Source organism: Pogona vitticeps, chromosome 1 (genome assembly GCF_051106095.1).
Source record: "Pogona vitticeps strain Pit_001003342236 chromosome 1, PviZW2.1, whole genome shotgun sequence".
NCBI classification, from domain to species: domain Eukaryota; kingdom Metazoa; phylum Chordata; class Lepidosauria; order Squamata; family Agamidae; genus Pogona; species Pogona vitticeps.
In genome coordinates this window covers 152,607,017-152,679,105 of record NC_135783.1, presented here as the reverse complement: position 1 = coordinate 152,679,105, position 72,089 = coordinate 152,607,017, and the positions used below count along the sequence as shown (strand labels likewise).

Sequence of the window (72,089 nt, the reverse complement as noted above, 5' to 3'; positions counted from 1 at the left end):
TTACTATGATGCCATTCAGTCCTAGGCTGTACTTGCTAACAGTTTCATTCTTAAGTCCTGTGAAGACTCAACCCCTCATTCCCCGGAGGAAATACTGTCTCAAATTATATGATCACAGCTCAGAAAAGAGCCACATTTTTACTCAGTGAGCATAAAATGCAAACACTCCCAGCACATAATGTTACTGAAGTTTGAAGTGCTAACATAAATGTTAATATAATTTGGCCTTAGAGCAGCCCTATTTTTCAGCATCGTTTGAACTGCCAGCATCAGCAGAGTGCAGTTTTTCTGCCTTAAACAGTATTTATTTATTTATTTATTTATTTTATTTATATCCCGCCTATCTAATCAACCAAGATTACTCTAGGCGGCTTACAACGATAAACAACAACAATACGGTTAAATAAATCATACAAAGGAAAAATTACAACAAGATAAGGGAAAACTAAGGAGGAAAAAGGAAGGGTGATCAGGAATTAATAAACGGGAAAGCCTGCCGGTACATCAAAGTTTTTAGTTGTTTTTTAAAAGTACCCAGTGAGGGAGCCGCGCGAATGTCAGGGGGAAGGTTATTCCAGAGGCGAGGAGCCACTGCCGAGAAGGCCCGATTTCTTGTTTTTTCTTTCCGGGCCTCCCTCGGCGTTAGGCTCCTCAGCCTCACCTCCTGACTCGCGCGAGTGACACGGGTAGAACTTGGTGGAAATAGGCGTTCCGCCAGGTATCGAGGCCCCAAGCCGTTTAGGGCTTTATAAGTAAGCATCAATACTTTGAAGTCGATGCGGAAACGGATGGGCAGCCAATGCAATGCGGCCAGGGTGGGCGAAATATGTTGGTACCTTTTCACACCACTGAGTAGTCTGGCCGCCGCATTCTGCACCACCTGTAATTTCCGCAGCAGCCTCAAAGGCAGCCCCACGTAGAGCGCATTACAGTGGTCTAATCTTGAGATTACGAGCGCATGCACTAACGTAGTGAGCGCCCCCACCCCGAGATAGGGCCGCAGCTGGGCTATCCGCCTAAGATGGTAAAAGGCCGTTCGGACAACCGACGCCACCTGGGATTCCATGGTGAGCGCCGGGTCCAGATGGATCCCCAAGCTGCGGACCCCATCCTTGGCGGGGAGGGTCGCCCCCCCAAAAGTGAGGAAGTTTCCCAAACACCCGACTGTGGGAGCGCCCACCCTCAGTACCTCCGTCTTGTCCGGGTTCAGCCTCAGCCCGTTCTCCTGCATCCATTGCAGTACGGTCCCCAGGCAGCGCTGAAGGGACAGAACGGCATCTCCTGTGGTAGGTGGAAAGGAGATGTACAGCTGAGTATCATCAGCATACTGATGACACCGAGCTCCACATCCCCTGATGACCCCGCCCAGCGGCCTCATATAGATGTTAAATAGCATTGGGGAGATAATCGACCCCTGTGGAACCCCACAGTTGAGACTCCACGGGGCCGAGACATTCTCCCCAAGCTGTACTCTCTGGGGGCGGTCCCCCAAGAAGGAACGGAGCCAGGCCAATGCCAGGCCACCAATTCCCAACTCGGAGAGCCTCCCCAGGAGGATACCGTGGTCAATGGTATCAAAGGCCGCTGAGATATCGAGGAGGACCAGCAGGGACACATTGCCCCTGTCGGCCTCCCTCAAGAGGTCATCACACAGGGCGACCAATGCCGTTTCTGTACCATGGCGCGGCCTGAAGCCCGACTGAAATGGATCCAGGGCATCTGTTTCATCCAGGTGCGCCTGAAGCTGGTCGGCCACCACCCTCTCAACCACCTTGCTTAGGAAAGAAACATTGGCGACGGGCCTATAGTTGCCAATCTCGTCCGCCGCCAAACTTGGTTTCTTCCTAATGGGCCTAATGAGTGTCTCCTTGAGGGCAGATGGAAATCTGCCCTCAAGGAGAGACCCATTTATTATTACAGTGGCCCATTCCGTTGTTATCGGCCTGGCTGCTTTGATTAGCCAGGCCGGGCAAGGGTCAAGGGAGGAGGTGGTGGCACGACAGCGATCAAGCGCCCTGGCCACAGTGTCAGGCGTGACTGGCTGAAAAGAATCAAAAGTTACCGGGCAAGACGGAGCGCTGGACATCTCAGCTCGACTCACTGTGTTCAAATAAGGAGAGAGGTCCCGGCGGATGGCCTCCACTTTTGATTTAAAAAATGCTGCAAATTGGTCTGGTGTAAGACTAGGGGGAGGCCCATCACCCGTACCAATTCCGGATAAGTCGCGCACTATACGGAATAATTCCGCCTGCTGGTTGGACGCTTCGCTTATCCGGTTAGCGAAGTATGCTCGACTAGCAGCCTTTACCTTGGACAGGTAAAGGTTAGTGGCGACTTTAACAGCGATCCAGTTGTGATCCGTCGGGTCCTTTCTCCATTTGCGCTCTAGCCGTCTCCTTATCCGCTTCAGCGCCCGGAGGTCCTGGTTAAACCAAGGAGCCGGGCGAGCTCTGCGTTGGAGAGGGCGCTTAGGTGCGATCGTGTCAACAGCCCTAGCCGCAGCGGCGAACCAGCTGACGGTCAGAGCCTCGACAGGAGCGCCAGCCAGGTCAGTCGGAACTCCTCTCATGGCATCCTGGAATCCATTCGGATCCAGTAGTCTTCGAGGGCGGACCATAACAATAGGTCCCTGCTCCCTGCGAGGGGGGAGGGCCATGTTGAGGTTACATTTTATTAGGTGATGATCCGACCATGACAAAGGGACCGACTCAAGGTCAGTCACCATCGGACCACTCTCGCTCCCACTGGTAGAAAAAACCAGGTCAAGTGTGTGGCCACCCACGTGGGTGGGGCCGTTGACATGTTGGGACATGTTCAAGAAGGCCATGGTCTCCAAGAACTCAAGAGCTGGACCGGAAATCTCTGCCTCCGCATGCACGTTGAAGTCCCCCAAAACCAACAGCCTTGGGGAGACCAACAGTGCTGCAGAGACAAAGTCCGCCAGCTCCGGTAGGGAAATGGCTGGGTCGCGGGGAGCACGGTAACCCAGCAAGATCCCAATACCGTCCCTGGCCCCTATCGACACGTGGAGAGCCTCCAGACCCGGCTTTACCACCGAGGAGCGCCTAGTAACCTCTAGGATGGATTTGTAAACAATGGCAACTCCCCCCCCCGTCCTTCCAGTCTACCCTGGTGTTGGACAGCATAACCGGGCGGACAGATGAGTGCTAGGGGGGGACCCCCCTCTCCGCCAATCCATGTTTCGGTTATGCATGCCAGGTCTGCATCCTCCTCCAGGATGAGGTCGTGAATTACCTGGGCCTTATTGGGTGCAGACCTGGCATTCAACAACACCAGGCGTAGAGTGGAAGGCTGGCTGGACTGGCTGCCTCGATATTGAGGGCTGGTCACGATCTCAGAACAATGCACAGCCGTCAAGCATCTGTGCATCGTTCTTCTTACACGAGTAGGGATCGTGGCCACGCCATATTTCCCTCTACCCGTGACCACAGAGATATTTTGGGGTCCCTCACTGGGGTGGCAGGCCATCATTTCCGTGTCAGAAGGAGGAAAGGAAGGAAAGAGGAAGGAAGGGGGGGGAAGAAGTAAAAGGAGGGAAGAGGGAAGGGGAAAAATTAAAATAATATAACTAAGTCAAATAACAGAAAAAAAAAAAAACCTAATCATATAACAAACTAATCATATAACAAAGCATAAAAATAATATACATAAAATAAGTAAACATAGCTTAACTACAATTAATAATAATATCAAAGTAAAAATTAAAATAATAATGATAACAATAATAATAAATAAATCTAACTACAAAAACCCAGACTAATTAGCCCCCACAGAACACCCAGAACTGTCCTCCTCCTCCACCTGGCCTTGGTATTGATGTAATCGGCCTTGACGATGTTAATAGTGGCGCTGATTTGCAATGTTCTTTAAAGGGCCAGGAGTCACGATATTCAGCGATGGAGTTTTTGGTCGTAAAGTTATAGTTAAACAGAGTCAGAGTCAGAAGCACCAGGTGGCCGGCCAAAGACCCTGCCATTCTTCGCCCCAAGAAAACAGTCAGGGGGACATCCTCGGTAGATGGGAAGCAAGCAGGGAAAGGTAGACCTGGGGAGAGATCTCCCAACATGGCGCCGGCGTCCGGCGTCCAGGCGCTCCGACAGCCCCCACAAGCTCCTCCGGCTCCCCTCGAAGACCCCGCGCCTCCCGGGCACCTCCGATCTCCGCGCCCCGCCACTCACTCCGCCGGAGACTCCAGCAGCCTCGGGACACCAGCCACGGATCCTCCGCCGTCCGGACACCCCGCCCCCGCCGGAACAACCGCTGGGGAACAGGCGGGGAACGAGCAAGCAGCCTCGGACACCACCGGGCAGCCGAGCCTCGCGTCCTGTGCCCCGGCTCCTGTCCCGCTCAGCTGCGCCAGCGCCGCCCCAGCTCAAACAAAAGGCAGGCAACTCGAGCTTCGACTCCACCGAGCCTCGCGTCCGGGCAGCGCCAGGTCCGTCCGCCTCGGCTCTGAGATCACAGTCCGAAGCCCAGGACCCAGCGCCCTCTCCTGAGTCAGCCCCCAGCGCCGCAGAATGGAGAGGAGAACGACTGCCCCAGGAGCAAAAAGAAAACCAAACAAACAAAAAATAAAAAGAAAATAAAAACAAGAGAAAAAGAAGATAGGAAGGAAGGTAGGAAAGGTAAGAAAGCTAGCCAGGCAGCGGCGGTGGGATCGCTATCCGCCCGCTACCGGCCGCCATTTTGCATCAGGGAAGGGGGAGTGCAAGTTGAAGATGGCAGTAGTTGAAAAACTTCATTTAGTTATTTCTTTCAGTTGAAATTACCTGTGAACTTTTCCCACAAAAACCATTCTTTCAGAATGTAGGGAGTTTTAATGGACTTTTATGTTGCAGGTTCTTTGTAACTCCATGGGGATCTTATCCAGCCAAGTCCCTGTGCTTAATGGAGTGAGACAAGGTTGCATACTAGCCCCCAGCTTGTTTAATTTCTATATCAATGGCTTAGTTGGAAATTTAAGTAACCCCAATTTTCACCAACCTCAACTTGCCTCTCGCCCAATTTCAATTTTACTTTATGCTGATGATGCCGTTTTATTGTCAACTACGTGTGTAGGATTTAGAAGACTTCTGAAATCCTTCTCCACCTACTGCAATGAAGAACAACTAATAATTAACTGTGCTAAAACCAAGATTATGGTTGCGAGTAGAAAGAGAATAAAGCACAAATGGTCTCTAAATGGACACCCTATAGAGCAAGTAGCATGCTATAAATACCTTGGCATAGTTTTTCATTCTTCAGGATCCTGGCTTACTCATGTAAACCACGCAGCAATGAGTGCCCAGAAAAATATTAGGGCAATAACAAGACTTTTTCATACTGTTGGGGGCAAACATGTACCATCAGTAATACAAGTTTTTAAGGCCAGGATTATATCACAAATGCTTTATGGTCCTCAAGTATTTGCTTACACTAATTTACGACCTCTTGAGATTGTTCAGACCAAATTTGCGAGAGCCATTCTTGGAGTTCCACCTTGTACCTCCAATGTGGCTCTTCGCTTAGAGGTCGGGTTAATATCCATTAAAGCATGGGCTAAAGTCCTTATGCTGAAATACTGGCTTAAACTGATTTTTTCCTTAGAAGGCTTGGCCCCACTGATCCTACTAGATTCCTTTCAGTCGGAGTGGAAGAAGCATATAACTGAAGAGATATCGAAAATTGGCTTTTCTCCCAGTATACTTATAACAATGGGTCTTACGGATGCCATTAAAGCGGCGAAGTCAAGGGTATGGGACATTGAACTACAGGACCATGTTGGCCAGTTAGGGAAATACAACTTTCTTAAGAAATCTTCTTTTATCACTTCCTCGTATTTAGCCAGCACTATGTCATCTAAGGAGGTCGGGTTAATAAAAGGAATGTGGTGGCGCTGCGGGCTAAACCGCAGAAGCCTGTGCTGCAGGGTCAGAAGACCAAGCAGTCGTAAGATCAAATCCACACGATGGAGTGAGCTCCCGTTGCTTGTCCCAGCTCCCGCCAACTTAGCAGCTCGAAAGCATGCAAATGCAAGTACAGTGGTGCCTCGCATAGCGAAACATCGCTGAACGGGACAGGGAAAGCCATTGGAACACATCAAACATCGTTTAATGCGTTCCAAAATGCTCCTTTACTCACCGTTCAGCGAAGTTTCCTATGGCCGGCAGCCATTTTCGCGCCCTCGTTAAGTGAGGGGAGGGCGCGAAAACGCTGCACACGGCCATTTTGGGGCTTCCGGCAGCCATTTTGTCCGCCGCACAGCTGATCGTCGGAGCTTCATTTTGCGAAGATCGGTAAGCGAAGTGCTTACCGATCTTCGCAAAGCGAATTTCGCCCTATCTAAAGCTCGTTGAGCGATCGCATTAGTGATCCCAAAAAAGGGATCGCTATGCGATTTCGTCGTTGTACGGTGCGCTCGTTAAGCGAGGCACCACTGTAGATAAATAGGGACCACTTTGGTGGGAAGGTAACAGCGATCCGTGTCTAAGTTGCACTGGCCATGTGACCACGGAAGATTGTCTTCGGACAAACGCTGGCTCTATGGCTTGGAAACGGGGATGACCACCGCCCCCTAGAGTCGGACACGACTGGACAAAAATTGTCAAGGGGAACCTTTACCTTTACCTTTACAGTATGTCATCTAAAGCCATTAGGGCTTTTACACTAGCTAGGCTCAATGTCTTTCCTTCTAAACTTCTGGAGGGAAGATTTCGAGGTTTGCCAGCATCAGATTGTCTCTGCCCTTGTAACAATGATAAGGTTGAATCAATTGGTCATGTTCTTCTTTTCTGTTCTTGCTATCGGGATCCTCGTATGGAGCTTTTATCACCCATTATCTGTAAATCTCCTGGGAGATCAGAGGAGATTATGTGCAGTGGCTACTCTCAGACAATACCCCTTATATCACAAGACAAGTGGCCAAATTCTGTGCTGCAGCAATGGTTGTTTGTAAACAGATGTTTGGGTAGGTGATTTTAGATGGATAATAAGTTTTTAATATAACACTGCCTGAAGTTTTACCAATGTTAAGGATATATGATGTTATTAATGGGAAAGAAGGGGTTGTTTTATCATGTTTTAATGGTATTTTATTACCCTGCCCGAAACAAAAATTGTATGTATCTATTTTATATTGATTTGGTTTTACTGGTCTTTCATCATAATAAAGTATACTACTACTACTTTTATGTTTGATTTGAAATCACATTGAATGGACTATGGAATATTATATAATATGAAGCATTGTCCGAAATCCTGTTGTGTAAGTTACATCTGCAGAAGGGTGATGACGTCACTGGCAGGGGAAATTTTCTGTAAGTCAAAGAGTTTCTTCTTCCATTCCATGGCTCCCACAACTCGCACACAGTGGAAATAATTGCATGCAGTTCAGGCAAGCTGTAGGGCTGAGGTACGTCCTCTATCATTAATGAATATCTTCCTTCTGATTACATCATCATCCTTTTGTGCACATAACTTATGCAACTTTGACCAATATAGTTTTAAAACATTAAATCACATTTCTCTGCTTTTTAGTTATTTATCCTTTTCTTTTTCTTAGTAAAAGCAATTAGTTGCTGTTTACCTTGAGAATGATAAACAAATATTTATTTATTTATTCTATTTGTACCCTGCCTATCTGGTCAATATGACCACAAATATAATGATAAAATATAAATAGGTAAATAGGCAATCAATGACATAGCCTCTGTGACAGAGTTGCAGTATACCAGGAGGCACTAGGTGGCGCTAACCAGTAGAATTTCCAGAGAGATGAAGACACCAAGCAACAAGACAGCGTTGATAGCAGAAAAGTTGTATTAACTCAATTTGTTTGTAGAATATATACATATACATACAGCTTTGTCCTTATTTCCAGTCCCGTAGTCATACACAGCAATTCCAACAGAGTTCAGGCATAAGTCAGGTCAAAGTCCTTGTAAATCAATTCAGCAGTCATATACCATATATTCAGTCCAACAGTCAGAGTCCTTCTCCGGTATTCTCCATGACAACACAGCACCTTCCACGACCACTCCACCACAGCACCACAACACCACAGAGTATGTGTGCTGGGTCTGCTTGCTTTATCCCAGGGTTAGCCAATCCTGTGATTTCTTCCTCAGCTGATGTAAGTCTTGCATTATTCCAGCTGCATAAATTCTTATTTTACTTATTTTCTTAGCATTGATTCTTACAATTACTTATATTCTTTGGCTGCTTTATAAAAAACTGGATTTAACAATTTCTCCAGGTTTATCTCAAACCTGTCACTCTGCTACTCATGACCATATTTTCTTCTATTGTTTCTTGACATTTTAATTAGAAAAACAAACTTTAATTTTTCTTAAACCATCTTTGCAATGTGCTGCCCATTAATTAGACATCCAGCTTTCGTCTCTTTGTCTATCTTAACAGCCAAAGCTAGCAAACAAATTTGCAGTATGTGATGAATTCCACATTGCCACCCAGAAAAACTGTCCTTTCATTTCTGTTTGACTGCATTTCCTTTTTCTACTTAATGATATTTGGGGCCCTTGAATATCTCTATCTGGGTGATCTCCTGAGGCAGTTGCCTCCCATGATTGTCCTTCCCAATCAAGCAGATCCAGTTCTTCTTGCACATTTTTGGTCAGAGGTTATGTTTGAGAAATTGTTGCACTACCATTCTTTGGAACACTTCAGACCAACAGATGATACATCAAACATGGAGGCTGTCTTTACAGCTTTGCTTAAATTAGGCTAGTCTCTGCAGTTTTAGTTAGTAGGCTAACTTTTGCATGCTTAACAGAACACATGGATGTGTACAACATCTTTTGGATTATGGGTAGGCAAAAGATGAAATGTTTGCAAAACCTTAGTACTGGTACATAATCTCAAGAGTGCAGGAAGAAGAAATGGCAGATGTGGGGTGAGGATAGGATTTGAGCACAATAATGTTCCAGTTCCTCCTGTTTTTCATGTACGCAGATCCTCTCACCTCAGATGCAAATCACTGTGAATTTTACTTGCATGGCTCCTGTTGTCTCTTCACAGTTGACTGGGCAGTATTTCTATACTTACTAGTAGGAAATGACGTTTCCTTTCAGTCCCATGGAGATGTCAGATCAAGCCAAATCAGCTGTGCCCATTTATTTCTTTATTTTCCATAGAATCTGCCCACATTTTTACCACTGCACAAATGGGGTTAAGCAGAAGTTCAGTCTGGATTAACTTGGACTGAGTTCTTGTGCTTGTCCAGATTGCATGGAGAAGGAGGCCCTTTCTCAACCTGTCACATCTGTACAATGATAGAATTGAATACAATGCCTCTATAGCTCACTAAAATGAACAGCTGGTTCCTTTTAGTTGGATATTTATTGGCAGGTCCTTCCCATGTGTAACTGAACTTTTCCAGATAAATTGACTGGCCAGAACACAACAGCCTTCACTGACAGCATTGCAGGAATGATGACCGACATCATTCTAGAAGACTGTAGGAAAATGAGAGCAATGTGTCAGGGAGCAATTAAAATGCCTATCAGTAAGAACAGGATAGTGAATCAATGCACACAAGGAATGGGCTTGGTCGTCCACCACAAAGGAAATATGGGACTGCCTGCAGCCATTTTTTGCATCACATATTGGACTAAAACATCAAACTTGACTGTGGTGCATGCATCTCTAAAACTTGTGTTCCTCCTCTGATCCTTTGGGTGGGGTGGATTTTTTTGTATAGTGAAGAACTGGCAGATAAGCATAATGCTAACTGAAAAATCTGGAAGATGTAACACAAGACCTTCCTACAGGAACACATTCAGCTGTGGATGGGTGAGTAAACAAGATTCTCTTTGGTTCTCTAACTCTCAGTGATCCCTAGTTTGACTAGTGTTCTTCTACAGTCAGCCACAACATCCCTATGAAACAGTGAACCATTCATAGGAATATTCCATAAATTTTCTGAAGCACAGTGGTAGGCAAATTGGATGCTGACATTCAGACCAATGGTATGTCCAACTATATTGACTGACAGTGGGCATTGCTACTTTTACATCTATATTCTGCAAGCAAGCATGATCTATTTTATAGATGGAAACAAAAGTTTCCATCATACGGTTTTGCTCCTTGCATATCAGCATTTGGGGATAAAAAATAGGAAGGTATGCAGTATGATTTCATAATTGGCAGTTTTTATGCTGTTGCCATAACAATACAGTTTATACTTTTCCTACATCTTGCTATGACAGATCCTCATCTGAATGCAACAGGATGATTGATGGAGTTACTGTTCTTTTGTTATGCTGGATGAGAGTGCCTACTGCCCTTTCTTCATTGTGTATTGCTTTTATCTTCTTCCTGAGTTAGGAACGGGGTTGCTGATTTCTTACATGAGATACAGTACTGGTTTTACAATAAGATGATAACACATTTTTCATTGGAACACACAGTCATAAAAGGCGCTGTGTTTGCACAATCAACTTGCAGACAAAGCCTGTGTTGATCTCACTATAATCAATCACAAAGCAAAAGTAAATAATTTGCAACTTTCAGAGGGTGAGAAAGTTTGCATTAGGAAAAACAAATGCAAACTTTAGGGAGCTCCATGCAATGATGGACTCATTATAAGTCTTAGTTCGCCCTGGTACAAACTGTGTAGTGCAAACAGAAAGAAGACATGTATCTAATTCCACCTCAAGGCAGATTTTGTGTGTGTTCTGTGCCCGTCGCTTGTCCCAGCTCCCACCAACCTAGCGGTTTGAAAGCATGCAAATGCAAGTAGATAAATAAGAGACCACCTCGGTGGGAAGGTAACAGCGTTCCGTGTCTAAGTTGCACTGGTCATGTGACCATGGAAGATTGTCTTCAGACAAAAACGCTGGCTCTATGGCTTGGAAACAGGGATGAGCACCGCCCCCTAGAGTCGGACATGACTGGACAAAAATTGTCAAGGGGAACCTTTACCTTTACCTTTACCTCTGTGCCATCAAGTAGGAACTGGCTTATAGTGACCCTAAGAGGGCTTTCAAGGTAAATGAGATATTTAAGGAGTGGTTTTACCCAGTCACAGGGATGTGGTGGCACTGTGGGCTAAACCACAGAAGCCTCTGTGCTGCAGGGTCAGAAGACCAGCAGTTGTAAGATCGAATCCACGCAACAGAGTGACCTCCCATCACTTTTTCCCAGCTCCTCACCAACCTAGCAGTTTGAAAGCATGTAAATGCGGGTAGATAAATAGGTACCACCTTGGTAGGAAGGTAAACAGTGTTCCGTGTATAGCCGCGCTGGCCACGTGACCACGGAAACTGTCTTCAGACAAACACTGGCTCTACAGCTTGGAAACGGGGATGAGCACCGCACTCTAGAGTCAAACACGACTGACTAAAATGTCAAGGGGAATCTTTACCTTTTACCCAGTCAGTTTCCATGGCCAAGAACAGATTTGAACTGTTCTCCAGAGTCTTAGTCCAGCACTCTATCCAATACACCACAGTGGGAATCAAGCCAGATTTTAATCATATCAAAATACACATGAAATTCATATTTCAGAATGATTAGACTATAATTCAACTGGGTGAAACGTGTCTGGGAGTTGAGTGTATTCTTTAAATACAACAGGAGACAGAAACACAAACTTTGTATTCACTTGGCTGAAGTTAAAGCCTAAATTTCCTGACAATGTCCTCCATTTATGCAAATGGCAAAACAATGCTTGGAAAATTTATTGCAATAAAGAGATTTTGGGAATTGTAGTCCCCAAAGTCACTTGGTTTAAGCTCTTTGCCAGGTACTTCCCTAACTGTTCCAGTCAGTCTTTTTCAACCTGGTGCATTGCAGATGTGTTGGATTATAAATGGTATTATTGCCAGCCAGCATGGCCAAGAGAGGAACCAGGTTGAAGAAGGCAGGTTTTGATCATTAGTGTCCTGTGTGCTTCTTGGGGCTGGTGAAGATATGTTACTTACTCATTACATTTCTCCCCTGCCCGTTGAAATATATGGCTATTAAACACTGTCTTACACTGCTTTGTTTATAATGGGCCCAGAATAGGATGTTTCTTTGCATTATTGGTCCCTTATGTAAAATGATGAATGGCCACAAGCAATAAATGATTTTTTTCCTTTTCCTTTTCCTTCTTTAACCCCAGAGCAGAAAAAAGGAAGATTTTTAATGGAAAAAAATTGCAAAAGACATTCAGGTCAACAATAATGAAATTTCAGAATGAAATAATTAATGTTAATTTCCAACATCCCCCCCCTTTAAACCACAAACCAGTAATTAAATACTAAATATTTGTTTCTCTCCAAAATACATTCTTAGGTTTGAAGCACTGTGAGTCGTTAAAAAAAAAATCAACAGTGCAAACACTAGGTATGTCTGTTAAGAAGGAAGTCTCACTGGGTTCAGCGAAGCCTGCTCCTGGATGAGTGGGTGTGAGATGGCAATGTAAGTAAGTGAAACATGAGCTCAGCTTTTTCTTGCACTCTGTTCCATCGCATATAATGTTTCTCCCGTCCTAGTAAGTAGAAAACTTCAATTTCCCAAGAGAGACAAGAGCCGGCTCAGCAGCACAGAGGACCATCAATATTACAGACTTCAGTTTCCATCTATCTGACAGCCCAGGAGAAGATATTAATTTTGTTCTTTCTGTATAGGAAGGAGCTTTGTGAGCAGCAATTGCAATAGCACAGCAGTTCACTATTTTTCCGTAGCCTTGGAAAATTAAATGAAAGTGAGTGTACGTCTCGGGATGGACACAAGCATAAAGCAACTGTCCAGTGTTAGGTAGGTTCTGTTCTGTCCATTCCTACAGACTACTTCCTTTTCTGGTTGTTGTGGGTTTTTCAGGCTCTTTGGCCGTGTTCTGAAGGTTGTTCTTCCTAACGTTTCACCCAGTCTCTGTGGCCGGAATCTTCAGAGGACAGCACTCTGTGCTCTGGTGTAGTTGGCTTGGGAGTGCAGTATATTATGGCTGTGAGATAGGCTTTTGTCTTTTCCTGTAGATGGGTGATTAGTGTGTCTTGTTGTGGGTGTATTGTTGCGATACTTCCTTTTCTCATCACCAAGTCCACTGAATGCACTGTGAGCCTGATAGCTCTATCCCCACTGGGGATTATGGGTTGTTCAACTTCCACCTGACCCAGTCCGTGCCTACACTCCTGCAGCTTGCCTTTGGATTGGGGTGGAGAGGCCAGTGACACCCTCAAGGGCTTGCAGGTGAGCACCAAGGTGGAGGAATGTAAGGAGGAGACGGAGTCAGAGAGGGGGGAACCATTGGAATTTATTTATTTATTTATTATTTTATTTATTTATTGCATTTATATGCCGCCCATCTAGACATAGTCTACTCTGGGCGGCTCACAACATACAAAATAAAAACAATTTAAAATATACACAGTTTTACATAGATAAAAACAAAACGATATAAAATATAATATCGTAGATTTACAATTTTAACAATTAATTTAAGGCAAACAGTCCCAAGATAGCAAAAATCAAAAGAAGAGAAATAAGAAATAAGAATGACTTAATTGACTGAAGGGAAGGCCTGCTTGAATAGCCAAATTTTCAGCTGGCTTTTGAAAATGCCCAGCGAGCGTGCCAGCCGAATTTCGGTGGGGAGGGTGTTCCACAGCCGAGGGGCCACCGCCGAGAAGGCCCGATTTCTTGTTTTTTCCTTCCGGGCCTCCCTTGGCGTCAGACCCCTCAGCCATCCCTGCTGGCTATGTCGGGTGATTCGGGTAGATCTGGGCGGGAGAAGACGATCTGCCAAATATTGGAAGGACGCTTTTTCTGCACTGAGCGCTGAAGCTACCTGAGTGCAGGGAAGTCTGCAAGCTTACATATGGCATCCCTGATGTAACATCCCCTGCCTTGCTTACTTGAGGGGTTTGTTGGAGTTGATGGAAGAGTCTTCTGGGTTTCGCCCTCCACAGCCCTAAAAGACTGCATTTAATTCATTTGAGAGAATATCAAACTCCCTGGTGCCCTTAAAGAAACACTTTCTGTTATATGCTGGGTAGGCAATATTTGAATTCATGTAAAAGAGAATAAAGAGTTTTGTAGGTGCACAACTGACCCTTTCAATGGAAGGCAATGTGGGGCCCTCTCACATGCACATTGCCCCCAAACCCTGGAATAAAGAGGCAAGACACAGGTATTGGATTAAATAGGGCCACACTTTATTAAGCAGGTAAATTTAACTCTTATTGTTCTCAAGCAGAGGAGTCTGCGGTAGTGTGGGATCAGGTTTGAGGTTGAAGGTCTCACTGGACCCCCTCCCCAAGCACATCCAGGCAGGTCCCATTCCCCGTTGTCTCGTGGTACCTTGGACAATGTGATGCTGGCCAGCGCCTTATGCAACCATCCATGGGCCTGTAAGCCCCCTCTCATTGGCGACCCTTGACCTGGGGAAGGCCCCAGCTCATCCTCCCCCCCAGCACTGTAACCTCACGATCCGCAGTGCCGTGAGGTTAGTTGGGCTATTACCTCCCTTGTTCCTCATGAGCACTCACCAATCCTTGTTGTTTCCGCACTACCTGCCACAGGAATGGGGCTAACTCAGCTATGTTCCATTTCCCCCATCAAACCCAGCCCCTCTGCATATCACTCAAATATCTCTCCATACCTTGATCAGATAAATGAACACCATCACCTCTGTACAACTCCGGCCTATCCAAAAGCATATCCGGATGACTTATAACTGAACCCAAACCCTGACTCATTGCCCCATGAACAGCTTTATTAACTTTCCTCCTGGCTCGATTTAGGTACTGCAGGCCACAATCGGCCCTCCAAATATAACGTGGAACCATGGTGGACCAAACCAGTCTGGTTGCAGAGAACTTGCATTTCCACTCTTGCAGGTCCCTTAACACATCCAAAATAATAACTTTGCTGCAACACTTGGCCAAATCATTGCCTCCTAGATGCACCTACAAGACACCTGGTGGCAAAGTCGAAACTCCAGGGTAGGCTATTTCTTGGAATTCTGCCGACATCATGCCTCTCTGTCCTTTCCATTTCAGCCACACAGAGTCTCCCAGGCCTAAATCTTGTCCCTATGCTGTCCTGGCTCAAAAGATAAAACTGTGGCCAACCATCTGAATCCTCCATCTCTGCAGAGGTGTGCAGATAGCTGAAACAAAAACAAAAACACTTTGCTTTGCAAACCCACCTGCTTCAAAGCAAGTCGGTAAAAACTGGTATCTGGTTAATGGGGAACCATCACTGTGGGAAAACAGGTGTTCCTATGATTGTCCCCATTCCTCAGGTTGTTCTGAGTGGTAGAAGGATTGGAACCAGCATGGCCATTGCCAGTGGAGCACCTGCAGCAGTTTGCAGTTTATCTGCATAGCAAAGGTTTAGCCCCAAGGTTGATTCAGGGCAAAATGTCTGCATTGGCGTTCCAAGCCAAAGCACTGGGGGTTCAGGATTCCACAGTGTATTTTAGGTTCTGGAAGATGATTGAGGGGAGGCACAAGGAGCAGGTGAGAACACCCGATGCTAGGTCTCCTATGACCCCAGACATTGGTTAGATTTAGCAGATTGTGGGGTACTATCTGTCGGGACAAATATGAGGTGGCTCTTGCAAGTGGCCACATTAGATGCATTATTCAGAGCCCTGGGGGTTAGTGAGGTAGTAGCCGCTGCAAAAATTGACATTTCACGTATGGCATTACAATTGGAGGATACGGCTAGTCTAAAGGGAGAAATTCACTTACTCATCTGTCACTCCAAGTTAGACCAGTTTGGTAGAGGGACTCATGTTACATTAGCAAAGGTTTAGCCCCAAGTTTGATTATCAAGACCAGGAATAGGCTATTCCTGTACAACAGACCTGGGCAAAGTGTGGCCCGAGGGCCACATATGGCCCACGAGCCACTCCTGTCCGGCCCACAGATAGTTTTGAACATCAAAACAATTTATAGCTTTTTACTAAAGTTGGTCAGTTGTTTATCTTTAACATACCACAAAAAACCTCTTTAGTATTTGTGAAGGTTAACAAGTTTTAAATAAAAACAATTGTAACATCACTGTTTCATTTTATTTTTAAGTAAAGTTGGTTCCGCCCCCAAACACAGTTCAGGTTTTTCATGTGGCCCCCCTATAGAAATTAATTGCCCACCCCTGCTGTACAACAATGTTAAATTGCAAAGCATGTAACACAAATGCCTGTACTAGCTGCAGAATTCGTTCCGAACTGGACGTTAAGTTGTTGATGATGTGAACTCCTGCTAAGTTGTCACACCAAAACTTCACCACAGCATTGGCCCATTCCTGGGCCCACAAATAAAGGGTACCCTCTATGGGAAAAAAATTCTAAAAATATTAAATCTCTTGTCAACCCTGTTCCATGTCACTCATCAGTCCAGACTCCTGCACACCAACGCCTGTTAAAATAAATGCCAAACTCCAGTCATCCCGCTGCATCAGTCTGCACCTGAAGCTCCACCCCAAGACATACTTTCAAGTCTTGTCTCATTCCTTGAATCATCCTTGTTTTGTGGTAGGGTTTGCCTAGGCCCCTCATGGCAATGCATAAACTCCTAATGAATGCCCTCCCGGGTGCTACAACCCTGCAAGCAAAATTAAGGTGCAAAACTGCTTCCTGGACCTCTTTGAGGACAACTTTCTTCTGATCCTTTAAATGATTCAGTTTTACCATGAATTCATCAATCTTCACTGCCAGCAGCCTACAGATCTGCTGCCAAGTGTCTAATTCTATGCCTAAGAAAGTTAAAACTGTGGCAGTCCCTTCTGTCTTTTCATCAGCCAATAAAAGCCCTAATTCACTCACTGTTGTCTGAAAGGCCTCCAATAACAACTTATAGCATCCTGAACCCTTCTCCCCACAAAAAAGAAAATCATCTAAATAATGGGTGGAGCTATTTAATTCTGTCATTCCAAAAAGGAGCTGAAATACTCGAAAGCTGGGCAGGAAACAGCCCATTGGCAGGGCCCTATCCATAAATAATGCTCCCTTGAAAGGAAAGCCTAACAACTCAAAATCGTTGGGATGAACTGGGAGGAGACTGATTTGACATCACACTTTGCCAATTCAGCTCCTACCCCACAGGACCTTATCATGTGTAAAGCAGGATTAAATGAAGTATATCACACTGAGCAAAGTTTCTGTGGAATGCCATCATTTACTGTTCCCCTGTCTGGATAACACAGGTGGCGAATGAGTCTAAACTCACCTGGCACTTTGTTGGGAACTAGCCCAAGTGGCGATACCTTAAGATTCGGCACTGGTGAGTGAGGAAATGGACCAATGACCCTGCCCTCTCACATTTCCTTGTCTATTTTAGCCCTAACCAAGTCCCCCACCCAATTACTGACTTTAAATGGTTCGCAAAGGCAGTCTTCCACTCTGTTATCACTGGGATCCAGAAACCTAATTGAAAACCATCCGAAAGGTAGGCAGTGTCTTCCTTTCTCGGATAATTCACCAACCATTGCCACAGAACCTTAACTTCAATGGGGCTGGATCCCTCTTGCATTGGCAGAGGGGCCATCTGGCTTCCTACCTCCACCTGCATCCTTACTGTCCCCTTTTTGTGGTCATCTTTTGAAACATCTCAAGCTTGTGTGATACCCTTCACATATAGAGCATTCATGCCAGTACCTGCATACCTTCCTGGAGCATGCATGCCTTGAGTTGAACTCCCCACATAACAGACAGGGCTGAACCACATGCCCCACTGCAACATAGGGAAGATTTGCCTGACCTGCCTTTTGGATCAGATGCCCACTATCAAACTGGTCACCTTGAGCTGGATGGGCTGGTGTCATTGTTTGAAGCCAAAGCCGAGGATGTGGCTTGTCCCATCTCATATTTGGGTGTATCTCAGCTCTCATACGAAAATTTTGATCATATAGGAACTATGTGTGTCCCGGGGAATCCACATATGTCCTATAAATGAGGTCAAGATACTGAACCAACTATAACACTTTCCACGGCTGAGCCTTGACAATTACTCCAAAGTAAATGAGAAAACCTGGTAATCAATTGGCCCAGGTTCGTTCAGGCTTCTTACATCGACGTCCTTTGTTCTCACACTTTTCCTCCACAATCTTGGCATCTACCTCGCAATTCAGTAAATCAAATACATCAACATACTTTCATTTTCAAATATGCTCCTTTGTGGCAGGGATCAGATGATCTCCTAATGGAAGGGAATAGTCTCCAAATGGGAGAGCCCGCAAAGGGACTGAATTGTAACCAGTATACGACAACTATGGATATGGCCATACCCCAACTCTCATTGTGGGTGCTAAGGGGGCTTGAGGGTAAGGCTCTGAAAAAGCCACCTGGCCTACCAGTTCCCCCAGTCCCCACATAGCTGAATGGGTGAACCCACGCTGTTCAACAGCCATGTGCCTACTTCAAGGCCATACCACCATTGCTCTGTTGCCATCTGGTACAACGGTTATCTCACCTGCCATAGCTGGGCTGCCCTCGTAATACAACAAACCACCCTCATCCTCTGGATGGACATTGGTTGCCACATTGCACCTCTGCCCCCATGGTGGTCCCTACAGACTGCTGCTCATCTCGCACAAGTGGCTCCACTGCTCCAGATCCCTGCTCTTCAGCTGCCACCACACACCAATATGCTTGGAGCATTGCCCTCTAAAGCAGTAAAATGAGACAATAAATCATAAGTTAACACCTTTAGCTTAACTCGCTTGTATGCCTTAGAATCCCCAGCTGACCAACTGGGTTGGGGGTCCCTGCCTACTGCCAGCCTTGCCTGGCCTGCCTTTCATCCAGAGCAATAATCTTAGCATGGAGCAATTCCCAAATTGGCCAACTCTCCTTTTCAGAAGAGGAAAGCTCTTATGGGGGTGCCACGGACACCTTGCGCTTTGCTGGCTGCCTACCTTTGCTCTTACCTTGGCCTTCCCTAGTTGCCATAGCTGATTACTCCGAGGTAACAAGTACTCCAATTGCTATTTAAACTACCAACATGATGCCCCTGCCTAAGGATACCAGTCCCTCTGGGAGTGGAAGGCAGGCTGTGCTGCAGCTACAATGCTCACACCCTGAGCCCCAGGGCTCCTAAGCCCTTGAGCTCACCACTCTAATCAATGCCCAATTTACTGTATGCTAGTCTAAAATTGCTAGTATAAAATATGCTACTATTTTTAAAAAACCAAGATCATGGCCACTGGTCCCATCACCTCCTGGCAAATAGAAGGGAAAGATATGGGAGCAGTGACAGATTTTACTTTCTTGGGCTCCATGATCACTGCAGATGGTGACAGCAGCCACAAAATCAAAAGACACCTGCTTCTTGGGAGGAAAACATTGAAAAACCTAGACAGCATCTTAAAAAGCAGAGACATCACCTTGCCGACAAAGGTCCACATAGTCAAAGCTATGGTTTTTCCAGTAGTGATGTATGGAAGTGAGAGCTGGACCATAAAGAAAGCTGACCGCCGAAGAATTGATGCTTTTGAATTATGGTGCTGAAAGAGACTCTTGAGAGTCCCCTGGACTGCAAGGAGAACAAACCTATCCATTCTGAAGGAAATCAACCCTGAGTGCGCACAGGAAGGACAGATCCTGAACCTGAGGTTTCCAATACTTTGGCATTTCATGAGAAGAGAAGACTCCCTAGAAAAGACCCTGATGTTGGGAAAGTGTGAAGGCAAGAGGAGAAGGGGATGACAGAGGACAAGATGGTTGGGCAGTGTCACTGAAGCAACCAACATGAATTTGACCCAACTCCAGGAGACAGTGGAAGACAGGAGGGCCTGGCATGCTCTGGTCCATGGGGTCACAAAGAGTTGGACACGACTTAACCGACTAAACAGGAACATTTCTCTCTATTATTATTTGAAATGAGTCTGGGATTATATTTACATTAAAAACTCCTAGGAATCCACTTCCTATACTTGAGCAATTATAATTATCAATTGCTATTATACTTTCTTTCTTTCTTTCTTTCTTTCTTTCTTTCTTTCTTTCTTTCTTTCTTTCTTTCTTTCTTTCTTTCTTTCTTTCTTAATTATTATACTTGACCTCAAACACTGGAGGGGGGGGTAGAATTGGTCTCCCCTCCACCTAACAGAATACTTCCCTAGAGACTAAACGCCCCACCATGAATCTGCCTGCATCTCTTTCTCTCAGGCCCTCTCTCTCCCTATTTTCCTTTTAATTATAAAATATTACTGTTGTACTAGGGAAGTGGAGCTGAGTCACCCCTGGGGGTAATTGCCCACCCTTTGTGGGCCCCTTTACCCCTTTATTATTAGTAGTATTATTAGTAGTATTAGTAGTATTAGTATGCGTTTGCAGTTTCATCTCACCTCCGTTTTTATTCTTTGTGTGGACATGAAAAATAAACCAGACCAGTATTGCATTAAGGAACATTATTCAAGGGCCAGCATTGTACAACTATACTTATCTCACCCTTGTCGTAGAGGAACATCCCCTCATGTTTTTCCCCTGTCCCAACAATATTGTGGGGCTTCCCAGAGTTCCACCCTACTTTCTGTTCAAGAAAGAAAGTTATCTTTCTCTACAAGTGGGCAGCCTGTCTTTGGGGAAGTGCGGTGAAAGACACTTGAGTGTTAAGAACAAGAACCACATTCTGAGTGCCTGTGGTGAGCAGGGCAGAAACATATGCCTCCCTCCTTTTCTCTTCCCATCACCTTCTCTTTCTTATCATGCCCTCTTCTGCCAAGGAGCTAAAGCAGCTGTAGCTTTCCAGAGGTTTTCCACAGACAGTACCCATCATGTCTGTAACGTGGCTGAGCCACTCTGAGGTCACCTCCTACTCAGGCCTCTCAGAGAGTGGTCACCACGCCACTTCACAAACTTGCTGCCACCAACCTTTCCTTTAAATAAAAAGGACAAGGGTTTCTTTTAAAAATAAAACTTGGTTTATTGGTTACAAAATAAAATAGGTAAATCACAGGAAGATAATCACGATGTAAATCAATCTCTTATTCACTTAAACACATAGGCTTTCCCTCACTGACACCCAGGCACGCAGGCCTCTAACAAACTCTCTCACACTAGATCTCTCCAGATCTCACTCTAACACTCTATTAATCTACCTCACACACTCTTCCACCCCCCTTTTTATACCAGCTCCTCCCCTTAAGTTCCACCCTCCGTCACACCATTGGCTGATGATTCACTGCCCAGCTGTGACGGACAGGTGAGGTCATGGCTACCCGTTACAATGTCCAATATGGATGGACAATAGTAAGGGATTATGAGAGTTGCAGTCCAAAAACATCTGGAGAGATTGTGAAGCAAACAGTTAAAAAAAACTAAGGAAAATAATCCTGAGAAACACAGTCACACATGTTTACTTCTCTGCAAATATTTTTCCTTGAATTTACCACAAGTATTTTGGTGGGCAGAAACCACAATAGAAGCACTGAGACATACTCTTAGCCCAATGCTACGCTCCAGTATATGTCATGTTAACCACTCAACATAGGCATTGCTGACACACCAGGTGTCTACAAAACTGGCCTGCTACTGAGGCCAAGAGTAGCCTCTGGGACTGCCTCTGGGACTCTGGATTTTGCCTCAAGGTTAACTCCTGAAGCCTTTTCCATAAGTGGATATAGTATAGCCACAAAGCAGTGGAGGTTTGAAATTGGAGTTTTCCTTCTCCTAGATGGGCTGCCTTCCAGGCTTTGCACCCAATAGTCCAAATAATTTTTTAAACGATGGTTCCAAAGCAAAGACAAGTGCTTTCTGTATACTTGTGTCCTTGTTTCCAATTTGCTACCAGTAAGGCAAACAAGGCAGGCCTCCCATGTTTGGCCTGCCGGGTAACAATACCTTGACCAAACTTTGTCATCCCACTTTGTGATGCAATTCATCACCTTTATAAATATCTGGTCCAGCAGAGACTTTTTGCCCCTCTCTGAGGTAGAGCCATGTTGTCCTCAAAAGACAAGAATCTGGAAAGCAGCAGAGGCTTGCTGTTAGCATAACCAAAAAAGAGAGAGGAAAAGACCCCAGAAGACGTTTCCTCGAGCAAGAGATCCAGGGCGGGGAAGTTCATTCTAACTTGCTGCTTATGTTGCATTTGTGTCTCTCCACTGAAATCACCACCAGGGCTGGCAATTGATGACAACTCCAAAGAGGGAAAAGAGTCAGAGGCATAACACCATTACCAGGTAAATTATTCTAACAGTTTGGGGGCTGAAATAGATGGCAGGGAAGGCCAGGGAGTCCTCTGGAGGCAGAGGCAGCTTTCCTGAGGGGGGGGGGGTTAGACCAGGCCTACCAGAGAAGACCCAAGACCTTTCGTTAAATAAAACAACTGAGGTCAGGAAACCAAGGGTTTTATACTTCATCTGTTGCATGCCCTTCTTCGCAGGCTGCATTCCAACAAAATGGAGCCCTCAGCAGTAAATGGGGCAGTTTAATATTACACTTTCTGCCCGGGGTTCCGGAGGCCTTGGTACAAAGTGGGGAGATAGGGCTCCAGATATTTGGTGGTCTGGTTTACCACTAGAACAGGGTGAACTGCCTTAGGTCCTTTTGGAGAGAAAGGTAGCATAGAAATATCTGAGACAGACAGACAGACAGACAGATTGATAGATCGACAGATAATTCTGAAAGCAGATCCTCTCAGGCAAGAGTTCAAAAAACATATTTTGAACTCATTGAAGGTATGGAACTGGTAAAACCACTCCTTCAATAATTCAGTACCTCAGGCCTTCCTAGAAAAGAAAAAAAAATAAAGCCAGGCCATGAATATATGCACTCTACTTCCTTTTAAATCCGCAGGACTTACTTCCATGTGACAAACCTAAGTTTCATATAGGAATGCTTCCTTTTTAAGGAGTGAAGCAGCTAGGAAAAAAACTGGCTTGAGAGAGAAACCTGATAGGGTGAGAGAATCTGTAGGTGGAGTTAAAGAATCTCTCTATATATAGAGCAGCAGGGGTGAAGGTCCTTCTTAATGATTGTTTTTTCAGGGAAGGAATAGGAGTAGTTCATTTCTGTAGCAGATTATTTAAGGTGTTTATTTTTCAGCTACTGTTCATAGTAATGGGGAATTGAAGTGGGGGAAGGACTATCAGGCAGCATAGTGATAGAAGAAAGGAGCTTAGGAGTGAAACCTCTATGTACGTTTTGAATGTTTTTTTTTAGAAATTTTAAATATTCTAGTTAGTAGTATAAGGTGCATGTGGTGTTTGCAAAGACCACTTAATACTATACAGTTCAATATTCCTGGGTTCTGTGGGCATTTTTAAAGGAATGTTAAGAAAGAAAACTCTTTGGGGCTACGCTAGCTAGCTGAGGGAAAAGGGTCTTTTCTTCATTGAGTATTATCTGGGGGGGGGGGGTATGAATTGTGAAATTGAATCAGAGCTTGAAAGTAATCAGAGGCACTTAAGAGTAAGGCAGCTGTGAGATAGCAATGAAACATTGTTTTACTACTGTTATGTGAAGAGGCTTCTAGCCCAATGAGAAAATTCATGCTTTGTATGTAGGTTATCCTGAATAACCTTGGCTGCTCTGCACTGTTAGTAGTGGGCCTGGCAAAACTCTTGCCCCTCCTTGCAGAAATATAAAATAATAGTTTGGAAGACATATTAAAAAGTGAATATGCCGCTGTAGAGTCATGCTAGCATGCTTATTAGTATAGACAGACTTGAGCAATGGCAAACATGTGTTGAGATTTTGCTTCAGTGCATAATTATCTCAGCCTGAGGAATATCACCTGTTTGGGAGTGGGAGGATTAAGGACGGGCAGAGATTAGGCTCCATGCAATGCGAGGGTGTTTCAGAATGTTCTCATTTTAGAGAACTAGGAGAAGTAGTAGAAAGAAGCTGGTGTGTTGCCAGATACCTTAAATGCACAGTGGATTGGCTGTTTTCCTGTTACTGCAGCTTCTGTTGCCAGTTGTAGGCCATACACTTACACAAAGCCCTGTCAGAGTTGTATTCAGTTTATTTAATAAGGTTCACTAAAAGTAGCTCTTCACTATTTTCTCATTAAAAGTCATTAGTTGCCTAACTGGCTCAACAGCAAAACAGCTGGGGGAAATGTGTGAGGCATCACACACCAGTAAGCAGTCATAGCATTCAAGATGATCTGCTTGTCCCAAGGCTGATTCTTTTTTCCTCTTGCCTATAACAAAGTTCTGCTCCAGGTTATAATCCACCTGACCTATAACTCTTTGAATGTTTTTTTTTATTCTTGTGCATTTAAAATTCCACTTGCAACTTGTTCAATCCATGTCCCGTTTGGTTCTTGCTAATCTAGTTCTAATTTATCAAGAACATATCTCAAATTAGGTGTCTGCTGCAGAAAGAAGCTCTGCTTAGAATGGTTTGGTTAAAAACAGGTGTTTCATGTTAAGGCAACTAGGCAAGTTGTTAAAACATTATCTCTGATCTAGAGTAAAGGTTATAGAGCCAGTGTGGTGTAGTAGATGAGAATGTCAGACGAGGAGTCAGAAAATCAGGGCTCAGATCCCTGCTTGGCTATGGAAATTCACTAGGGTGGTAGTGCACTGCATGAAAATCTCACATCCCATGTGAAAATCTTGTTAGGATTGACAAAGGTCAGTAGTGACTTGATGGCAAGTAACAACAAATACTTTATAGCAATTTGTATCAATGTCAAGCAAGTCACAGTTCAGACAAGACAGTAGTTCAAGCTCGGGACCACTTGAACCAGCTTGGTTCATACATGAGGGTGGGGCCAGAGCTACTGAGATATTGGCTAGAATATATGAGTTAGGGTTGCCACATGTTGGAAGCAACATGATGGTAAATTACAACACTTAAATTAGCAGTACATGAGTAACTGAAGTTACCTGCGGAGATAAAGCAAAATCATTCAATCCTTTGGTTTTGGTAGAAACATACTTAAATTTCATAAAAAAAAACTTTGCTCTGTTATGAAAGTAGTACTACCAAAAATATCTGGACCACCATAGTTGTCCACCCCATGTATATTTTTCTATCTGGAGTTGCTTTTGAAGTCTGGTCTTGGAGATCATCTGGTCCAAACATGGTTTAATTTAGGAAGTCGAGAGAGATCAACTTGCTAATAGCTGACTGTCCAGACTATAAGTGAGGACAAACCCACCACCATCCAAGTAATTGGGACACCACTGTTACCAACAAAATTCTAATCTTCTGCAACTCAAGGCAGTTGGATTTAATCCTGGATTATTGCCTTTTTCCTTGAAAAGCCCCCCAGGCTGTTTACAACATTGAAATACAATATTTAAAGTTGAAAAGAGTATACGATGGTGGATGACATCATTAAAAGACAATATTTAAAGCTAAGAACAATGTCTATAAAGAGGTGGCTTATGTCATTAACAGGCAATATTAAAGCTAAGAATGCTAAGTATACAAATATTAAAAAGAAAAAAAATGCCACTCTGAGAAATGGAAAATGTAAGTAATACTACGAATCCAGTCAAAGCTGTAACGCATAACAATCCATTTAAAAATCTCACACAGGTAGCTAGTTACTGAGGGAAGGCTTGACTAAAGAGAAAGGTCTTTGCCTGCTTGCAAAAGGATAGCAAAGATGAGGCCGGACTGGCTTCCTATGGGAGGGAGTTCCAAAGTCTGGGGTCAGCAAAAGAGAAGGCTCTCTCCTGTGTCCCCATCATACACACCTGTGACAAGCAATCTTTCTTCTTCACTAACTGGAGAAATACTATTATTTTAATCCCATTGTCCTATGTGTGACAGACTACGCAACCTGTTATTCTCTGCTGATTGGGGATAGTGGATTTTGTAGCCTGAAAGAAACTAGAAATGCTGCCTGAAAAAAAACTACCTCATAAGGTGTCCAACATACTCCAAATGGGAGAAGCATAAGGAGCCAGAAGCATAAGGAGCCAGAAGCATAAGGAGCCTGCAACTCTTCTCCCATGGTGGTGCAATCCTGCACCAACTCTCAAGGGTCTTCCAAGTCCGAAATGACAGACAATGGTCAGTGTGGCTGCATGCTTTGCTGAAAAAGAATATGTTGGATAAATGGGCCAACATGATATTGGGTGTTAGCCTTTTCTTCCTCTTGGTGCTGTCATGTATCTGAGGACCATTACCTCTAAGGCTGGCCACTCCCACTCCCCACAGGCTCATGAGAAGTCCTAGTCTCCTTGTGCTGCCTGACCATAAGAGCACAATGTTAGCAGTACCAGAGAGTACTGAACTCCCTGAATTCACTAGCTGCTGCTAAGGTTCCAGAGGTCATTGGGGAAAGGGTCTGGCCAGGGCAGATCCTTTCACATGGGAACCAAGGCACAAAAGAGTTCCTCCTGAAAGCAAGACTTGGTATCCACTTTTTTAAAAATAAAAATTATTGACAATTAATTAAAAATATTTGTTACTTACATTTATATACTACTTCATTAGTGCCACAGCACTACTCTGGGTAGTTCACATTAGAATACACATTAATCATAAAATAATATAATAAAAACCATAGAACAATCTAACCACATGAAGACAGAAGGTGCTAGAGCAATGATGAAGCTAAGTGAAAGATAAATCATGAAAATAAAAATAAGAGTAACTGGAGGGAGATGTAAGATTCCCCTTAACTAAAATCAGAGTGGAAAGCTTCCCAGAAGATCCATATCTTCAATTGTCTCTTGAATGTCTACATTCAAGAGAAGGCCAGGCAAAGCTCCTCTGTGAGCTGGTTCCACAAAGATGGGGCCACTGTTAAAAAAAATAACAGAACAATATAAAGTATAATACAATCACAATAATTTCATTTGTAGACTCTTGCACATTCATTACTATGTGCATAATACTATCTGTGGCAGGGTTCGTCACTGGTGTATGACAGTTCCTTGATTTTTAGTGGGAAAAATGGAGGAGTTGCATTCTCTGTAATAAAATGTTTATTAACGGTACTAACGGATTTGTCAATAACAACTTCAATAGGGCCATCATGGCCAACATCTACGGTAACTCTGTCCATAAAAGGGACAAACTATCATGGGAATCTTCTGTCCTCAGCAGGGAAATGGTCCAAACCTCTCTTGATCCATGAGTTTTCTCAGGTAACCACTCCTCGCTGCACAAATAGTCCCGCAACATGGGTGGTGAGACCAATCCCCCCTCTGGTGGCTTCTGGTTCCAGACAGCCTTCCTTCAGGGACCTTGGCCTTGGGGATAAACCAAAACTGTCCATTCTTCTGGACCTAACTCCTCCAGGGTTAATTTTTTTCTGTCCCCTTTTTCTCTTTCTACCACTCTTTGTGTTTCATCTCTTACACCCGCCTTTCTCAGGTATTTTGAAGATTTGAGGTTCTCCTTCCTCTTCTCTTCTTCCCACTTTCCTTGTCTCCTCAGTCTTATCCCTCTCCTTCGTTGTCAGGAACACGTCTACCCTCTTCCTCTCCTTCTTTTGCTCCTCCCCCTGTTCTCCTACCTCCAGCTCCTTCACTTCTTCTGTCACCTGTTCCACACCACTGTTACTATTCTCCGCCTTAGATGTGGGAAGGGACTACTCACTCTTTTTTCTCTGTACTTTTGTCCTCCAGCTCACACTATCTCTTTAACTACTTCAGTCTCTTCTGTGGCTCATTACTCATATTTTATATCTAACTTACAGAAATTAAGCTAACCTACATTCCAGCCAGTCTTCCCTTTTGTTCTGTACATAGTCCTGTTTTCAAATGGTCTCATAGCTCCCTGTCTTCAACAAAGTTGTGGACTAAACATCCCTTGGGAAAACGCTAGGTGAGAAAGCTATCCTTAGGTCTCTTGGGAAAGTAAGCACACCCCTGTAGTTTATTGCAAAAGGAAATCAATTTTTTAAGAGTTCAAAGGTGCATAAATGTTTAAGTACAGGCAATTCTAACAGTGACACAACACCTCTAGCAAAGTCAAGGACACAAGGAAAGAAGCAAAGGATTAAAAAGAATATTCATTTGTCTACACACACACACAAATTCTTGAACTGATAAAAGTACAAATGAACAAGAGAGTAGGTTTTTGAAATTAGAAAATGCACACAGGTTCTCACTAGGGAGAGCCTCCTTTTGATTTCATCATTTCACTAAAGCTGTATATGAAAGTGCATTTAACCTTAGCTGACATAATTTCCCCAGATTTGCATTGTCTTTGGTCACTGTCTGAATTCCCAAGGCTGGAATGAAGTCTTAAAAAGTCTATTCAAAAATGAAGATTAGAAGAAAATATAGGTCTTTGAAAAATTGAAATTTCAATATCCAAACAGCCTTTCTGTGAAATAATTATATCTTTCTACAATATACTTGGAAGATTCTTAATTGAGGAACCTCTTCAATTTTGGAGTCAGATACTCCATTTCTATCGTATCTACTCCAGCTAACTTTTCTTCTGCTAAATCTATTTTTAAACAATTGGTCATAAAATATGGCTTCATTATTAAGTTCATAGATGTTTCTAGTTATTAACATTCCTAATCATATCCTCATACCTTCTTTTAAGCTTTTATTTCATCAACTTTAAATTTATTTATTTATTTTATTGGACTTCTACCATGCCCATTTAGACCAAAGGTCTACTTTGGGTGGCATTACAATTTTAAAAAACAGTTAGACCAATAAACATACACATAAATCCAAGATGGCAAAAATGTAGAATTTAAGGTATGGCGGGAGGGAAAGCCTGCCCAAATAGCCAAGTCTTAACTTTACTCCTGAAGACACCCAGAGAGGGAGCCAGGTGGGTCTCCATGGGCAAGTGGTTCCAGAGGATACCAGTTTCTTAACAGAAACTGGCAGAAACCCTGTCCTGTCTGCTTGGTAACAAGGTGATTAGTTGGGTGGTGCATGATGTCAGCCTATCTGGGAGAGCCCAAAGGAGGAGGGGAGCTGGAATGTGTGGGGAAAGTAAAGGCGTAATGGGTCAAGGAGGGTGTGTTTCCCAAGTTGTTCTTAGTTTGTAATAAAGTGAATATCATGTTTCATTCTTTAACCACTGGGTCTAGTGTGTTTAATGGCTGATGTCAAGCCCTTTTATGAAAAGTTTTTTTTTAAAATAGTGACACGCTTGGGTTGGGGCTGGTCTCAGAAAAAGACACTCCTCTTTTTTATCCCTTTTCCAAAACTGAAATACTCCTCCCAGTCTTAGTTATTCATAATCAAATCTTTGACATGTTTCTTGTAATTATATTTGATTCCTATTCTCAGTTTTTGAAAAATCTCTTAATGACCTGATTCACAAATTCTCCCTTGTGTATATAGTGTATTTATACTGCCTTTTTTCCGTGTTCCTTGTCTTCCTTTTCATTTGCCAGTTACTCTCATGAGTTTTTTATTAATACAAAATAAAAGCAAAGCGTGCTGCTTATATACCGCCCCATAGCGCTTCAAGCACTCTCTGGGCTGTTTACAATTTAATTATGCAGGCTACACATTGCCCCCCCCCCCAGCAAGCTGGGTACTCATTTTACCGACCTCGGAAGGATAGAAGGCTGAGTCAACCTTGAGCCACTACCTGGGATTGAACCCCAGGTCGTGAGCACAGTTTTAGCTGCAGTACAGCGGTTTAACCACTGCGCCACGAGGCTCTTAATAATAAACCTACTACCACACACAAAAAAACTATAAAAACAATACAATACAATAAAATACAATTACACATGTTTTCCCATCACCTTCAGGACTATCGTTACACTTCATTCATTCCATTTTCACTCCAAAATTTCATTGCTTCTTGTGGTGTATTCCCCTTCCCTCTCTGAAATACATGTTCCAAAAATACACTCCATATTTTCTTAAAATCATTATTTTTCAATTGGCCTCTTCTTATTTTCAGATCACATGTCTGTTTATCATTAATTGCCATGTCCCATAATTATCTATACCATTCCTCCAAGTTAAATTGATTATCATTTCTCCAGTTTCTTGCAGAAATTAACCTTGCAGCCGTAACCATTATTACTATTAAATCCATATTTTCTTTCAACAATTGATCTTTCTTATTCACATTCAATAAGGCCATTAACGGAGACATTTGAATATTCAATCCAATTATTTCAGATATTTCTTTAAAGATTAAATTCCATTCTTTCTTGTTTCACATAACCACCACATATGTAAATATGTCCCCTTCTCTTTTTTACACCTCCAACATGATGTTGACACACTTTTATCCATTATATCCATTTTGACCGGCGTTAAATACCACCTCCATATTACTTTATAACAATTTTCTTTTATCCTTACTGACATGTTCTTCATAATTCTCTGATCCCATATTTTATCCCATTCTTCACCTATTTCTTCTTTATCCAAATCATTTTGCCATTGCATTTTTAATCCTTGTATACCCTGTTCAACTTGCATTAATAATTTATATATTTGGCTTACAGTTCCTTTTCTTTCTGTCTTTTCCTTTAATTTCAATCTTTTTTCTATAATCTCTTCAAATTTTGTCATTTTTCTACCTTTCCCTTCTTTAGTGTACCATTCACTTGTCCATCTTTCTAACTGAATTAAATTTAGCCATGAAATCCCCTCTCCTCCTAGTACCTTTTTTATGTCATCTTTATCTGTTATCTTCTCTATCCAATCTTTTAATCTATTTATCTCTTTACTTTTTAATATATTCTTTAAGTTTTTTAAATTTTCCGGAAAATTCCTTAATTCCACCACCTGAGATAAAGGAGAGATCAGTGGGCTCAGTACATCTCTAAATTCTTTCCAATTTTCCAACATATTTTTAAGGAAAGGATTTTTAATCTTTTTAACCTCTTCTCCAATTTTTTCTTTAAACAATATACCCTCCACTCTTCTTGTATACTCTCCATCTCAATATCTGTCCAGATTAAATTTTTGCTACCCTTAATTATATCTGGGATATTTCTAAGCTGATTCGCTATGTATTATAATTTTATGTTAGGTAATCGAAGACCTCCCTTTTTTGTGTAACATACCATAATTTTTTTTATTAATCCTCACTCGTTTATTTCCATTATGGTAACAATTTATCATTGTCCGCCACTCTTTCAGTTGTTTTTCTGTAATCTTTATAGGGAGCATCCAAAATATAAAGTTCAATTTAGAAATTATTTTCATTTTACATAATGCTACTCTATCAAACTATGAAATCTTTAGTTTCTGATATTCTTTTAACCTTCCATTTATCTCTGTTTTTAATCTATCCAGATTTCTTTTAATTATTTCTTGTAAGTTCCAAGTGATATTAATCCCTAAATATTTCATAACTTTTCCAATTTTACCTTCTAATATTATTATTTTTCTTTTCTCTTCATCTGAGTGCTTTAACAATAAACATTCAGACATTCCCCAGTTTACCCTTAGCCCCGTTATACCCTCAAATTCCTTCAAATGTATTTTAAGCCTTTCAATTGTTTCAACTGGATTTTTAACTATTAATAATGTGCCATCAGCAAATAAATTTATCTTACCATTTTCTTTATTATCTATCCCCTAATCTGTTTATCATCTCTATCTGTGCCAATATTTCAATTATCATTGTAAATAGTACTGAAGATAAGGGGCAACCTTGTCTTGTACCTCGGCCTAGGTGTATTGTCTCAGTTATACCATCATTGACTATTACTCTAGCTATATCTGTGAATAAAATTGGTGGATTATCTGATTAAAATTTGGTCTAAACCCTAAATAATTAATATCTTTAATGAATTCCATTCCACGAATCCCATTCACTGAATCAAATGCTTTGAATATGTCTAACGATATTACTCCCGCCTTGGAATTACTTTCTTTTGCTAGGTGCATTAAGTTAAGTACCCTCCTCATGAAATCTGACATTTGCCTGCCTAGTGTGAATCCGTTTTGATCTTTTTCAATATATTTCCACATAAATCTATTCAGCCTCTTTGCCATTATTGCCATAAATATCTTAGCATCCTGATTTATCAGTGATATGGGTCTATATGCTTCCATATTTATAGGATTTTTATCTGGTTTCAATATTAAAACTATAAGTGATTCTCTCCATGATAGTGAGATTTTTTCTCCCTTTAGTATCTTATTAAATAACTCTTTTAATTTTGGTATGAAAATCTATTTAAATACCTTATAATACTCTGGGCCTAATCCATCTGTTCCAGGGGTCTTTCCTACCTTTAAATTATTTATGATATCCTCTATTTCTTTATCTGTGATCATCTGTTGCATTATATTTTTATCATCATCTGAGATTTTCTTATTAAAATTATTTTTATATACTCTTCAATTTTTATTATTGTTCGATTTTTACTATTATATAAAGTTTTATAAAATATTTGAAAGGCTTCCAGCTTCTCCCTCATTTTATTACATCTTTTCCCATTCATATCCTGTATTACACCTATATTACTTTTATTCTTTTTTTTATAGAAGACGCTTTAGCTAATAATTTAGAATTCTTATTACTATATTCAAAAAAAAATACTTTTTAAATAAATTAAGTTTCTTTGTACCTTTTCCAAATGAATTCCTTCCAACTCCTTTCTCTTTGCTTGTAGTTCTATTATTGCTTTTTTGTCTCTAGTATTTATAACTATTTTTTCTAATTCCTTTATATTATCTTCTAATCCCTGTATTCTTTCCCCCTGGTTTTTCTTCAGCATATACGACATCTTACATGCATACCCTCTTACCATTGATTTCATTGCATCCCAAATTACCTTAGGTTGACCTCCTCCCTTCTCATTTATTTCCCACGTTTCTTTTAAATCTTTCTGAAATTTTTTCAATCCGGCTTGGATACCTAAATATATTTGTATTAATTCTCCACCTGTTTACCTCCTTATAATCACATTTAAACATCAATTCTGTATTCATTCTGGCATGATCTGAAATTTTTATGACTTCAATGACTGTATCATTTACCCTAGGCAACAAATCTTTAGATACAAATATATAATCTATCCTTGAATATGTATTATGCACCTGTGAGTGAAAAGAGAATCTTCTTTCATCCCCTTTTAACTCTCTCCATACATCTTTCAAATCTGATTTATTTATCTGTTTAAAATTGTAGTTTTGATTTTCCCTTCCCCATTCTGCAACTTTGATTCGTCTTTATTCAAATCCATTACCATATTGAAGTCCCCTGCTAATATTACTAACCTTTTCCTCAATTTATCCAACCTTCTCGTTATGTTTTCTAAGAATTCTTCTTGTCTCTCATTAGGTGCGTACACATTTACAAGCATAATCTCTTCCCCTCTCATTTTACCTTGTATTCCCAAATATCTACCTTGAGTATCTTTTTCTATTTTCTCAGTCTGAAATTCACACTTTTTGATATTAATATTGGCACGCCTCGAGACTTCGAAGTCCCAAATGATTTTTCATAAATTTGAATCCATTTGCCTTTCAGTTCATTAAAACCTTCCTTTTTTGATGAGTTTCTTGCAAGAATACAATATCATTATTACTTTTATTCAATACATTCTGTATCTTAGACCTCTTTATGTTAGAGCCCAGATCTTTAACATTCCATGTTAAAAAAATTGAATGTTTAACCATATTCCAATTTATTTTTTTAACACTAGTACTAGTCCTGATTGGTGTGTTACAGTGCTCCCACAATTAAGTAAAAAAAAAATCCCCTTGAATTCCTAATGAACTCATCTACCCCCTGATTCCCCACTAATACTTTCCCCCCCATACTCTAAAAAAATCTCTACTGATCTCTTCTACAGACTGTCCCAGTCTGCCGCGACTCTCTCCTTGTCTCACCCTATTATATGAATCCAGCTTTACCTATCATATCCTTACGTATCCTTATTATTGTTTTTTCCCCATATATCTATTAAAAACTACATACACAAGAAAAAACATGAAAAAGAAAATTCACCAATTAGTTTTCAACCTATTACATATGTTAATATCCTATAATTTTTATAATGTTTTTGTATATTTCTTCCCACAGTTCTCCCATCCACATTATATATATATATTCCAATTTGTTCCTCTATTCCTGGTCTCCCCCTTTTTATGTTCCATTTAGCATAATTTATTCCCGTTTATTCCTCCCCTTCTTTTTTTCCTCCCCCCCCCCATATAATTAACACTCACTGGGTAACTCCTTTTACATCTCATTATTATCTTCTTCATATAATACAATTCCATTCTCATTTTTTTTCTGATTTACTTATTATTACTTGTCTCATTATACTATAACTTGCTCATACCAGACAATCTCTATTTACATCAATTAATGTTTTACATTAAGTATATTAACTTTTACTCTCTTGATTTCCTGCATCCCCTAGTCTTCCTTGGTTGTTTTGGAATTGCACCTTGTTTTTCTTTTTCCTGTTCTTCTTCATCCTGTCATTCCTGTTCATCTTGATCTTGTTGTTCTTCTTGTTCTCCCTTCCCCTTGTCACTCTCAATCGAATCTCGCTCCATTGTTTCCTTTCCCCCCAACTCCTGACTTGGCCCTATTTCGCCAGCAACTTCATCTGCTCCTCCCATTCTTTTTTTGTTAATATTCCACAGTCCTTTAAAAAATCCAAAGCCATTGGGAGTGATGTAACTTTATTGAATTTTCCATCATGATGAACCTTTAGAAACACAGGGTACCCCAACTGTATTTCACTTTTTTTTGAAGAATAGATGTGATGAACCTCATTTTTCTTCAAAACTGCATCATTTCATGGCAAAAATCATTATAGACCTGCATTGCATGATGCTCAAATACCAAGCTCCCTGGGTTCTCCCGTAAAACTTTCATCAGTTCCTCTTTTTTTCAAAGGCTGGAAAATCTGATCAAAATGTGATGAGGTTGACCTTTGTGTCTCGAACCAATTCTATGTATTTTATCCAAATCATAAACAGCCCAGTCTATTTTTGGTACCGTCTTTTTCAGCCAGGCCAGTACTAGTTCGATTAGATCCTTCTCTTTCGAGCCCAAATCCGGAATTCCCTTTATTCTAATATTATTACACTGATTATAATCCTATGTTAAAAATCATCTGCTGCTGTAGATCTGTTGTGGTAATTTCGTTGTCTATTATTCTGGCAAATTTTCGATTAGCTTGAGTCTGCAACTCTTGAAGATGTTCAGTTTGTTTAACATGAGAGTCAAATTTCTTACTCATTTCTTTATACTGCTCTTGATTGGCTGTAATCTCCTTTCTCATGGCATCCATTTTATGATTCAGTTGCAAAATGCTTTCATTCATCTTTGTAATTGCTTTCAACACCAACTTTCTCTCTGACTTCACACCTTTTTGAGCCATTCCTGTTCCCTCTGTTTCTGCTTCCACTTTTAACAATCTCTCCCGATGTGTATCTGAGGGTTTACTTCTTGCTTGTGCTGAATAATCCCTTTTCTTTAATACTTTGCTCTCTTGCTATTCATACCTTGCTTTCTTCATATATTTCAGTAAGAATTCAGTACATTCCTAGACTTCTAACTGCTATTTTTACTATTACCAGCAGATGGAGCTTAGTAGTCGTGTTGAGAGTTAAAGGTTTAACTTTCATTTCTCTTCTCTTTTGGATACGTAATGAAAGTTAACTTAGTAAAAGTTTATTTTTTAGTCTTTCAGTGTTATTCAAAGTACCAAATACATAAGTTATTTCTCAGACTGGCAAATTCTTTCTATTTTCTTAATTCACCCATTCCTTCTTCACTGTTAGATTCTTTTTTTTTCTCCTGACAGCGCTCTGAAACCGACTCCCGGCTTTAGCTCAAGATAGTTCCCCCGGCAACTTGATAAGAGTTTTCAGTAATGCTTTCAAAAACACTGCCTGTTCATTTAAGCAGTTTAGAAAAGCTTTCTTGCAAGCCATGGTGGGAAATCTCATCTGCAGGGTCCCATGCTGAGATAGCTGTTTCCTCTCCTCCCACAGCCTGCAGCTTCTCTGTTATTTTTTATTGTTTTAGAAAAAACAGACTGCTTTTAAGTTCTTCTCCCTTGCCACAAGGATATCACAAAGTTTAAAAAGTCACTTACATATCAATGAGCTTGTTTTTTTGCTGCCTCATGTTATTTCAAAGTGAGAGCCTCGGGATTTTCAAACCGCGGCCATCAAAGTCCAGGACACGCCCTGAGAGTTACTCTCATGTAATAGTTTCTTGGTTTTGTGCTTGATAGATCTGTGTTAGTGACAAATAACTGATTGCCACAGCATCAGGCCAAAATATCTGTCCCTGGGCAATACAAGTACTGTCTGAATGTCCTCTGCTTGCTCGTTGAAGTGTGGGTGCTTTTGATGTGTCTATTCCTGTCACTTCCAGTTGTAACAGGTGTATTGGTGAAACCAAAAGTCACACCACAGGATCCCTTAAATTGGAATCACCCTTTGAGAAAGGGGGTGTTGTTCTCCCCACTTCATCTATGTTTGAAAGGAGACAACTGTATTCTGAATGACAAGCCCTTATAGCTGGGATGAAACAGATTTATTTATTTATTTATTTATTTATTTATTTATTTATTTATTTATTTATTTATTTATTTATTTATTGGATTTATACCCCACCCATTTAGGCAACTGACTACTCTGGGTGGCTAACAACATATAAAATAAACAATTTAAAATATAGGAACAAAATAATGCATCAAAAGACAAGAACTCAAGATGGAAGAACAAATGAAATCAAGAAGTGGCTGGAGGGAAGGCTTGCCTAAATAGCCAGGTTTTCAGTTGGCCTTTGAAAAGGCCCAGCGAAGGGGCCATATGGATCTCAGGAGGGAGTTTATTCCAAAGGCGAGGAGCCACTGCCGAGAAGGCCCGGTTTCTTGTTTTTTTTCCTTCCGGGCCTCCATCAGCGTTAGGCTCCTCAACCTCACCTCCTGGCTAGATCGAGTGATACGAGTAGATTTAGGTGAGAGGAGGCGTTTCGTCAGATATCGAGGCCCTAAACTGTTAAGGGCTTTATACGTAAGCATTAGAACTTTGACATCAATGTGGAACCGAACGGGCAGCCAATGTAAGGCGGCCAGAGTGGGGGTGATATGCTGATGTTTTCTCACCCCACTAAGAAGTCTGGCCACTGCATTCTGCACCGTTTGGAGTTTCCGCATTGATCTCAAAGGTAGCCCCATGTAGAGATCATTACAGGGGTGTAACCTCGAGATTACGAGCGCATGGACCAGAGTGGTGAGCGACCCTCCATCTAGATAGGGACGTTCACTTGCCACCAGGCTCCATCCACCTACAATATGTTGCAGCTCTTGTCTTTGCAGGATATCAAGGTATTCACTCTTTCTGTATCCGATGAATGACTTCAATTCAAATTCCAGCCACTCGCCTCTCTCAAAGTTGAGTGTACAAAAAGGAATTGTGAATATGATCCTTCCACAAATTAGGTTTCTTTTAATTGACAATACATAATCCACAAAGGCAGGAACAGTACAAAGACTGCTCCAAAACATATTAAGCATTGCTGTTATGTCAGCCCACTATAACATAAAAGGCATGATGGAATACAGATAGTGTTACAGCAATATTGCTATAATCTGCTATGCCCTGCAAACACGTGATGAGACACAAGCATGAGATGTGTCACAATCACTGGTTCTTTGGTTCTGCACTGCACACGTGTAGGGAGAGGCAGCACACCAGTGACAGCGTTCAGTGTTGACAGGGTGCAGCCCAAAATCTCTGTCCACCCAGCTGATCACTTACATTGTATGTAGATTTGTTAGCAGGCATTTCAAATGGTTAATAGACCTGAAAATGTATAATCTGATAAGGAGAACTGGAATAGACAGCATCATTCTGGAAGCCTGGGGAATAGCCGAGTCTCTTTTATCAACCGAGGAAGGAGTGACTCACAAAATAAACTGCTTTCTGCTGCTTGAAATGCAAGCTTCGTTAAATCATTTCTTGGAATATGCTTTTCTTGTGGGTGGAGCACATCATGCTCTTGCCCTCCTCCCTGGCTGGGACTGACTGCTGCTTCAAACTTGTTTCAACTGCAACACAGTGCTAAATTACCTGTGGCTGCATTCTGAAACCTTTGGTGCATAGCCTTTGCTACGCTGTCCCATACATAGCAAACTGGATAGTTCACTGCACATTGTCATCAAGATACAGTGGTGCCTTGACGTACGAACATTTCCACTTACGAACAGCCCTGTTCACTAAATTTTGCTTTGACTTCCGAATGGAGCTTTGACTTACGAAAAAAAAACTGCGGGGAAAGTGGCAAAAGAACTTTGGACTGCCTGATAATATAATTTTAAAATGTAAAAATTGGTTTAAATGGTGCTTGGTTTGGTTTAAAGCTGCTTGGTTTTCTTTAAAAAAAATTCTTTTTATTATATAAAATCCATCCATGCTGATTTAACATTGTGCCACCTGGGTACAGCTTATAATCAAGTTGCTTGGTTTCGAAGGTGTTCTGTTTAAAAGGTGTTCGTTCCCTCCCTCCCTCCTTTCTTGCCCTTTTTTAAAACCTAAGTCATTTTAGGTTTTTTTTTTCTTAAATTCTCCCCCTAGTGGTAGAGGGCGGATTAACTGGTTTTGTGGTTCAGGCAGTCCAGAAATAACTCACACGTAGTCCAGGAGCATTTCCTTCAGCATAGTGTATTTACAGCAAATATATACAGCAGTCTGGCAGCATGGCAGGCAGATGTGATCTTCAAGCAGGTGAAGATACAACTAACTGTACAGCTCTACATATATATATATATACACACAACCAATCAGGTTACACATTACCTCATTACACATTACCTCATCTCTAGGTTACATCAGCCCTAGATTACATCATTCCTGCTGAGTCACCCTGACTCAGTTTCAGCACACCTGATTGTCATGGCTTCTCATTAAACTACTCCATTCTGTTCAGGCCTGCAATTTACCTTGACACCCCTCCAAATTTAAGGTCTGAACAGAATGTATTCCCAGTTTTTCTGTTATTTCCGTGTGTTTCTATATGCTCAGGGGTTTTGTAAGAGTATCAGCTATGTTTCTCTCTGACTCACAATATTGTAACTCAATTAGTTTCTCCTTTATTGATTCTCTGACATTGTGATATTTTATATCTACGTGTTTACTTCTGCTTCACATGTCATCTTTTGTCACCATCTGTATGCATGTTTTTCTTCTGTGTGTACCCCTGAGCCACTAATCTAGCTTTTTATTTATAATCACCATCATTTTGCAATTTTCTCTTGTAAACCCACTTACTGCGTATCACCTTTTACCCTGGTGGCAACCTTGTTTCAGAAATTTCCATACTGATAACATGAAGACTACTGCTGTGTCCCGGCTGTGCATGCACCAGAAACATCCAGTTACTCTCCCACTGCTATGTGAATCTTCCTTTCCAAGCAAATTCAGCATTGCTATCTTCCTCATCCCCAAGGTGCAACAGTGAATCTTTGCTTGTCATTGTCTGGCAACAGTGGTGGTTTATGGGCTCTCAGTATCTGTTCTTTGTAGGAATGGATGAAAGCCACGCTGGATACATGTTCTGGCATTAGATGAATTCTCAATTTTGTCATTATGTTCCCAGCAGTGGATAGCAGAAATTCAGAGGGGTATGCTGGAGGGTGAGCAGGAAAGATGCTGAGGAATAATTCTGCACAGTGATAGTGAAAAGCTGAATTACTCTTTCCTGTTGTGTTAGCTCCAGGGTGAGTAAATTGGTGTGCCAGGATCTCAGGCAGACAGGCATCTAGCCTACAGCAACCAGCTGCTTTGGGTCTTCCTCTGCATTGTGATGTACATTGTCAAGATCTGCTGTCCCCTTTCTGTTGACCACTAGTACAATTTATAGAAGCAAGTGGAAGGAGGTGGTATTCATAGTCCATACTGGGCTGTGGCTTCTCATCAATGTCCCACAACTCCTATGTATTTTAATTTTTTAAAACATATATTTTATTAATTTTCAAATGAAAGAAAACAAGTCTATAAAACACTACTAAGTTTGTCATCACTTTCCTCCCAAGAAGAAGGTGTCTTTTAATTTAGTGGCTGCTATCTCCATCTGCAGTGATTATGGAGCCCAGGAAAGTAAAATCTGTCACTGCCTCCATATCTTCCCCTTCTATTTCCCAGGAGGTGATGGGACCAGTGGCCATGATCTTGTTTTTTTTTTTTTATGTTGAGCTTCAGACCATTTTTGGCAATCTCCTCTTTCACCCTCATTACAAGGTTCTTTAATTCCTCCTCACTTTCTGCCATCAGAGTGGTATCATCTGCATATCTGAGGTTGTTGATCTTTCTTCCGGCAATCTTAATTCTGGCTTGGGATTCCTCCAGTCCAGCCTTCCGCATGATATATTCTGCATATAAGTTAAATAAGCCGGGGGACAATATACAGCCTTGTTGTACTCCTTTCCCAATTTTGAACCTGTCAGTTGTTCCATATCCAGTTCTAACTGTTGCTTCCTGTCCCACATATAGGTTTCTCAGGAGATAGATAAAGTGATCAGGCACTCCCATTTCTTTAAGGACTTGCCATAGTTTGCTCTAGTTGGGTTTTTGTCTTTAGAAGTCCCTCAGCATTTAAAAGCTCATTATACGTCGTCATTTTTTTCAAAATTTAGCAAGTTTGGCTGTGTAAATGCTTCCATGGGTGAAATCCATCTAGGTATTTTCACATATATTTCACATATAATTTCCCAGACCTTTAACAGAGAATTCCTTATTATATTTCTTTCAAAGTATTTGCGGGTTTTAGTTCTTCCATACCATAGAAACGCATGCCAACTTGCTTGTAGGTTGTGTCCCTCTAAGTATAGTATTCTATTCTCTTATTTTTTAGCTTTAGCCATTCCCTAATCCAAGTTAAAGCGCTTGCTCGATAATGAAGTGAGGTGCTTTTACTTTTATTTATTGTTTTGACCACTTTGGTCATCCAACTTCCACCAATTTAAAGCATAAATACAAATAACAATATATACATAAGCATGGTGCCAGCTGAACAGATACAAGGCTAGCAGATTAAAAAGTACAAAACCAAATACATACATTATCCAAAACGCTGGGTGAAAAATAGAATACAAAAATTTTAAAATATAATTTCAGTATACTAAGTCATTTCATGTGGGTCTTCAGATGAGGTAATTAAAACTGTCATATTATTTCTGTTGGATTTCCCCCCGTAAAATAGTGATGTGTCTCTGAAGTGCTGGCTGTATGTGTATTGAATTGAATTTTGTTCAAATTTTAGCCAAAGCCATTGAAACATTCAGTCAATACACAAATCCAATGACAAGTCAACAAAACAGCATCTTCCTAACCATATATAATAAGTTCCAAAAGGGCTAGAATTTAAAATATACAGTGTATATATAAAAGACTCTTATAAATAGAGAAGAACTCTATTTTTATACTGTCAACCTTTAGTGACCCGAGGGGCCTTTGCTAGCGTAAATGGCCTTAGTCACCCATACACTACTCAACGGGGTCTTTATCCATTTGATTAATCCAAACTTTCCTTAGTTTGATGGCTAGCCGGCCAAATTTGGCCACATTGTAAGTTGTAGATTTATTTCTATCTTCTAGCAAGGTCTTGAGACAGCCCTTCCTGTCACCCCCATTCCTGTCAAAAATTATTGGATTGATGTAGCTTTCCCGGATCTGTTTGTAAATTTTGCAGTCCAGGAGTACATGCTCCAGGGACTCTATACTTCCTTTCCCACATACACACAGCTGATTCAAATATGGAATTTTCTTATATCTGCCCTGCAAGACAGCAAAAGGCAACATGTCCATACGGATTAGCATAAACACCCTTCTACTTTCAGAATTTTCAAGTTCGTTTACATAAGGCATTGATGTATTTCTATTAATACCGATGATGTCCCTTATATGTGCTTTAACTCTATTCTGATCATGCTGCCTTTTTATGTCCAAGATCCTTTGTTTGATCAGACTTTTGGCTTGATCATAACTCATGGACATTAGATACTGATGTGAGAGTCTGTAGTACCCCAATTTGTTCTCCAACAGTTCCATCCACGGGGAGACAGAGTTGTCCTTTAATATCAAATGGGCGAGCCCAGAGTTAGTGTGGTTCAATTTTAACCAATATGACAGGACAATTATCCAAAGCCTAGCCTCTATAGTTACTAGTCCTGTTTCCAGATGAATCATTGCATTTGATTCATTGGTTGGCAGCAATAGTATGGCTTTTAAAAAATTAGTTTGAAGTTTTTCCATCGTGGATCTGTTTCCTACAATACTAAAAGGAGCACTGTAGGTCAATTGTGCCAAGGATTTTGCCATAAACTGATGGCTGCTGTCACATTTCACCCCCCCCTTATTATTATTTATTTTATTTTATTTATACCCTGCCTATCTGGTCATTGCGACCACTCTAGGCGGCTTCCAGACAATATAAAGAAAACAGTACATATACCAAGATAAGAAAAACAAAAAAACAATATAAAGGAATAAGCCATAAACAATAAACAGTAGACAGATTTTTCAAGAGGGAAAAGTAACAGAGAATAAGTAAAGAAGAAAGAAATTAAGTATTGACTGGAGGGAAGGCCTGCTTGAACATACAGGTTTTAAATTGGGTCTTAAAAATGTCCAGCGATGGGGCCGCCTGAATCTCTGGAGGGAGGTTGTTCCAGAGGCAAGTGGCCACCGCCGAGATAACATAATAACAAATAACAAATTCCCAAATAACATGAAATATGGGGTCTGATCTATGGCGGATGACCAAATTCTGTTCACCAAAAAATTCGATGTCTTCAACGCCTCCGCCCAAAAGCCATGATGCATCCCTGCGTCCGCTAGCAGTGCATCCTTCATTTCCTGGAGCACCCCATTTCTCCTTTTGGCCACACCATTCTGAAATGGACTATATGGGCTTGTTTTTCTGTGTCTGATTCCTGTGCATTCTAGCCATCTTTGGAATTGTGTGTTCATGAACTCTGAACCTCTGTCAGACTGCAATTGCGCCACCTGGTGGCCAAAGTGCCGTTCAACTGATTTCAGCCAATTCCTAAATGTCTGAAAAAACTCTGTTTTTGACTTCAGTGTGAAACAATATGAAAAACATGTATAATCATCCACAATCACCAGTGCATATTTTGCCCCTCCTAATGAGGGTGGAAATGGCCCTATTAGATCAGCATGTACCAACTCAAAATGGCCTGCTTGTCTCTCTGACACTCTGTCTCCCTTTTGGAGCAACATGCGTTTTGCTTTGTTTACTAACTTGGCAATCCAAGTAATTTTTACAGGCAGCAAACAATCTTGATAGTAGAATATATGTATTATATACAGGATATGTACAGTTATATACACAGCGTAGTATTTGTCCAGTCCCAATTGTCTCACACGGCAATATCCTCAGAGTTACAGAGCTTAAATCAATGTCAGAGTCCAGTAAATAGTCAAGGTCAATATACCATGCAGTCAGTCCGGTTCACCAGAGTTCCTCTTCTCTCAAGCACATAGATACGGCTTCCACAGGATTCTCAGGCACAGCTCCAAGACGACAGCACTCCACGACCATGGCAACTCCCACAAACACCCCACACTGGTGTATGCTAGGTCTCCAGCTATATACCAGAGATAGCCAATCCTGGTATATTCATCCTGCTGTTACAATCTTACACAGCTGTATTGACTCATACTTAGCTCTACTTTACAGCAGTGATCCTTACAAATACTTATGTCTTGGTTCTAAACTGCATTTAACAGTTTCCAGGTTTGTCCAAACCCTGTCAGCCTCCCTCAACAGGTCATCGTACAGGGTGACCAATGCCGTTTCTGTACCATGGCGCAACCTGAAGCCCGACTGAAATGGATCCAGGGCATCTGATTCATCCAAGTGCGCCTGGAGCTGGTCAGCCACCACCCTCTCGACCACTTTGCTAATGAAAAAACATTGGCGACGGGCCTATAATTGCCAATTTCGTCCGCCGCCAAACAAGGTTTCTTCCTTATGGGACTAATGAGTGTCTCCTTAAGGGCAGAAGGAACTCTGCCCTCAAGGAAAGACCCATTAATTATTACAGTGGCCCATTCCATTGTTATAGGCCTGGCTTCTTTGATTAGCCTGGCCGGGCAAGGGTCAAGGGAGGAGGTGGTGGCACAACAGCGATCAAGCACCTTGTCCACAGTGTCCGTGGTCACAGGCTGAAAGCAATCGAAAGTCGCCGGGCAAGATGGAGCTCTGGACATCTCAGCTCGACTCACTGTATTTAAAAAAGGAGAGAGGTCCCAGCGGATGGCCTCCATTTTAGATTTTTTTTAATGCTGCAAATTGGTCCAGTGAAAAACTAGGGGGAGGCCCATCACTCAGACCAATTCCGGATAGGTGGTGCAGTATACGGAATAATTCCGCCTGCTGATTTGAAGCTTTGCTTATCCGGTTAGCAAAGTATATACGACTGGCAGCCTTTATCTTGGCCAGGTAAAGGTTAGATGCGACCCTGACAGCTCTCCAGTTATAATCTGTCGGGTTCTTCTTCCACTTGTGCTCTAACCTTCTCCTAAGCTGCTTCATCGCTTGAAGGTCCTGGTTAAACCAGGGCGCTGGCCGAGCTCTGCGCTGGAGAGGGCACTTAGGTGCCTACTTATAAAATTCCACTTATAAAATACAATACATATAATAAAAGAAAAAAAGCTCATTTAAGAAAAGTACGCACAGTGTTTATCCCCCACATATAACCTTGATTTGTCCTCCTCTACCATGTAATCTTGTCCTTTTAGATGTTATTGTCCGTTTAGATGTTATTATGCTATTAGGTCTTATTAGGCTTGATGTTATTAAGTCTGATGTTATTAATGCTGATGTTAGTGGTGCTGGGTTATGGGTCTTACAGTCAGAGCAGGTCGCTCACTCACTTGCACGCCTGCTCACCAGTGCCAACACTAGCCCGGACCCAAAACTGCCTTCCAAATATCCAAATATCGCACTCGGACCAGGTAAGGGAGGAGGCAGACCAAGGAAAAAAGAAAAAATAAGGCTAAGAAATTCAGAGAGAAATAGAGAAAAAGCGAGACAGGTGCGGCGGCAAAAAATGCTACCCGCCTGCCACCGGTGCCATCTTGGTCCAAAAGAATTTTTGAATTGCACCAGCACTTCTTTGTGCATTAGATACAACATAGTTTATGTGAGAGTTTTTCTTCCCATTTGCCTGAACAATAACACCCAAATATTTGTATTGTACCTGTTCAATGTGGACTTGATTTAAATACCAGGTATGCCTCTTTTGTCTATTAGCAAAGGATATGACCTTTGTTTTATCATAATTTATCTCCAGTTGGTTTTGTTGGCAATATTTAGAAAGTGTCTGCAGCATTCTCTTAAGTCTTATTGATGTCCTTGAGAGATGCACGGCATTGTCTGCATACAATAATATAGCAATGTGTTTGCTTGCCAATTTAGGGGAATGCTGTTCCGGAAGATTTAACTGAGTTACTAGGTCATTTATATAAAGGTTGAATAATAGGGGACCCAGTATACATCCTTGTTTTATACCTTTCTCAGTCTTAATAGGAGCTGTAAGATGACCTTGTGAGTTGGTTTTAACTTGTATTGTAGTATTTTTATGTAAAGCTCTAATCAAAAATAAGAGACGTTTGTCAATAGTAGAACCTCTTAATTTAGCTCATAGAATATTCCTTGAGATTGATTCGAAGGCAGCTCTAAAGTCAATAAAAGCTGCATATAGAGACACAGGGTTCTTAGAAGAATATTTTGAAATTAAATGCTCCAGAATTAAACACTGATCCAGAGTTGAATGGCCTTCTCTAAACCCTGCCTCTTCTGCAGCCAAACAGTTCTCTTGATCAATCCAATCTCGTAAATTCCACTGTGTCTAGCATACAGTTTAATTAATATATTAAGTAAGCTAATAGGTCTGTAGTTTGATAGATCTTTGTTACCTTTCTTGCACATAGGAACAATTATCGCCAGCCCCCAATCCTTGGAAATTCTCCCAGTATTATCGATTGCTGTAAATAAACAAGTTATAATTGGTACCCACCAGTCAGAGTTTTTGTTAATTCTGAAGTTATTAGATCCGATCCCGGGGCTTTACTAGGTTTCAAGGTTTGAATAATATTCCTCACTTCTACTGAATTCACTGGTGGCCATTGAGGGAGATTGTCCAATTCATCAATTTCATACTCTGCATGTTCAGAACTGCTATACAGTCCTCTGAAATGTTATTCCCAAACTTCTGGTAAGCATGTAATTGTTTCTAGCCATGGGGGAGCTATCTGGATGGTCAGATACCAGATACCAAAAAAGGGAAGTGTTCTTAACTGCTGAGCTTGACTCCACATTCTACCTTCAGCATTTTTTTTGCACCGAAGAAGGAATTTATAATGATCTTGTTGTTGTTTTAGTACCTAATATTGGGTCTCTTCTGGGTTATTTCTGTACCTACTGTAGCTGTTCTCAGCTCTCTTTTTGCTACTGTGCACTCTCGGTCAAACCAGGGTGCAGAGAACTGTTTGTTTACTCTTGTGGTGTATTTGTTGGCCTCATCTATGGTTTTATAGATAACTAGGGTTAGTTCCTCATAACCCTCAATATAGCCCTCAGGGTTTTCGGCAGTAGAGATCTCCTGTAGAATCTCGTCTAGTTGATCCCGAGGCTAGCAGATTAGCTATCCCAATTTCTATTCTAGGGTTCCACCTAGTCACTTTCACAGACTTCTCTTGAACTAAAGCATCTTTATAAAGGTCTTTGGTGTGTGGGTTAAACCATGGTAAATCCAGCACCATAATCAAAGGTAGATGATTGCTATCCTGAAAGTCACCAACCTTAAAGGATTCAATGTATTGGACTACAAACTCAGAGGCTATAATGTAGTCTAAAATGTTCATTCTTTCTCCAGACAAACATGTTAATTCTGCAGGGTGATCATCTGGGTAAGACACATTTAAAATACGGAGACTTAATTGGTTGATCATCTGTGTTAATTTATGTCCAGCATAATTCACTTTTGTAGAGGCAGTAAGTGTTTCGCTGATTCAGGTGGATATATCTGTCTGGTTTAGTGACAGGAAAATATGCAGAGTTAATTGAAGACACTGACACATTCTTCTTCTTTAGCAAGACAGGTGTATTATACAAAATGTACAAATATACAGACAGACAGCACTTCGGCGTAGCAGGCAATCACTAGACAAACTGGCATAGGGGATAGCAACAAGTGATAGAGAAGAAAAAGATATGTACACACTGTTCTCTGATATACATTTACAAAGCTTCTTCAGTCCAATCACAGGACACATTACATCATCATCTGCACCTGGGTATCATCTCATCTTCAGACATTGCATCATCTCTTCATCAGTCACAGTGACTCAGCAGTCACACATCTGTTCAGGCCTACAAAAATTACAATATCCTGACACCCCTCCTAATTTTTTATGTCTGAACAAAACATATTCCCATCTCTTGTACACATTTTTTATGCTTTCGAGTATTCAAAGGCTTAGTTAAAATATCTGCTATATTTTCTTCTGTCTGGCAATACTCTAATTCAATCAATTTTTCTTTTATTGCTTCCCTTACATTATGGTATTTAATATCCACATGTTTACTTCTGGTTTTCACTTTTTCCATTACAGCCATGTTTATGCATGTAGTGTTATCCTCCATAACTTTTATTGCACTATTTGTTTCAATTTTTAAATCTTTTACTAACTGTTTGTACCAGGTGAACTCTGAACATAACTCTGACAGAGCGGCAAATTCTGCTTCTGCAGTTGAAGTGGCTACAGAATTCTGTTTTCTGGACTTCCATCCAACTAGATTGTTTCCTAGCTTTATTATAAACCCAGACATTGACTTTCTATCTGTTTCATCATTGGCCCAATCACTATCTACAAAAGCAGTTAGTTTTAATTCTTCTGATGGTTTTAACATCAGATGGTAATTATATGTTCCTTTTAAATATCTAAAGATTCTTTTTACTCCTTGACAATGTTTTATACTTGGTCTTGCCACATATCTACTCAGGATATTCACAGAAGCTGCTATGTCTGGACGTGTCCAGTTTGCTAAGTACATTAGACTTCCAATAGCTGAATGATATAATTCCTGATTTTCAAAATCTTTACTGTTTTCATCGCTCTTCTGAAAGTCTACTGTCATGGGAGTACTTACACATTTACATTCTTCCATACAATACTTTTCCAACATTTTGTAATTTTCTTTTAAACACCCACTTGCTACCAATAACCTTATGATCTGCAGGTAGCTTAGTTTCTGTAAATACTTTGTGCTCTTCCATGGATCTCATTTCTTCATCCATGGCATCTTGCCATTTCCTTCTTTCAAATTCAGGAAGTTCCATTACTTCCTCATAATTTCTAGGTTCTAAGTATACATGACAAACTCTTACTCCACCCACTCCAAATCTCTTGGGTGGTACACCCTTGTTTATTCTTTCAGACCTCCTAGGACCCTGTGTTTCTGGCTGTTTCTCTAACTCACTAACATGTTTTTCTTCTTGTTCTTCATTTTCTTCTTCATCTTCTTCAACAGTGGACTTCATGTCTTCTTCATATGTTCCTGACTGCCTATTCTGACTCCTCCTTGTGTCGTTTATTGGGATAAATATCTGTGAATTAGCATGTACTTTATCCCAATTTCACTTTCATTGAAATTTGCAGACCTGGATATCACAATATTTCTATTTCCATCAACAAATCTATATGCTTTAGAACCAGGTTCATACCCTAAGAACCTCATCTTCTTTGTTTTGGCTCTGCCTTTCCTCCTTAACTGTTTTGGTATGTGTACCCATGCTGTACAACCAAATACCCTCAGGTGCTTTAATGAAGGTTCTTTTCTGAAAAGCATGTAATAAGGAGTCTGATCTATTGCAGACGACCAACGTCTGTTCACCAAATAATTAGCAGTTTTCAGAGACTCCGCCCAAAATCCATGATGCATTTCTGCATCTGCTAACAATGCATCCTTCATTTCTTGAAGTACCCCATTCCTTCTTTCTGCCACACCGTTTTGAAACGGAGAATATGGACTTGTTTTTCTGTGGCTTATCCCTGTGTTTTTAAGCCACCTTTGAAATTCAGTGTTCATAAATTCTGAACCCCTATCTGTTTGCAATTGTGCCACCTGGTGGCCAAAACATCTCTCAACGAATTTCACCCATTTCTTAAAAGTATGAAAGAACTCTGTTTTTGATTTTAACATGAAACAATATGAAAATCTTGTGTAGTCATCGACTATAATTAATGAATATTTTGCCCCTCCTAATGAGGGTGGAAATGGTCTATCAAATCAGCATGTACAAGTTCAAATGGTTTACTTGTCTTTCTGACACTCAATTTCCCTTTAGGTGCCACATGGGTTTTAGTTTGTTTGCATACTTGGCAATCTAAGTAATTCTTGCAATCTTTTAAACGTACACCTCTGGCAATGTTTTCCATTCTTTGTACTTTTGGCTAAGATCAAGTGTAGTTTGTAATTTTAAAATTCATATGCTCCAGTCTCCTGTGTAACAAATGTATGCAATTATTGTGCTGTGGTTCATTCCTGTTTACCATATATGTATCTCTATGTGTTTTGTTTTTTAATACATACAGATTGTCCTCTTGTTTTGCTTTTGCTACTACACTGTTCTTTTTCTTAATTATGCATTCACCTTTTTCAAATATTACAGAAAACCCTTGTCTGTCTAACGCTGAGACACTTAACAGATGACAATCTATGCCAGGAACCAGTAACACATTACTTATCTCTTCCTTTATACTGGGAATATAAATTCTTCCCTCAGCTGAAATGTCTGCTTTTTCTCCATTTGCCAGAGTCACGCTTCTCAGCTCCGTGTCTCCTAGAAAAGAAAACATTTCTGGATCGTTAGTCAAGTGATTTACAGCCCCGCTATCAATTATCCAGGCAGCTGTGTTCACAGCCTTGAACACTTTATCTCTTGTTCTTTTAACAAGAGAAATTCCTGCTGCCTTCTCCGGAGTGTCTGTAAGTTGCTGGTTCTCTGCTGTTTGAAAACGTCTCTCCTTTCATGCTGTTTTCTGTTTGTCCACAATTTCTCAAAAGATGATTCTTTGAACTGCATCTGTAACAAGATTTAATTGTCATGACACGCCCACGCTGCTCTCTGTAGCTGGCGTTCTTCCTTTCACGCTGCCCTCTGGAATCTGTCTTTCACGTGGCTTCTTTCAGCACTTTGGGACCTCTCTTTTCAATGATCCTGTTCCTGCAAAATTCTGCTTGTAATATATTCCAAAGTTAATTGCGTGTCAGGCAAACCTTCAAGACTTGTAATAAGCATATTGAATTTATTGGGTAGACTGCTCAAAATCACGAAAACCTTATGCTCTTCTGTAAAATGAACGTTCATTAACTCCAGTTCATTAAACAGTCCTTTCATTGGAGGTGCTTTGATACACATTCTCCAGGCTGCATTTTGCACTTATACAGCCTTCTGGTCAATGAAATCTTCATACCGGCTGTCACTCTTAAATAAATGTTCCTCAGCCGGTCGCAGACTGCTTTGGCTGTGGCCAGTCCTTGCACATGTATTAACTGATCATCTTCGACTGACAAAATCAGAGTACTAAGAGCCCTCTCATGCTCTCTTTCCTCCTCCTCATTTAACTGTGCTGGAGGATTACTCACAAATGACCATAATCCTTCACTTCTTAATAGCATTTCAGCCTTTACTGCCCATGTCTTGTAATTTCTGTCATTCAGCCTGTTAATTACTAATCCTCCTATGCCTCCTGCACTCGATGCCATTCTGCCTTCTCTTCCAGTTCTCTGTTTCCTTTCCCCTCCTGGGCTAACAGACGAACTGTCTTCTCCCAAGTCTTCTATGTCACTTTCTCTCTCTTCCTTCATTTAAAGACTTCACCCACAGTACTCACCAACCGTCTTGACTTCAAATGGCTTGTGCAGCGCACATTGCTGGGCCCATGACCTCTGTCTGGTTTAGCGACAGGAAAATATGCAGAATTAATTGAAGACACTGACACCTTCTTCTTTAGCAAGACAGGTATATTATACAAAATGTACAAATATACAGACAGGCAGCACTTCGGCATAGCAGGCAATCACCAGACAAACTGGCATAGGGGATAGCAGCAAGTGATAGAGAGAGAAGAAAAAGATATGTACACACTGTTCTCTTATATACATTTACAAGGCTTCTTCAGTCCAATCACAGGACACATTACATCATCTTCTGCACCTGGTTATCATCTCATCTTCAGACATTACATCATCTCTTCATCAGTCACAGTGACTCAGCAGTCACACATCTGTTCATAATGGCAGTTCATTAATAACACATTTAATCCAGGTTCAGGCCTACAAAAATTACAATATCCTGACAATATCTTCATACTGGAGTACAACCTGACATCATCCTGCCCTATTCTCATGTTAAAATATTCGCCTATAATGATATATGCCTTTGGATTATTTAGTATTATGTTCCAGAGATAGTCTTCCAACTAGCAGACCTGGAAATCACTATGTTTCTATTATCATCCACAAATCTATATGCTTTTGATCCAGGCTCATAACCTAGGAACCTCATTTTCTTTGTTTTAGCTTTGCCTTTTCTCCTTAGCTGTTTTAGCTTTGCCTTTTCTCCTTAGCCTTCTCTTTCTCTTGCAGTTCTCTGTTTCCTTTCCTCTCCTGGGCTAACAGACGAACTGTCTTCTCCCAAATCTTCTATTTCACTGCCACTTTTGCTCTCCTCCATTTATATACTTCACTCACGTTACTCACCACCGTCTTGACTTTATCTGGCTTGTGCAGCACACGTTCTGGGCACATGACCTCTGTTAGGAATTTGGTGACAGTAGAAATACGCAGAGTTATTGAAGACACTTACAAGTTCTTCTTTGTTGCAAGACGGTTGTATTTACAAGTATTTACAGTTATTTACAGGCAGGCATCTCAACAGCATGGCAGGAACTTTTTATACAAACGGACATAATGAATGGCAGCAAGTGGTGGAAGAGGAAGAGAAAGACACAAAGACACAGTCCACTTATATACATGTACATGGCATATTTTGTCCAATCAGAAGCCAGATGACTTCATCCTTTGCACCTGGTCTTCTTCTGGTTTCAAGACATTGCATCATCTCCAGAGTGATTCAGCATTCTCACATCTGTGCACAATGGCAGCTCATTAATGAAACACTTATACATGTTCAGGTCTACAAAATTTCCATATTCTGACAATATAGATATTAAACGGCATTGGGGAGATGATTAAACCCTGCAGAAACCCACAATTGAGACTCCATGGAGCCGAGACACTCTCCCCGAACTGAACTCTCTGAGGACGGTCCTCCAAATAGGATCAGAGCCAGATAAGCACCAGACCACTGATTCCCAGCTCGGAGAGCTTCCCCAAGAGGATACTGTGGTCAACAGTATCGAAGGCGGCTGAGATATCGAGTAGGACAAACAGAGACGTTTTACCCCTGTCAGCTTCCCTCAACAGGTCATCCAACAGTGTGACTAGTGCTGTTTCTATGCTGTGGCATGGATTGAAGCCCAACTGGAATGGATCCAGGGCATTGGTTTCATCCAAAAGAGCCAGAAGCTGATCACCACCCTCTCAACCACTTTTCTAAGGAAAGAAACATTGGTAATAGGCCTATAATTGGCAACATCATCCGCCGCCAATTTTGGTTTCTATATTTGTCCAGCGTCCTTCGTTCTTAAGACTTGGACGCCCGTTTTGTGAGGTGTTTCACCAGGTCCCAGTTGGGTTTCCTGGCGGTAGGCGGCTTCGAGGGGAGGTTGACGTAGTACAGAAAAAGGGGCTTGGACATAGGTGACCACGTTGTGTTGCCATGGAAGCCACAGAGGAGACGGGACGTAGAAATACTGTAGAGTCTGTTCAGTATTGCTTCTCCCGGGTTGACTTCTGTGCAGTGCCTGGATTTTCTCCAAACGCTTAGCCCGCCCTTCACCCTCAGAAGAGCACTCTGAGGGAGTTGGAGACTCTGAATGGTAATCTGACATCTCCAGCTCTGGAGACGATTTGCCATTCCTGTATTCCCCACTCACATTGAAAGGGTGGCTGTTCTCACCAAACCTGCACGAGACTTCGCCAGGGTCAATCCATACAGTGAAAGCTTGAGACACGGATAACTCTGCATAATATATACCCACATCCTGGGAAGCTTGCATGAGAGAACTGTCTACAGCAGTGGTGTCGAACTGTGGCCCTCCAGATGTTCTTGGACTTCAACTCCCAGAAGCCTTCACCACCACCTCTGCTGGCCAGGATTTCTGGGAGTTGAAGGCCAAGAACATCTGGAGGGCCACAGTTCGACACCACTGGTCTACAGGATCTGTCCTGTTTCTCCTTATGCACCTATACGCCTGTACTTTAACAGGCTTCTCGGGATACCAGTGGCCCGTAAAGCACTTGTACAAGACATTGGTGAGAAACTTGCCGAAGTGCTCAACCTGCTCCTTGATGAGTCGGACGTTTTTCTTCATGATGCTCAAGATGAACCAGACTCCCATCTCCATGTCTTCCTTCATTGTGTTGGTTGCCATGTGTGCGTTCTATGACAGGCAACGTGGTCCTTTCTGCTCGCCAATTTACACATAATCTAGTTATTTTTCCAATTTTTTCTAAATGAATTTTAATTAATTCCATTCATACATTCTAATATGTTTTTCACTGGAAATAGGGAAGCATTAGCAAATAAATTAATCTTTATTTTATTATTTTCACCTATCCCTTCAATTAAATCATCATTCCTGATTGCATTTGCTAACATTTCAATAATCAAACAAAACAGACCTGGAGAAAGAGGGCAACCTTATCTGGTGACTCAGCCTAGAGCTATCTGCTCTTGTCATCCCATTATTAACAATTACTGCAGAAATGTTTTCCAAAAATAATAGGTGTATTACCCCCCTAAATTTCTTTCCAAAACCCCAACCCTTTAAAAGGATCTTTAATGTTGGCCATTCTACACAATCAAATGCCTTAAACTATCTAATGAAAAAATATATGTCTTTGATTTATCTTTTTCTATATTATATATAATATTCAAAAACTTTTAGTTAATATATTTTGTTATAAACATGTTCATTCTATTTGCCAAGATTGCAGTAAATATCTTTGCATCTTGATTTAATAATGAAATAGGTCTATACAAACTTGGGTCTGTCAAATCTTTATTGGGTTTTGGAATAAGAGTTGTTAATGAATATGTCCAAGAATCTGTTATTTTCTCTCCTTCCAATATTCCATTATAAAGTATTCTTAACTTGGGAATCAGTATTGATTTAAAAGCTTTATAGTATTCTGATCCCATTCCATCAAAGCCTGGAGTTTTACCATTTTTCTAGTTTGTTAATAACCTCTGTGATCTCTTCATCCTTTATCTCTTTTTCTAATTCTCTTTTATCATTCTCTAATAGTTTACTCTTTTCTTTATTATAATTTTCTATATCTTCCTCCAATATACTATTACCTTTATATAAATTTTGGTATAATTCTTGTAATATCATTAATTTTTCCTTCATTAGGCTATATTTCTTTGCTGTTTTATCTCTGATCACTCCAGTTGTGTTTTTTGATCTTTTATTTTGAGCTACTCTAGCTAGAAGCTTTGAGTTTTTATTACTGTACTCAAAATAATTCCTCTTTGAGTCTTTCAAATCCCTCTGGAACTTTTCTAACTCTATGCTTTATAACTCTCTCCTTTTAGCTTGAATCTCTAATAATTTCTTATTATCTCTATCTATAAAATATTTACTTTCTAAATCTTTAAATGATTCTTCTACTTTTTATTTTTTTTTCTTCTCTGTTTTTTTCTACATGATTCTCTTATGGCAATTCTTCTCATAATTGCTGTCATAGTGTCCCATAATACTCCTATTTTACTCCCACCTGTTTCATTTATTGACCGTATTTCCATTCATTCTTTCTTAGCTCTATCCATTACATCTGTATACTGAAAAATATTGGAATATATTCTCCATCTTCTAGCTTCTCTGTAATCTTTCTTAACTTTCATCTCCATCATCCTCAAAGCATGATCCGTTATTTTTATCACATTAATATTTGTATCTACTACTTCAGAAAAATGCGGTCTGCCCGTCTTCACATGGAGTTCTTCTCCAATCCACCTGGCACATGCCCCCGGTCTCCAAAATGCCCTCAAGGGGGGCTAGGGAGTTCAGCCGACAGCCAGCCAGCCTTGCCCATCACCTCCAAGAAAAGGATGGCTGTGGCCCCAGGCATGAGGGAGAGGAAATACGGGGAGCCAGTGGCTTGGCCCCCATGCAGCCCTATAGCAGAGCAGCTGGACAAAGCCCAGGAAGGTGGTAACGAGTCTGGCACCAGGGCAAGGGAAGCCAGAGACAGTCATGTCAGAAGTGCTGGGTATGGCGTGAGGAAGATCTATCAGGATGTAGCACAACACAGACATCATGGGGGCAGTGACTGCTGCTAGATACTGAAGGGAGAAATCAGGAGGTGGTTCATACAGGTGGCAGTGGCTCTTGATGCCACCAATGCGGACAGTCTGCCTCAGATGGTAGCTCTGGTAGCATTCTGACCAGGGCATGGTTTTATTGAGTATATCTAAGGACATGGGGTTCTGCCAGACACGACCAACTTTGATTTCCCTTGGAAACCACCCTCTTCCATGGCAGAAGAGAAACAGTGCCCTGAGGCCCACAACTCCAGAGAGGGAGAGCTTTCTCTCCCACAGATGCTTCTCCCATGACCCCCCGTTCCTACAGGGGTTCCTGGTCCAAGGAGGAATGGATTCTTCAGTCGCAGTATTGAGAACACAGACCCTTGGGGTCATCAGGGGCCCCCAAGGGTAAGGGTCTCTTTCCAGGCTGTGGGGGCAGAAAGAAAAGGGGCACAACATACAGAGGACTCCAACTTGGGGCAGCACACACTCTTCTCCATGCTCCATGCTCCATGCTCCATGCTCCATGCTCCTCCTCAACTGGGGAACAAGTAGAGTGCTCCTGGGAGGTCCAGCTAAGACCACCTCCTCCAGCAAGGCATTGTTGTGATGGAAAACAAACTGGCTTTCACAGTCTGTGACTGCAATATCCTTGAGGTAAGACAAAACCAGATGGTGGTCCTCAGGAATTGCCCACCACCATATCATTTCCAAGAACCAACTTTTTTCTCTAGAATATTGATGACTTATTTGATATTGCTAGAGATTGGGGAGGTCATTCTGTTTTTGGACTACAAGGATTTCTTGACCTTCTCCAAATAACACAAGCTAGTAGAGCATTCTGGGAGATTAAGTCCAAAAAAGTAACTTTCCCAAGCTGTGATAAGAGCCCCATGGTCAGGCAAAACAAACCCTGAATCTTCTGAGTTACCCCTGTCCCACTTAAGGTCTAGAGCAAGGCCAAAGGAGCCGAAAATATTTGTCCAGCGTCCTTCTTTCTTAAGACTTGGATGCCCATTTCGTGAGGTGTTTCACCAGGTCAGGGTTGGGTTTCCTTGCGGCAGGCAGCTTCGAGGGGAGGTTGACATAGTAGAGAGAAAGGGGCTTGGACATACCATGTTGTGTTGCCATGGAAGCCAAAGAGGAGATGGGACATAGAAATACTGTGAAGTCTGTTTAGTATTGCTTCTCCCGGGTTGACTTCTGTGCAGTGCCTGGATTTTCTACAAACGCTTAGCCCGCCCTTCACCTTCAGAAGAACACTCTGAGGGAGTTGGAGACTCTGAATGGTAATCTGACATTTCCAGCTCTGGAGACGATTTGCCATTCCTGTATTCCTCACACACATTGAAAAGGTGGCTGTTCTCACCAAGCCCACACGAGACTTTGCCAGGGTCAATCCATACAGTGAACTTTTGAGACAAGGATAACTCTAATACACACCCGCATCCTGGGAAGCTTGCATGAGAGAAATGTCTACAGGATCTGTCCTGTTTCTCCTTATGCATCTATATGCATGTCTATTGGTGACACAATTGCCAAAGCGCTCAACCTGCTCCTTGATGAGTCGGACATTGTTTTTCATGATGCTGAAGATGAACCGGACTCCCATCTCCACGTCTTCCTTCATTGTGTTGGTTGCCATGTGTGCGTTCTATGGCAGGCAACGTGGTCCTTTCCGCTCGCGTCGGTGCAGCCACGTGGCTCGCCGATACCCAGCAAAAGCGCTTCCTGAGCCTCTCTCTTCCGCTCGGCTGTGACTCGTAATATAATAGTGATTAAAATTAAAAGGGAGAGGAGCTCAGCATAAACGTCCTTCTTCTCAAGCCGGAAGCCGGAACTGCTTAATAATATAAATTCCAATTTGGCAAACCAAATCGTCTCCTTTCTTTTGCTTCTGGTAGGAATTTACATTTAATTCTCAGCTTCTTCTTCTGCCATATGAACTTTGCAACTAGGGTGTCTAACTCTTCAAAAACGTTTGCTCTGATTTGATTTGTAACTTGCAATTTTTCCTAAAAAGGAACGTTGTGATTTCTCCCATTTTTCCAAGTCGTTTAATCTGCTCAAGGATAATAATATTTACAAATATATACATTTGTAAATAATATTTACAAATATATTTACAAATATATACAGGCTGACAGCACTTCAGCATGGCAGGAACTCATTAAACAAACTGGCATAGAGGATAGCAGCAAATGATAGAGAGAGAGAGAAGAGAAATCTGTGAACACACTGTTCTCTTATATACATATACAAGGCTTCTTCAGTCCAGTCACAGGACACATTACATCATCTTCTGCACCTGGGTGTCATCTCATCTTCAAACATTGCATCATCTCTTCATCAGTCACAGTGACTCAGCAGTCACACATCTGTTCATAATGGCAGCTCATTAATAACACCTTTTGTACAGGTTCAGGCCTATAAAAATTACAATATCCTGACACTTTATACCAATACTTTTTATTTATTCTGGCTCTCTTCTCTTCATTACAGTATTTATTAATCATTTCTTGCCAAAATTTAAATTCATCTTCTGTTAACTGTAGTGGTAGCATTCTCAATATAAAATTAATCTTTGGTAGAATCATTTTTATCAGTGTGATCTTTCCAAACCAAGAAAGTTTTAAGTTAGTATATTCATTTAGTTTCTTTTTAATATCTCCTTTTAATTTATTATAATGATTTTCCTTTAGTTTTTGAGTATCTTCTACTAAAGCTATACCTAAATATTTAACTGGTTTACATATCTTAAAATCATATTTCTCAACAAACTTTTCTTGTTCTGAATAAACATTTTTCCTTGCTATGATTAAACAACATTATTTCAGATATTTTTGCCAATTTACACATAATCTAGTTATTTTTCCTTTTTTTCTAAATGAATGTTAATTCTATTCATACATTCTAATGCGTTTTTCACTGGAAATAGGGAAGCATTAGTAAATGAATTAATCTTTATTTTATTATTTTCACCTATCCCTTCAATTAAATCATCATTCCTGTTTGCATTTGCTAACATTTCAATAATCAAACAAAACAGACCTGGAGAAAGAGGGCAACCTTATCTGGTGACTCAGCCTAGAGCGATCTGCTCTTGTCATCCCATTATTAACAATTACTGCAGAAATGTTTTCCAAAAATAATAGGTATTTTACACCCCTAAATTTATTTCCAAAACCCCAATCTTTTAAAAGGATCTTTAATGTTGGCCATTCTACACAATGGAATGCCTTAAAATATCGAATGATCAAATATCTGTCTTTGCCCCATGGTGAGGAAAGACAAAGCCTGACTCTTCTGAGTTACCCCTGTCCCACTTAAGGTCTAGGGCAAGGCCTAAGGGGCCGAAAATATTTGTCCAGCGTCCTTCTTTCTTAAGACTTGGATGCCCGTTTCGTGAGGTGTTTCACCAGGTCCGGGTTGGGTTTCCTGGTGGCAGGCGGCTTCGAGTGAAGATTGACGTAGAAGAGACGAAGGGGCTGAGACATAGGTGACCATGTTGTGTTGCCATGGAAGCCACAGAGGAGATGGGACATAGAAATATTGTGGAGTCTATTCAGTATTGCTTCTCCTGGGTTGACTTCTGTGCATTGCCTGGATTTTCTCCAAACGCTTTGCCCACCCTTCGCCCTCAGAAGAGCACTCTGAGGGAGTTGGAGACTCTGAATGGTAATCTGACATTTCCAGCTCTGGAGACGATTTGCCATTCCTGTATTCCTCACGCACATTGAAAGGGTGGCTGTTCTCACCAAGCCCACACGAGACTTCGCCAGGGTCAATCCATACAGTGAACTCTTGAGACAAGGATAACTCTAATACACACCCGCATCCTGGGAAGCTTGCATGAGAGGAATGTCTACAGGATCTGTCCTGTTTCTCCTTATGCATCTATATGCATGTCTATTGGTGAGACAATTGCCAAAGCGCTCAACCTGCTCCTTGATGAGTCGGACATTGTTTTTCATGATGCTGAAGATGAACCGGACTCCCATCTCCACGTCTTCCTTCATTGTGTTGGTTGCCATGTGTGCGTTCTATGGCAGGCAACGTGGTCCTTTCCGCTCGCGTCGGTGCAGCCACGTGGCTCGCCGATACCCAGCAAAAGCGCTGCCTGAGCCTCTCTCTTCCGCTCGGCTGTGACTCGTAATATAATAGTGATTAAAATTAAAAGGGAGAGGAGCTCAGCATAAACGTCCTTCTTCTCAAGCCGGAAGCCGGAACTGCTTAATAATATAAATTCCAATTTGGCAAACCAAATCGTCTCCTTTCTTTTGCTTCTGGTAGGAATTTACATTTAATTCTCAGCTTCTTCTTCTGCCATATGAACTTTGCAACTAGGGTGTCTAACTCTTCAAAAACGTTTGCTCTGATTTGATTTGTAACTTGCAATTTTTCCTAAAAATGAACGTTGTAATTTTTCCCATTTTTCCAAGTCGTTTAATCTGCTCAAGGATAATAATATTTACAAATATATACATTTGTAAATAATATTTACAAATATATTTACAAATATATACAGGCTGACAGCACTTCAGCATGGCAGGAACTCATTAAACAAACTGGCATAGAGGATAGCAGCAAATGATAGAGAGAGAGAGAAGAGAAATCTATGAACACACTGTTCTCTTATATACATATACAAGGCTTCTTCAGTCCAGTCACAGGACACATTACATTATCTTCTGCACCTGGGTGTCATCTCATCTTCAAACATTGCATCATCTCTTCATCAGTCACAGTGACTCAGCAGTCACACATCTGTTCATAATGGCAGCTCATTAATAACACCTTTTGTACAGGTTCAGGCCTATAAAAATTACAATATCCTGACACTTTATACCAATACTTTTTATTTATTCTGGCTCTCTTCTCTTCATTACAGTATTTATTAATCATTTCTTGCCAAAATTTAAATTCATCTTCTGTTAACTGTAGTGGTAGCATTCTCAATATAAAATTAATCTTTGGTAGAATCATTTTTATCAGTGTGATCTTTCCAAACCAGGAAAGTTTTAAGTTAGTATATTCATTTAGTTTCTTTTTAATATCTCCTTTTAATTTATTATAATTATTTCCTTTAGTTTTTGAGTATCTTCTACTAAAGCTATACCTAAATATTTAACTGGTTTACATATCTTAAAATCATATTTCTCAACAAATTTTCTTGTTCTGAATAAACATTTTTCCTTGCTATGATTAAACAACATTATTTCAGATATTTTTGCCAATTTACACATAATCTAGTTATTTTTCCTTTTTTTCTAAATGAATTTTAATTCTATTCATACATTCTAATGCGTTTTTCACTGGAAATAGGGAAGCATTAGTAAATGAATTAATCTTTATTTTATTATTTTCACCTATCCCTTCAATTAAATCATCATTCCTGTTTGCATTTGCTAACATTTCAATAATCAAACAAAACAGACCTGGAGAAAGAGGGCAACCTTATCTGGTGACTCAGCCTAGAGCGATCTGCTCTTGTCATCCCATTATTAACAATTACTGCAGAAATGTTTTCCAAAAATAATAGGTATTTTACACCCCTAAATTTATTTCCAAAACCCCAATCTTTTAAAAGGATCTTTAATGTTGGCCATTCTACACAATGGAATGCCTTAAAATATCGAATGATCAAATATCTGTCTTTGCCCCATGGTGAGGAAAGACAAAGCCTGACTCTTCTGAGTTACCCCTGTCCCACTTAAGGTCTAGGGCAAGGCCTAAGGGGCCGAAAATATTTGTCCAGCGTCCTTCTTTCTTAAGACTTGGATGCCCGTTTCGTGAGGGGTTTCACCAGGTCCGGGTTGGGTTTCCTGGTGGCAGGCGGCTTCGAGTGAAGATTGACGTAGTAGAGACGAAGGGGCTGAGACATAGGTGACCATGTTGTGTTGCCATGGAAGCCACAGAGGAGATGGGACATAGAAATATTGTGGAGTCTATTCAGTATTGCTTCTCCTGGGTTGACTTCTGTGCATTGCCTGGATTTTCTCCAAACGCTTTGCCCACCCTTCGCCCTCAGAAGAGCACTCTGAGGGAGTTGGAGACTCTGAATGGTAATCTGACATTTCCAGCTCTGGAGACGATTTGCCATTCCTGTATTCCTCACGCACATTGAAAGGGTGGCTGTTCTCACCAAGCCCACACGAGACTTCGCCAGGGTCAATCCATACAGTGAACTCTTGAGACAAGGATAACTCTAATACACACCCGCATCCTGGGAAGCTTGCATGAGAGGAATGTCTACAGGATCTGTCCTGTTTCTCCTTATGCATCTATATGCATGTCTATTGGTGAGACAATTGCCAAAGCGCTCAACCTGCTCCTTGATGAGTCGGACATTGTTTTTCATGATGCTGAAGATGAACCGGACTCCCATCTCCACGTCTTCCTTCATTGTGTTGGTTGCCATGTGTGCGTTCTATGGCAGGCAACGTGGTCCTTTCCGCTCGCGTCGGTGCAGCCACGTGGCTCGCCGATACCCAGCAAAAGCGCTGCCTGAGCCTCTCTCTTCCGCTCGGCTGTGACTCGTAATATAATAGTGATTAAAATTAAAAGGGAGAGGAGCTCAGCATAAACGTCCTTCTTCTCAAGCCGGAAGCCGGAACTGCTTAATAATATAAATTCCAATTTGGCAAACCAAATCGTCTCCTTTCTTTTGCTTCTGGTAGGAATTTACATTTAATTCTCAGCTTCTTCTTCTGCCATATGAACTTTGCAACTAGGGTGTCTAACTCTTCAAAAACGTTTGCTCTGATTTGATTTGTAACTTGCAATTTTTCCTAAAAATGAACGTTGTAATTTTTCCCATTTTTCCAAGTCGTTTAATCTGCTCAAGGATAATAATATTTACAAATATATACATTTGTAAATAATATTTACAAATATATTTACAAATATATACAGGCTGACAGCACTTCAGCATGGCAGGAACTCATTAAACAAACTGGCATAGAGGATAGCAGCAAATGATAGAGAGAGAGAGAGAAGATTAATCTATGAACACACTGTTCTCTTATATACATATACAAGGCTTCTTCAGTCCAGTCACAGGACACATTACATCATCTTCTGCACCTGGGTGTCATCTCATCTTCAAACATTGCATCATCTCTTCATCAGTCACAGTGACTCAGCAGTCACACATCTGTTCATAATGGCAGCTCATTAATAACACCTTTTGTACAGGTTCAGGCCTATAAAAATTACAATATCCTGACACTTTATACCAATACTTTTTATTTATTCTGGCTCTCTTCTCTTCATTACAGTATTTATTAATCATTTCTTGCCAAAATTTAAATTCATCTTCTGTTAACTGTAGTGGTAGCATTCTCAATATAAAATTAATCTTTGGTAGAATCATTTTTATCAGTGTGATCTTTCCAAACCAAGAAAGTTTTAAGTTAGTATATTCATTTAGTTTCTTTTTAATATCTCCTTTTAATTTATTATAATGATTTTCCTTTAGTTTTTGAGTATCTTCTACTAAAGCTATACCTAAATATTTAACTGGTTTACATATCTTAAAATCATATTTCTCAACAAACTTTTCTTGTTCTGAATAAACATTTTTCCTTGCTATGATTAAACAACATTATTTCAGATATTTTTGCCAATTTACACATAATCTAGTTATTTTTCCTATTTTTTCTAAATGAATTTTAATTCTCTTCATACATTCTAATGCGTTTTTCACTGGAAATAGGGAAGCATTAGTAAATGAATTAATCTTTATTTTATTATTTTCACCTATCCCTTCAATTAAATCATCATTCCTGTTTGCATTTGCTAACATTTCAATAATCAAACAAAACAGACCTGGAGAAAGAGGGCAACCTTATCTGGTGACTCAGCCTAGAGCGATCTGCTCTTGTCATCCCATTATTAACAATTACTGCAGAAATGTTTTCCAAAAATAATAGGTATTTTACACCCCTAAATTTATTTCCAAAACCCCAATCTTTTAAAAGGATCTTTAATGTTGGCCATTCTACACAATGGAATGCCTTAAAATATCGAATGATCAAATATCTGTCTTTGCCCCATGGTGAGGAAAGACAAAGCCTGACTCTTCTGAGTTACCCCTGTCCCACTTAAGGTCTAGGGCAAGGCCTAAGGGGCCGAAAATATTTGTCCAGCGTCCTTCTTTCTTAAGACTTGGATGCCCGTTTCGTGAGGGGTTTCACCAGGTCCGGGTTGGGTTTCCTGGTGGCAGGCGGCTTCGAGTGAAGATTGACGTAGTAGAGACGAAGGGGCTGAGACATAGGTGACCATGTTGTGTTGCCATGGAAGCCACAGAGGAGACGGGATGTAGAAATGCTGTGGTGTCTGTTCAGTATTGCTTCTCCCGGGTTGACTTCTGTGCATTGCCTGGATTTTCTCCAAATGCTTTGCCCACCCTTCGCCCTCAGAAGAGCACTCTGAGGGAGTTGGAGACTCTGAATGGTAATCTGACATTTCCAGCTCTGGAGACGATTTGCCATTCCTGTATTCCTCACGCACATTGAAAGGGTGGCTGTTCTCACCAAGCCCACACGAGACTTCGCCAGGGTCAATCCATACAGTGAACTCTTGAGACAAGGATAACTCTAATACACACCCGCATCCTGGGAAGCTTGCATGAGAGGAATGTCTACAGGATCTGTCCTGTTTCTCCTTATGCATCTATATGCATGTCTATTGGTGAGACAATTGCCAAAGCGCTCAACCTGCTCCTTGATGAGTCGGACATTGTTTTTCATGATGCTGAAGATGAACCGGACTCCCATCTCCACGTCTTCCTTCATTGTGTTGGTTGCCATGTGTGCGTTCTATGGCAGGCAACGTGGTCCTTTCCGCTCGCGTCGGTGCAGCCACGTGGCTCGCCGATACCCAGCAAAAGCGCTGCCTGAGCCTCTCTCTTCCGCTCGGCTGTGACTCGTAATATAATAGTGATTAAAATTAAAAGGGAGAGGAGCTCAGCATAAACGTCCTTCTTCTCAAGCCGGAAGCCGGAACTGCTTAATAATATTAATTCCAATTTGGCAAACCAAATCGTCTCCTTTCTTTTGCTTCTGGTAGGAATTTACATTTAATTCTCAGCTTCTTCTTCTGCCATATGAACTTTGCAACTAGGGTGTCTAACTCTTCAAAAATGTTTGCTCTGGTTTGATTTGTAACTTGCAATTTTTCCTAAAAATGAACGTTGTAATTTTTCCCATTTTTCCAAGTCGTTTAATCTGCTCAAGGATAATAATATTTACAAATATATACATTTGTAAATAATATTTACAAATATATTTACAAATATATACAGGCTGACAGCACTTCAGCATGGCAGGAACTCATTAAACAAACTGGCATAGAGGATAGCAGCAAATGATAGAGAGAGAGAGAGAAGATTAATCTATGAACACACTGTTCTCTTATATACATATACAAGGCTTCTTCAGTCCAGTCACAGGACACATTACATCATCTTCTGCACCTGGGTGTCATCTCATCTTCAAACATTGCATCATCTCTTCATCAGTCACAGTGACTCAGCAGTCACACATCTGTTCATAATGGCAGCTCATTAATAACACCTTTTGTACAGGTTCAGGCCTATAAAAATTACAATATCCTGACACTTTATACCAATACTTTTTATTTATTCTGGCTCTCTTCTCTTCATTACAGTATTTATTAATCATTTCTTGCCAAAATTTAAATTCATCTTCTGTTAACTGTAGTGGTAGCATTCTCAATATAAAATTAATCTTTGGTAGAATCATTTTTATCAGTGTGATCTTTCCAAACCAAGAAAGTTTTAAGTTAGTATATTCATTTAGTTTCTTTTTAATATCTCCTTTTAATTTATTATAATGATTTTCCTTTAGTTTTTGAGTATCTTCTACTAAAGCTATACCTAAATATTTAACTGGTTTACATATCTTAAAATCATATTTCTCAACAAACTTTTCTTGTTCTGAATAAACATTTTTCCTTGCTATGATTAAACAACATTATTTCAGATATTTTTGCCAATTTACACATAATCTAGTTATTTTTCCTATTTTTTCTAAATGAATTTTAATTCTCTTCATACATTCTAATGCGTTTTTCACTGGAAATAGGGAAGCATTAGTAAATGAATTAATCTTTATTTTATTATTTTCACCTATCCCTTCAATTAAATCATCATTCCTGTTTGCATTTGCTAACATTTCAATAATCAAACAAAACAGACCTGGAGAAAGAGGGCAACCTTATCTGGTGACTCAGCCTAGAGCGATCTGCTCTTGTCATCCCATTATTAACAATTACTGCAGAAATGTTTTCCAAAAATAATAGGTATTTTACACCCCTAAATTTATTTCCAAAACCCCAATCTTTTAAAAGGATCTTTAATGTTGGCCATTCTACACAATGGAATGCCTTAAAATATCGAATGATCAAATATCTGTCTTTGCCCCATGGTGAGGAAAGACAAAGCCTGACTCTTCTGAGTTACCCCTGTCCCACTTAAGGTCTAGGGCAAGGCCTAAGGGGCCGAAAATATTTGTCCAGCGTCCTTCTTTCTTAAGACTTGGATGCCCGTTTCGTGAGGGGTTTCACCAGGTCCGGGTTGGGTTTCCTGGTGGCAGGCGGCTTCGAGTGAAGATTGACGTAGTAGAGACGAAGGGGCTGAGACATAGGTGACCATGTTGTGTTGCCATGGAAGCCACAGAGGAGATGGGACATAGAAATATTGTGGAGTCTATTCAGTATTGCTTCTCCTGGGTTGACTTCTGTGCATTGCCTGGATTTTCTCCAAACGCTTTGCCCACCCTTCGCCCTCAGAAGAGCACTCTGAGGGAGTTGGAGACTCTGAATGGTAATCTGACATTTCCAGCTCTGGAGACGATTTGCCATTCCTGTATTCCTCACGCACATTGAAAGGGTGGCTGTTCTCACCAAGCCCACACGAGACTTCGCCAGGGTCAATCCATACAGTGAACTCTTGAGACAAGGATAACTCTAATACACACCCGCATCCTGGGAAGCTTGCATGAGAGGAATGTCTACAGGATCTGTCCTGTTTCTCCTTATGCATCTATATGCATGTCTATTGGTGAGACAATTGCCAAAGCGCTCAACCTGCTCCTTGATGAGTCGGACATTGTTTTTCATGATGTTCAAGATGAACCGGACTCCCATCTCCACGTCTTCCTTCATTGTGTTGGTTGCCATGTGTGCGTTCTATGGCAGGCAACGTGGTCCTTTCCGCTCGCATCGGTGCAGCCACGTGGCTCGCCGATACCCAGCAAAAGTGCTGCCTGAGCCTCTCTCTTCCGCTCGGCTGTGACTCGTAATATAATAGTGATTAAAATTAAAAGGGAGAGGAGCTCAGCATAAACGTCCTTCTTCTCAAGCCGGAAGCCGGAACTGCTTAATAATATAAATTCCAATTTGCAAACCAAATCGTCTCCTTTCTTTTGCTTCTGGTAGGAATTTACATTTAATTCTCAGCTTCTTCTTCTGCCATATGAACTTTGCAACTAGGGTGTCTAACTCTTCAAAAACGTTTGCTCTAATTTGATTTGTAACTTGCAATTTTTCCTAAAAATGAACGTTGTAATTTCTCCCATTTTTCCAAGTCGTTTAATCTGCTCAACGATAATAATATTTACAAATATATACATTTGTAAATAATATTTACAAATATATTTACAAATATATACAGGCGGACAGCACTTCAGCATGGCAGGAACTCATTAAACAAACTGGCATAGAGGATAGCAGCAAATGATAGAGAGAGAAGAGAAATCTATGAACACACTGTTCTCTTATATACATATACAAGGCTTCTTGAGACCAATCACAGGACACATTACATCATCTTCTGCACCTGGGTGTCATTTCATCTTCAAACATTGCATCATCTCTTCATCAGTCACAGTGACTCAGCAGTCACACATCTGTTCATAATAGCAGCTCATTAATAACACATTTTGTACAGGTTCAGGCCTATAAAAATTACAATATCCTGACACTCCTCTCTCTCTCTCTAAAACCTTTATTGGCATTATAAAATACAAGTGAGTGCACAGCGTAGTTACATTCCAGTTCCAGGTAGAGGGGGGAGCAGGATAGGGAATATAGTAGGTTGGGTTCGAGAAAGTTTATGGGGATATGGGGAGGGGGAAGGTCTTTGTAACAATGAGGAGGAATTCGGCTACTTGATTGGTAATAGAAGTCGAGAAATCGCTCAGTAGTATGGGGAAAGTGTCAGGGAAAGAGAGGGAGAGGGAGGAGAGAAGTGGTCCTAGCAGTCGCTTGCGAGGGGTATTGTGAATTGGGTACCGGAGTAAAATGTGGTCCAGGGAGTCAGGTTCAAGTGCACAGAAATGGCACAATCTATTGGAACGAGGAGTTCTTGTGAATCTTCCGAAGTGGGCTGTGGATGGGAAAATATTCAGCCTGGCGAGCATAAAAGCTCATCTTTTTTGAGGATTGGACAATTGGTTAAAGTAGTTAGAGGGACGGCCGAGGGAAGGGGATAGGCCGAAAGCGAGAGGGGAACAGGTAGGGTTCATTTGGGAGAATAAGGTTGCATATTCAAGATCATAAAGACTGGACCTAATGGTTTGATGTGCTGAGTGGAGATTCATGTCGGCTAAGGTTTCGACAGAAGAGATAGTGAGGATAATTTGGCTTCAATGAAATGAAGCCACCTGGAAATAAAAGGGTCCTTTAATAGGTCTTGTAAGATTGAATTAGGAGGGGTTAGGAGATGGATTCTGAGCCAGAACTTAAAGGTAATGGTCCAGGCTAGGGTAGAGGGTAAGTGAATACCCAGTTCTAGGATGATGGTGGAGAGTCTGATAAGATTAGGGATCCCAAGGATTTTCCTGAGGAAGGAGGCGGCCACCTTGTCAATTTCAGAGTTTGCTGCCTCGATCCAAATTGGGACTCCGTAGAGTAATTGGGAGAATGTCTTGGAGTATAGGATTTTAATGGCAGCAGGGACATACTGGTTGCCAGAGTGAAAATGAAAACGGGAGATTGCATTGAGGGAAAGGGAGGAGGATGCAATTGCAGAATTGCGGTGTGGGCTCCATGAGTGTCGGAAGTGGAAAAGGATCCCCAGATACCTGAAGGTCTGAACCTGTTGATATATGAAATTACCAACTCTCCAGGATGACGGGGCCCAATATTTGCCGAAAACTAATATTTTAGTTTTCTCTGAGTTTATAATCAGGTCGTTGTTGGAGCAGTATTGTTGGAAGGAGAAGAGAAGCTTGTGGAGGCCCATTTTGGTGATAGAGAGAAGAAGGGCGTCATCCGCATACATGAGGAGGGGGGTAGGTGAATTGTTTAGAGCAGGAGGGGAAAAATCGGTACCGGTTAGGAAGGAAGGAAGGTCAGCGAGAAAGAGATTAAATAAAAGGGGGGCTAGGATACATCCCTGGCGTACACCCTTAGTGACAGGGACATTATCTGTCAGGGTGCCAGCACGATCAATCCTGATTCAGCATGTGTTGGAGGAATGTAAGCACTGTATTAAGAACAGGAGGCGTTGGTCAATCCCCCAGTTGGAGAGTTTCCTCCAAAGTAAATCTCTGTTGACCGAATCAAATGCACCTTTGAGATCAATAAAGGCTGAATACAGTTTAGCGCCGTGGTGTTTGGTATATTTACTGATCAAGAAGGAGAGTGTGAAGGTATGATCCAATGTGGAGGCACCAGGGCAGAAACCGATCTGTTCCTTGGCAGGGAGCCCGATGGAAGAAGACCAGGAGGTGAGTTTCAAAAGGAGGTATTTGGAGTACAGTTTTCCTATAAAAGATAGGAGACTGATAGGTCTGTAGTTATTTGGGAGAGAGGGGTCACCTTTTTTGAAAATTGGAACAATGGTTGAGGAAAGCCAAGAGCAAGGGATAAGACCATTGTTGTTGATAAGGGTGAAAAGATTAGAGAGGAAAGGAGACCACCATGTGGGGTTATTGAGTAGGAGTTCGGGGAAGATCCCGTCTGGACCAGGGGCTTTCCGGGGTTTTAAGGAGGAAATCAACTCTGTGATTTCTTCTAGGGCAACCGGAGGCCAGAGTGGGAGGTTTGGAGGAGGAGTGGGATTGGTTAGGGTAGAGTGAGAAGAGGCGAAGGTTGTGGAGAAATACTCAGTCCAAACAGAAGCTGGTATGGACATCGGCGAACAGAGGTCAGCGGAAGGAGATGTGTAGGAGACCAAAGCCCAGAATTGTTTGTGATTGTTAGTTTGAATTGCGTTGTGTAGTAAGTTCCAGCTTTGTTGGGCGGCAGAATGTTTCTTAAATTCTAGGAAGAAGGCGCAAGCTTTCCTCAGCGAGAAATAGAGGTTCAACATGTCAGGGGAAGGATTAGATTGAAGTGGATGGAAGAATTGTCTGATAAATTTTTTGGCAGCCCAACAGTCAGCATCGAACCAGGAGGAAGTTGGGGATTGAAAGTGAGGTAAGGGGGAGGGGCACAGAGTGGAGGAAGTTCTCAGGTTTTCAGTTAATGAGTGTATGAGAAACTCGTAGGAGGCGATGGCAGAGGAAGGTGAATGGGTGGATGCAAGGTCCTGAGATAGAGTTAGTATCTCCGGTCTTGAAATCCACTGGGAAAAAGAGACGGCAGTTTCGGGGGTCCATTTACGGATATACGTAGGGGGCGGGGGGAAAGATAGAGGATGCTGGGGGCAAGAAGGGAAGTGCAGTTTCAAAAAAATTGGAGAATGGTCACTGTCGGTACGAGGTTGAACAGTGAAATCAAGACTAGAGGGGAGAATATCCGAGGTAACAAGAGCATAGTCAAGGACACTAGCCCCTCTATGGGAGAAATGAGTTAGTTTACCAGGAAAATCACTGGGCAGGGATCCGTTAAGAATGTGTAGGTTGAATTCTAAGCATAAGTTGATCAGCAGAGGGATATGTTGGTTGAATGAGGGGTCAAGAGAAAGTCTGGAACCTAAGAGAGTAGGGGGGATGGAGTCATCCCAGATCCAATTCAGGTGGGAAGCAAGGGAAGGGTTATCTGGGCCTAGCCTGGAGTTAAAGTCTCCTAACAGGAGTAAGCAAGCAGAGGGATTGGTCCGGAGGTAATCTGACAGGAAAGTTTTGATGTCTTCCCACAGAGGGAAAGAGACAGAGGAAGGAGGGGGAATGTAAATGTTGAGAATGAGTAAGTTGTAATTGGGGGTGAGTAACTGGATGGGTTGGAAGAAAGAAGACTGGGAGGGAAGGAAGGTAGCAAGTTGTGAGAGAGAAGGACTGAAGAAACAGCAGAGGCCCACACAGGGGCGTATCCTGACACTTAATACCAATACTTTTTATTTATTCTGGCTCTCTTCTCTTCATTACAGTATTTATTAATCATTTCTTGCCAAAATTTAAATTCATCTTCTGTTAACTGTAGTGGTAGCATTCTCAATATAAAATTAATCTTTGGTAGAATCATTTTTATCAGTGTGATCTTTCCAAACCAAGAAAGTTTTAAGTTAGTATATTCATTTAGTTTCTTTTTAATATCTCCTTTTAATTTATTATAATGATTTTCCTTTAGTTTTTGAGTATCTTCTACTAAAGCTATACCTAAATATTTAACTGATTTACATATCTTAAAATCATATTTCTCAACAAACTTTTCTTGTTCTGAATAAACAATTTTTCTTGCTATGATTAAACAACATTATTTCAGATATTTTTGCCAATTTACACATAATCTAGTTATTTTTCCTATTTTTTCTAAATGAATTTTAATTCTATTCATACATTCTAATGCGTTTTTCACTGGAAATAGGGAAGCATTAGTAAATGAATTAATCTTTATTTTATTATTTTCAACTATCCCTTCAATTAAATCATCATTCCTTATTGCATTTACTAACATTTCAATAATCAAACAAAACAGACCTGGAGAAAGAGGGCAACCTTATCTGGTGACTCAGCCTAGAGCGATCTGCTCTTGTCATCCCATTATTAACAATTACTGCAGAAATGTTTCCCAAAAATAATAGGTCTATTACCCCCCTAAATTTCTTTCCAGGACCCCAACCCTTTAAAAGGATCTTTAATGTTGGCCATTCTACACAATCAAATGCCTTAAAATATCGAATGAAAAAATATCTGTCTTTGCTCCATGGTGAAGAAAGACAAAGCCTGACTCTTCCGAGTTACCCCGTCCCAGTTAAGGTCTAGGGCAAGGCCTAAGGGGCCGAAAATACTTGTCCAGCATCCTTCTTTCTTAAGACTTGGATGCCCGTTTCGTGAGGTGTTTCACCAGGTCCGGGTTCGGTTTCCTGGTGGCAGGCAGCTTCGAGGGGAGGTTGACGTAGTAGAGACGAAGGGGCTAAGACATAGGTGACCATGTTGTGTTGCCATGGAATCCACAGAGGAGACGGGATGTAGAAATGCTGTGGTGTCTGTTCAGTATTGCTTCTCCCGGGTTGACTTCTGTGCATTGCCTGGATTTTCTCCAAATGCTTTGCCCACCCTTCGCCCTCAGAAGAGCACTCTGAGGGAGTTGGAGACTCTGAATGGTAATCTGACATTTCCAGCTCTGGAGACGATTTGCCATTCCTGTATTCCTCACGCACATTGAAAGGGTGGCTGTTCTCACCAAGCCCACACGAGACTTCGCCAGGGTCAATCCATACAGTGAACTCTTGAGACAAGGATAACTCTAATACACACCCGCATCCTGGGAAGCTTGCACGAGAGAACTGTCTACAGGATCTGTCCTGTTTCTCCTTATGCATCTATATGCATGTCCATTGGTGAGACAATTGCCGAAGCACTCCACCTGCTCCTTGATGAGTCGGACGTTGTTCTTCATGATGTT

General features: G+C 41.3%; 6 pseudogenes across 3 annotated transcripts in view; all 6 read right to left on the bottom strand.

Moving 5' to 3' along the window:
* Positions 1-56,270: 56,270 nt before the first annotated feature.
* LOC140701655 (protein BTG3-like) lies at positions 56,271-56,916 on the bottom strand (annotated as a pseudogene).
* Positions 56,917-58,234: 1,318 nt separating this feature from the next.
* LOC140701642 (maternal B9.15 protein-like) lies at positions 58,235-59,305 on the bottom strand (annotated as a pseudogene). Its single transcript, XR_013542362.1, has one exon. The product of XR_013542362.1 is annotated as a maternal B9.15 protein-like (transcript).
* A 1,316-nt stretch (positions 59,306-60,621) lies between these two features.
* Positions 60,622-63,443, bottom strand: LOC144586750 (maternal B9.15 protein-like; annotated as a pseudogene). Its single transcript, XR_013541763.1, has one exon. The product of XR_013541763.1 is annotated as a maternal B9.15 protein-like (transcript).
* LOC140701365 (protein BTG3-like) lies at positions 63,434-64,084 on the bottom strand (annotated as a pseudogene).
* A 1,741-nt stretch (positions 64,085-65,825) lies between these two features.
* On the bottom strand, positions 65,826-66,476 carry LOC140708449 (protein BTG3-like; annotated as a pseudogene).
* A 5,016-nt stretch (positions 66,477-71,492) lies between these two features.
* LOC110071226 (protein BTG3-like) overlaps positions 71,493-72,089 on the bottom strand; it is a 1,316-nt pseudogene continuing 719 nt past the window's right edge. Inside the window, exon 1 of the transcript XR_013542359.1 lies at positions 71,493-72,089. This exon is cut by the window's right edge and continues 719 nt beyond it. The product of XR_013542359.1 is annotated as a protein BTG3-like (transcript).